Source organism: Hyperolius riggenbachi, chromosome 6, assembly GCF_040937935.1.
Source record: "Hyperolius riggenbachi isolate aHypRig1 chromosome 6, aHypRig1.pri, whole genome shotgun sequence".
Lineage (NCBI taxonomy): Eukaryota > Metazoa > Chordata > Amphibia > Anura > Hyperoliidae > Hyperolius > Hyperolius riggenbachi.
In genome coordinates, this window is record NC_090651.1 from 190,491,070 (window position 1) to 190,563,158 (window position 72,089).

General features: G+C 45.8%; 3 protein-coding genes across 4 annotated transcripts in view; 2 read left to right on the forward strand and 1 right to left on the reverse strand.

The window, feature by feature from the left end:
* Positions 1 to 9,334, reverse strand: part of GSG1 (germ cell associated 1) — a 987,297-nt gene extending 977,963 nt beyond the window's left edge. The window contains exon 1 of one of the 2 annotated variants that reach the window (XM_068240243.1): positions 9,273 to 9,334. The gene's annotated coding sequence lies outside the window, so the exon portion shown is untranslated. Of the gene's footprint in view, positions 1 to 2,379; positions 2,445 to 9,272 lie in introns of those variants that run through there. The other variant, XM_068240244.1, reaches the window with a different exon arrangement.
* Positions 9,335 to 22,999: 13,665 nt separating this feature from the next.
* On the forward strand, positions 23,000 to 28,041 carry LOC137522105 (uncharacterized). The gene is made up of 2 exons (XM_068242133.1): positions 23,000 to 23,838; positions 27,452 to 28,041. The coding sequence occupies exons 1-2, from the start codon at positions 23,043 to 23,045 to the stop codon at positions 28,039 to 28,041; spliced, it is 1,386 nt and encodes a 461-aa protein (XP_068098234.1). The 5' UTR covers positions 23,000 to 23,042.
* Positions 28,042 to 37,039: 8,998 nt separating this feature from the next.
* On the forward strand, positions 37,040 to 38,347 carry LOC137522107 (uncharacterized protein F54H12.2-like). The gene has a single exon (XM_068242134.1). It carries the CDS (start codon positions 37,040 to 37,042, stop codon positions 38,345 to 38,347), a length of 1,308 nt encoding a protein of 435 aa, XP_068098235.1.
* The last annotated feature ends 33,742 nt before the right edge of the window (positions 38,348 to 72,089 follow it).

The following is a 72,089-nucleotide window of genomic DNA, read 5'->3' on the forward strand; positions in this document are numbered from 1 at the left end:
AGATGCACCCCCCGAGCATGATGCTGCCACCACCATATTTGACAGTGGGGATGGTGTGTTCAGAGTGATGTGCAGTGTTAGTTTTCCGCCACACATAGTGTTTTGCATTTTGGCCAAAAAGTTCCATTTTGGTCTCATCTGACCAGAGCACCTTCTTCCACATGGTTGCTGTGTCCCCCACACAGCTTGTGGCAAACTGCAAACGGGACTTCTTATGCTTTCTGTTAACAATGCCTTTCTTCTTGTCACTCTTTCATAAAGGCCAATTTTGTACAGTGCATGACTAATAGTTGTCCTATGGACAGAGTCTCCCACCTGAGCTGTAGATCTCTGCAGCTCATCCAGAGTCACCATGGGCCTCTTGACTGCATTTCTGATCAGCGCTCTCCTTGTTCAGCCTGTGAGTTTAGGTGGACGGCCTTGTCTTGGTAGGTTTACAGTTGTGCCATACTCCTTCCATTTCTGAATGATTGCTTGAACAGTGCTCCGTGGGATGTTCAAGGCTTTGGAAATCTTTTTGCAGCCTAAGCCTGCTTTAAATTTCTCAATAACTTGATCCCTGACCTGTCTTGTGTGTTCTTTGGACTTCACGGTGTTGTTGCTCCCAATATTCTCTTAGACAACCTCTGAGGTCCTCACAGAGCAGCTGTATTTGTACTGACAATAGATTACACACAGGTGCACTCTATTTAGTCATTAGCACTCATCAGGCAATGTCTATAGGCAACTGACTGCACTCAGATCAAAGGGGGCCAAATAATTATGCACACACCACTTTGCAGTTATTTATTTGTAAAAAAAAATTTGAATCATGTGTGATTTTCGTTTCACTTCTCATGTGTACACCACGTTGTGTTGGTCTTTTATGTGGAATTTCAATAAAATTGATTCATGTTTGTGGCAGTAATGTGACAAAATGTGGAAAACTTCAAGAGGGTCGAATACTTTTGCAACCCACTGTAGGTCATTCTGTCGATGTGGATAAGGGAGGAGGAATAATGTGAGAATAGAGATGGGATGTAATACTCCAAACCAAATATCTTTTATTGTTCCAGTAAACATACTATGGAGGTGACTTCTTGGAAACCGGCTGATCATTTTAGTTCGGTCAAGTTTGCAGGAATTCCACTCTTTCTTCATCATTTACTCCTTAATTTAAAGAAATGTAAGAGTGTTGTTTTGTTTACATTATGCCATTTTATCATTTGGAGGAAACCTACGAACTTATTGTTTCACAACTCTTCTGGGTATACCTTTGGCCCCACCCCAAATTTTGCATCTACTCTCTAGACACTTAATAAGCTCCTCAAAAGCAAGATTTGGCTGTATAGTAATTTCAATTATTTAATGGCGGGTGATAAACCCCACACTCTCTGGTTTATCACAGTTATTGTGTTTTTCTTTAACCACTTTACCTCCGCAGTGCTAAATTTCTCCGTCCCTCTGCGCACTGCTTCTCCCCCAGGGACGGAGAAAGGCGTATGTTTCTGTTTACATGCCGGGAGTGGGCGGGGCAACACGCTCGCACACTCTAGCCAGCCCGCACAGCAGTTGACTAATTGGACATTAGGAACGAGTGTTCCTAAATCCAATTAGAGTCCCCGATTGATGTATGAAGGCTGCTTCAAAGAGAAGCAGTCTTCATAACAAACCGCCGGCACATTGTTATTGTGTCCGTGTGCGCGCGATCACGTGATCGCGCGTGCACACACCCACCCGCACAGCCCCTGCAGTCCAATGATTGGTTATTGGGGACCCCAGTCCCCAATAACCAATCATACCACATGACAAATAAATGAATGGAGACTGCCTCTGCTTGAGGCAGTCTTCATTCATAACAAAAGATGTAAACAAAGGTGCAGCGCGCGATCGCGCGCCCCCGCGCCGCGCGCACGCACGTGCACACCAGCTCCACAGTCCAATGATTGGTTTTGGGGACCCCAGTCCCCAATAACCAATCATATTGCCTAATAAATAAATGAATGATGACTGCCTGGGAGGAGTGAAAAATGCTCTGGTTTTTAAGGGGAAAACCCCTCAGTTGTGAAGTGGTTAATCTATCTGCTTCTCAGGCATATAGACTGGTTACATTCTAGAGATCGGCAGTCAGGTTGGTCGTTGTCCAGCCCCCACACAGTGTTTTCTCTATAGACACTGAACACTTTTCCCACTATTGAGTGTCTTTTTAAGCCACACTTATGTAGGACTTTTTTTTTTTCTAGCTCTCTGGTGTTTATCATACTCTCACATGCTCTTTTTGGCTATTGTCCTTTATCTTGTGAGACCCCACAAACCATACGTGACTTCATCAACTAATATAAACCACCGACTCAGGTCCTCAGAATACCCCCCTTGCTTCACCTCTCATCCATGTCTTACCTTGTATCAATCTTTCTCCTTCTTCATCTATTGTTCTCTCTCTCACCCGCCTCTCTCTCTATCTGTTCTACAAGATTAGAGGTAAATTTTGCATTGATGAGTAACATTGCTACCAGTACAAACCAATTCCAGTTATCCTGGAAATTTTTATCTCTCAATGTCAATGGCTTAAACACCCCAAACAAAAGAACATTGGTCTTTAACTTTCTCAAAAAAGAAAAAGCCCAATTTGCATTTCTACAGGAGACACATTTTGAGCAAACCATATACCAAACTACTTTGACAAAAATTACTCACTTGCATATCTTGCCACTTCACCTTCCACTAAAACAAAAGGTGTTTCTATATTCATCCATAGAAATGTTCAATGTATTATAGAGGAAACCCTTAGTGACTCTGAAGGAAGATTCTTGTTTGTGAGGGGCAAAGTCGATCATAGAGTTCTCACACTAGCCACTGTTTACGCCACAAACAGACAACAGCCTTCATTCATTGCCACCACTCACACACAAATTGTCAAATTTCTCCTCAGGTATACTTATCTTAGGAGGGGACTTCAACATTCCACTTCAACCATTAACAGATTGCTCAAATGGGACTTCTACCATCTCCTATAGAGCCTTAAAATGTATTAGATCCAGTCTACAAAAACTTACACTCATGGATCCCTGGTGGATACTGCATCCCAAGGAAAAGGATTTCACCTTTTTCTCCCCTCTACATTAGAAATACTCCCACATAGATTACTTTTTTGTTGAACAAAGAGACTTGACATTTGTTTCTAGTTCCTTTATAGGAACCAAGACCATTTCGGATCACTCTCCCATTTCTCTAATACTGCAATTCTCTGAAAGAGTAAATAAGACATGGTGTTGGAGACTCAACCCATACTTACTCTCAGATAAGACTAGGCTGACTAAAATTTCATCTGATCTGGAAACCTTTTTTGCAGACCAGGCTAATTCTGATACCTCCAAACTGACAATTTGAGAAGCACACAAACCTGTGATTAGAGGTAGAGATGGCCCGAACCTCCAATTTTCGGTTCGCGAACCGGGTTCGCGAATTTCCACGAAAGTTTCGGTTGGCACGAACTTTTGCAAACCGCAATATACTTCAATGGGGAGGTTATACAGTACTAGAGGGGAAAAACACAAAGACAACGGGAGCCCAAATGGTGCAGTATGTTTCAATAAATAGGTGTTCAAAAAAACTTCTGAAAAAGGGGTACTCACAAAGGTGGGTTGCACACGGGGCAACCGACCGCTTCAAGCAAGTGGAGTGTTTAAACCTGACTCCACTCAGGTATACCAGCAATCCTGGGTCTGGTCGCTCTCTTAGTAAAAAGATCCTGCGTACCTTGATTACCACAGGTGGTGGCAGTGGCGTAGCTACAAACCTCTGGGCCCCGATGCGGAATCTGGATGTGCCCCCCCCCCCCCCCCCCCCGGCAACACCCGATGCACACACATATCTGAATCCCTATAGCTGTGCATGGCATGGCTATATCAATTCAGCTTTGCAGCAGCATGGGTGCCACGTTCAATTTGCAGACATACGCAGCACCCAGAGGAAATAGGGCAATCAGTAGCAAGATGCCTTTAATTAGATAGATTACTATCAGAATAGGCATAGAATAAAGATGCATACACACATTCAGTTTTGATTGGTCAATCACTGACCAATTTTACCACTGCATGTAGTATGAGGGCCAAGAGATTTTGAACACTGTTAACAGAGCTGGGCTCTCATAATACCTAGAAGTAGTAAAATTGGCTATTCAAAATTGTATGTGTGTACCAGGCTTTACAGCTAATACTGTACATACAATACAGCTGGTTTACAATCAGTACAGGCACAGAGCAACACCTTATACTGTACATACTGAAGGTAACAGATCAGCACACACTGCAGCTAGTTTTCAATCAGTACAGGCACAGATCAACACCTTATACTGTACATACTGGAGGTAGCAGGGATTAGCACACACTGCAGCTAGTTTACTGTCAGTACAGGCACAGAGCAACACCTTATACAGGAGGTAACAGATCAGCAAACACTGCAGCTAGTTTTCAATCAGTACAGGCACAGAGTAACAGCTTATACTGTACATACTGGAGGTAGAAGAGATGAGTACACACTGCAGCTAGTTTACTATCAGTACAGGCACAGAGTGACAGCTTATACTATACATGCTGGAGGCAGCAGAGATCAGCACATTGCAGCTAGTTTACTATCAGTACAGGCACAGAGTAATAGCTTATACTGTACATACTGGAGGTAGCAGGGATTAGCACACGCTGCAGCTAGTTTACTATCAGTACAGGCACAGAGTAACAGCTTATACTGTACATACTGGAGGTAGCAGGGATCAGCACACGCTGCAGCTAGTTTGCTATCAGTACAGGCACAGAGTAACAGCTTATACTGTACATACTGGAGGTAGCAGAGATCACCACACGCTGCAGTTAGTTTACCATCAGTACAGGCACAGAGTAACAGCTTATACTGTACATGCTGGAGGCAGCAGAGATCAGCACATTTCAGCTAGTTTACTATCAGTACAGACAGTTAAACTGTTATTCTGTTCCTGTACTGCTAGTAAACTAGCGGCAGTGTGTGCTGATCTCTGCTACCTCCAGCGTATACAGTATAAGCTGTTACTCTGTGTAACAGCTTATACTGTATACGCTGGAGGTAGCAGAGATCAGCACACACTGCCGCTAGTTTACTAGCAGTACAGGAACAGAATAACAGTTTATACTGTACACATTGAAACTAGCAGAGATCAGCCCGAACCTAGTGCTGGGAATACACGGCTCGATTCTGAGCTGATAAGATGGCTCGATAGATAATTTCCGACACGTCCAATCATTTTGCCGCTCGATTATGCACTGGGGACAATGGAAAAAGATAAGAAAAACAAGCGAAAAATAAGAGAATAGCCCACAGATTTGAGTGGCAAAAACGATTGGGCGCAGAATCGAGCCCCAGAATCAACCCGTGTATTCCCAGCATAAGGCCCGGCTCACACTTACGTTTAAAAACTTTGCTGCCAACACGCACATATATATACACACACACACTGCTGCTGACTGACACACACACACACACACACCTTAGCACTGGGTCACAAAGCTGACTGGTAATACCAATTTGTATTATACAAACATGCCTAATTAAACTTCACACTTAAATAGGATAATAATACAAGTGCTTAACCACTCCAGAATACTAAAAACACTGCAATAAAATGCTACATTATAAAGCATAAATTCCCTGGACAGATTATAGGACCAACACAACAAACATACCCAGGCAATCAGGGGTGAGCCTGGGGTGCCTGGCACCTGGGTGCAAGATTTTCTCTGGCGCCTATGGGAGTGGTTAAATTAACCGCGCCCAACCACATAACCACACCCATGTCCTGCCTAATCACACCCACACCTTCCACCTCTTTACGCATGCATGTGATACCCCATTCCTACCCCTCTTCCATTGGCTTGCTCCTGGCTGGCTTTGGCTGCCTGCGAGTCTGCTAGTCTCTGGACTGACGCAGGCTGAGAGGTTCTGCAAGTGCGACGCAGTCACACACTGCGTATTTATGGCTGCCTGCGGCCACCCTACTCTCGCTCGCTGTCGTCGGCTCCTCCCCCCGCCAAGCCCAAGCGTGAGGTGGGCTGCATGTATCTTTCCTGTTGCGCTGCGCAGCCTGCAAGTGTTGCCAACCTTTCATGTTATTTTTTACTGACAAATACCTAAAAATTTACTGACAAAGATTATTTTTCCTGACAAAATTTCTCCACTAAATGCACATAAGAGACACCGTTTCACCAGTAAATGCACGTAATGACAGACAGCCTTTCATCAGTAAAAGCACATAATAAGCAACAGCTTTTCCCCAGTAAATGCACATAATAAGAGACCGCTTTTCCCCAGTAAATGCACATAATAAGAGACCGCTTTTCACCAGTAAATGCACATAATAAGAAACCGCTATTCCCCAGTAAATGCACATAATGAGAGACAGCTTTTCCCCAGTAAATGCACATAATGAGAGACAGCTTTTCACCAGTAAATGCACATAATAAGCCCTTTAGGCAGTGAGTGACAGGGAGCCCCTTTAGGCAGTGAGTGACAGGGAGCCCCTTTAGGCAGTGAGTGACAGGGAGCCCCTTTAGGCAGTGAGTGACAGGGAGCCCCTTTAGGCAGTGAGTGACAGGGAGCCCCTTTACGCAGTGAGTGACAGGGAGCCCCTTTAGGCAGTGAGTGACAGGGCCCCTTTAGGCAGTGAGTGACAGGGAGCCCCTTTAGGCAGTGAGTGACAGGGAGCCCCTTTAGGCAGTGAGTGGCAGGGAGCCCCTTTAGGCAGTGAGTGGCAGGGAGCCCCTTTAGGCAGTGAGTGACAGGGAGTCCCTTTAGGCAGTGAGTGACAGGGAGCCCCTTAAGGGCATTGAGTGACAGGGAGCCCCTTTAGGCAGTGAGTGAAAGGGAGCCCCTTTAGGCAGTGAGTGACAGGGAGCCCCTTTAGCTAGTGAGTGATAGGGAGCCCCTTTAGCCAGTGAGTGACAGGGAGCCCCTTTAGCCAGTGAGTGACAGGGAGCCCCTTTAGCTAGTGAGTGACAGGGAGCCCCATTAGGCAGCGAGTGACAGGGAGCCCCATTAGGCAGCGAGTGACAGGGAGCCCCATTAGGCAGCGAGTGACAGGGAGCCTCATTAGGCAGCGAGTGACAGGGAGCCCCATTAGCCAGTGAGTGACAGGGAGCCCCATTAGCCAGTGAGTGACAGGGAGCCCCTTTAGCCAGTGAGTGACAGGGAGCCCCTTTAGCCAGTGAGTGACAGGGAGCCCCTTTAGGCAGTGAGTGACAGGGAGCCCCTTTACGCAGTGAGTGACAGGGAGCCCCTTTAGGCAGTGAGTGATAGGGAGCCCCTTTAGGCAGTGAGTGACAGGGAGCCCCTTTAGGCAGTGAGTGACAGGGAGCCCCTTTAGGCAGTGAGTGACAGGGAGCCCCTTTACGCAGTGAGTGACAGGGAGCCCCTTTAGGCAGTGAGTGACAGGGCCCCTTTAGGCAGTGAGTGACAGGGAGCCCCTTTAGGCAGTGAGTGACAGGGAGCCCCTTTAGGCAGTGAGTGGCAGGGAGCCCCTTTAGGCAGTGAGTGGCAGGGAGCCCCTTTAGGCAGTGAGTGACAGGGAGTCCCTTTAGGCAGTGAGTGACAGGGAGCCCCTTAAGGGCATTGAGTGACAGGGAGCCCCTTTAGGCAGTGAGTGAAAGGGAGCCCCTTTAGGCAGTGAGTGACAGGGAGCCCCTTTAGCTAGTGAGTGATAGGGAGCCCCTTTAGCCAGTGAGTGACAGGGAGCCCCTTTAGCCAGTGAGTGACAGGGAGCCCCTTTAGCTAGTGAGTGACAGGGAGCCCCATTAGGCAGCGAGTGACAGGGAGCCCCATTAGGCAGCGAGTGACAGGGAGCCCCATTAGGCAGCGAGTGACAGGGAGCCTCATTAGGCAGCGAGTGACAGGGAGCCCCATTAGCCAGTGAGTGACAGGGAGCCCCATTAGCCAGTGAGTGACAGGGAGCCCCTTTAGCCAGTGAGTGACAGGGAGCCCCTTTAGCCAGTGAGTGACAGGGAGCCCCTTTAGCCAGTGAGTGACAGGGAGCCCCTTTAGCCAGTGAGTGACAGGGAGCCCCATTAGGCAGTGAGTGACAGGGAGCCCCATTAGGCAGTGAGTGACAGGGAGCCCCTTTAGCTAGTGAGTGAAAGGGAGCCCCTTTAGCTAGTGACAGGGAGCCCCTTTAGCTAGTGAGTGATAGGGAGCCCCTTTAGCTAGTGAGTGATAGGGAGCCCCTTTAGCTAGTGAGTGACAGGGAGCCCCATTAGGCAGTGAGTGACAGGGAGCCCCTTTAGCTAGTGAGTGACAGGGAGCCCCTTTAGCTAGTGAGTGACAGGGAGCCCCATTAGGCAGTGAGTGACAGGGAGCCCCTTTAGCTAGTGAGTGACAGGGAGCCCCTTTAGCTAGTGAGTGACAGGGAGCCCCTTTAGCTAGTGAGTGACAGGGAGCCCCTTTAGCTAGTGAGTGACAGGGAGCCCCTTTAGCTAGTGAGTGACAGGGAGCCCCTTTAGCCAGTGAGTGACAGGGAGTCCCTTTAGCCAGTGAGTGTGACAGGGAGCCCCTTTAGCTAGTGAGTGACAGGGAGCCCCTTTAGGCAGTGAGTGACAGGGAGCCCCATTAGGCAGTGAGCGTCAGGGAGCCCCATTAGGCAGTGAGCGACAGGGAGCCCCATTAGGCAGTGAGTGACAGGGAACCCCATTAGGCAGTGAGCGCTAGGGAGCCCCATTAGGCAGTGAGCCCCATTAGGCAGTGAGTGACAGTGAGCCCCTTTAGCTAGTGAGTGACAGGGACCCCAGCCGCTGCCGCTTCCTCCTTACCTTGCAGCGTCAGACCTCGATCAGCGGGCGACCCGACCAGTAAGAGCGCGCCGGACACACCCGCTCTATATGCGGAAGTGATGTCACTTCCGCATATCAGTGCGGGCACTGGGTCCTAGTGCCCGCACTATTGGTCGCCGCGGCACCGCCTGATCGAGGTCTGACAGCTAGAGGGAGGGAGGGAGGTAGGAAGCGGCCGCAGCGGTGACTAGAGCGGGGGGGGCCCGGGTCCTCCAACACACAGCCCCCGGGCCCCTCCCCTGCCTCTTCAGGAGGCGGGCCCGGTCGCCACGGCGACCCCGAGCCCTATGCCAGTGGGTGGTGGGATCCCACCTTGGTTTAGGTGCGTAAGGTTCCCCACCCAGGCAAGTGGGGGGGGGGGGGATATAGCAGAGAAGTGGTAAAGAGGCGCCCAATTTCTATAAAATACTCTAAAATCAATAAAATAACAAAAATGAGGTGGCTTACCTCACAGACGACAACTCACTTTAATAAGGAAGTTTAATTGGAGATTTAGCACAGAACGCGTTTCGTGGGACCAAGCCCACTTCCTCAGGCCAAATAAAGTGCCTACAGATATCAACGAGAGGCGCTCAGTGCTCCATATATATATATACACACACACACACATATAAAATACATCAAATAAGCAATATACTATAAGTTAAAATAATATACTATGCTAATAAAATAATAATATAATATATTAATAAAATAATAATAAAATATAGTACCAGTCTGTGACCGACTGGCAAGATTGCACATATGTTCAAATAAATTGCTTAAGTGGAGACTCTAGCTGTCACAAAGGAAGACATAGCTGTCACAAAAGGAGACAGACATACTGCTGTCAGTGGCCAATTAATAGCGCCTTATATTCAGTCAGTCACAGGCTGCACTATACATTGCGGACAGTAGATTACATCCATAAATACATTTTCTATGTAAAAGTATATGCTTTATATCCTAGAATCAATTATCTAGCTGTGCCTTTAAGTTTGCTGATTATATGTTTCTGCTAAGATGCTTGTGGCAATAAATATGCTTGTGGCAATAAATAACGATATGTGTGTTGTGTATCAAAATGCACACACATATACACATATATACAGTGGTGTGAAAAACTATTTGCCCCCTTCCTGAATTCTTATTCTTTTGCATGTTTGTCACACTTAAATGTTTCTGCTCATCAAAACCGTTAACTATTAGTCAAAGTTAACCTAATTGAACACAAAATGCAGTTTTAAATGATGGTTTTTATTATTTAGTGAGAAAAAAAACCTCCAAATCTACATGGCCCTGTGTGAAAAAGTGATTGCCCCCCCTTGTTAAAAAATAACTTAAAGGTGGTTTATTACACCTGAGTTCAATTTCTGTAGTCACCCCCAGGCCTGATTACTGCCACACCTGTTTCAATCAAGAAATCACTTAAATAGGAGCTATCTGACACAGAGAAGTAGACCAAAAGCACCACAAAAGCTAGACATCATGCCAAGATCCAAAGAAATTCAGGAACAAATGAGAACAAAAGTACTGTAATTGAAATCTGTCAGTCTGGTAAAGGTTAGAAAGCCATTTCTAAAGCTTTGGGACTCCAGCAAACTACAGTGAGAGCCATTATCCACAAATGGCAAACACATGGAACAGTGATGAACCTTCCCAGGAGTGGCCGGCCGACCAAAATTACCCCAAGAGCGCAGAGAAAACTCATCCAATAGGCCACAAAAGACCCCAGGACAACATCTAAAGAACTGCAGGCCTCACTTGCCTCAATTAAGGTCAGTGTTCACGACTCCACCATAAGAACGAGACTGGGCAAAAACGGTCTGCATGGAAGAAATCCAAGGCGCAAACCACTTTTAAGCAAAAAGAACATTAAGGCTCATCTCAACTTTGCTAAAAAACATCTCAATGATTGCCAAGACATTTGGGAAAATACCTTGTGGACCGACGAGACAAAAGTTGAACTTTTTGGAAGGTGCGTGTCCCGTTACATCTGGCGTAGAAGTAACACAGCATTTCAGCAAAAGAACATCATACCAACAGTAAAATATGGTGGTGGTAGTGTGATGGTCTGGGGTTGTTTTGCTGCTTCAGGACCTGGAAGGCATGCTGTGATAGATGGAACCATGAATTCTACTGTCTGCTAAAAAATCCTGAAGGAGAATGTCCGGCCATCTGTTCGTCAACTCAAGCTAAAGCAATCTTGGGTGCTGCAGCAGGACAATGACCCAAAACACACCAGCAAATTCACCTCTGAATGGCTGAAGAAAAACAAAATGAAGACTTTGGAGTGGCCTAGTCAAAGTCCTGACCTGAATCCTATTGAGATGTTGTGGCATGACCTTAAAAAGGCGGTTCATGCTAGAAAACCCTCAAATAAAGCTGAATTACAACAATTCTGCGAAGATGAGTGGGCCAAAATTCCTCCAGAGCGCTGTAAAAGACTCATTGCAAGTTATCGCAAACGCTTGATTGCAGTTATTGCTGCTAAGGGTGGCCCAACCAGTTATTAGGTTCAGGGGGCAATTTCTATTTCACACAGGGCCATGTAGGTTTTGAGTTTTTTTTCTCACTAAATAATAAAAAACATCATTTAAAACTGCATTTTGTGTTCAATTATGTTATCTTTGACTAATAGTTAACGGTTTTTGATGAGCAGAAACATTTAAGTGTGACAAACATGCAAAAGAATAAGAAATCAGGAAGGGGGCAAATAGTTTTTCACACCACTGTATATACACATATACATGTATACATAAATATATATACACATACATACACACGTACACATAGGGATTCTCCACATAAATATGCTCTAGGGGTATAATGAAAAGTGAGGGAAACGAAAAAGGACAAAATTGTGAATTGCACAAAAAAATATATATATATATATATATATATATATATATATATATATATATATATATATATATATATATATTGCCCAGAAGTGGATTGCACAGAAATACAAATCACACTATAGGGTACTGTGACTATAAATACAGAAAACAAAGGTATAAGTTACGCTACGGAGCGCTATAGAAGTTATAAAAAGATTAGAGAATTATAAGAGAATGCAGGGTGCTGTGAGTATTTTGGTTGTGAAGATGTGAGAATGGAGAAAGGTATAGTAGGGAAGAAAAAATGGGAAACAGGAGTGATGCTGTGAAGTGCTAGAAGCACTATATGTATTTGCATGTAGGCGAAAGTAAGAGGCATAAGCTGCGCTGGAGAGCGCTATAAGCAATGTGTCCTAGAGAGGAATAGCTGAACAAGCTGTGGGTATTACCTGTCAGTGACGGCTCCAGCTTTAGAATTGAGGGGGTTCAAAATGGGCACAATAGCTGGCAGGTGGGGCTCGCAGGTGGGGGCGGAGTTTCAAAGTGGGAGGGGTTTTTTACAACCTTTTTTTAGAGGAGGCAGAGGCATATCTGGGCAATAAAACACTTGTTGCAAACACTGAAATTGTGATTGCGCCCTCACTCACACACACGGTCAGAGCCCCCTTCCCCTGTAAAAACAGCATCCTTTCTCACGTTCATTGTTGTCTGATTAAGTAACGGCTTATACACACTGGGGGTAGCAGAGATCAGCACACACTGCAGCTGGTTTACGATCAATACAGGCACAGAGTAACAACTGTACATACTGGGGGTAGAAAAGATCAGCACAAGTTACAGCTGGTTTACTATCAGTAGAGGCAATAAGTAACAGCTTATACTGTACCTACTGGAGGTAGCAGAGATCAGCACACACTGCAGATAGTTTACTATCAGTACAGGCACAGAGCAACAGCTTATACTGTACATACTAGAGGCAGCAGAGATCAGCACACACTGTAGTTAGTTTACTATCAGTACAGGCACAAAGTAACAGCTTATACTGTACATGCTGGAGGTAGCAGAGGTCAGCAAACACTGCAGATAGTTTACTATCAGTACAGGTACAGAGTAACAGCTTATACTGTACATACTAGAGGCAGCAGAGATCAGCACACACTGTAGCTAGTTTACTATCAGTACAGGCACAAAGTAACAGCTTATACTGTACATGCTGGAGGTAGCAGAGATCAGCGCACACTGCAGCTAGCTTACTATCAGTACAGTATAGGCACATGGGAGCCCACTTCTGAGATTATATTAATCACACTTTGCTGTTGAAGGGGAGTGAAAGGTTTTATTAATGTGCTACTTAAATCACCCCGATATTAAAATATATACAGCACATCAAAACTATCTTAAAATGACATCATTGCTCCAACTAGTCAGCAGCACATTCCTGCAGATGGTGCTTTACAGATACATTAATAATTAACACTCTAGAAGTTCCAGGCACCTTTGAGAGACAGAATACAAAACCTGTATTTGAATACCCACTTGGTATATTACCATACAAGCCACTGTGACAGAGATCTGAAGACTCAGACATATTCATGCATTGTTGTTAAGAACCTGGTCTATTGAAAATTAACACATGTAACAAATTCTACCTCTGCCAGTGTTTACAGAACAACACATGCTATTGTCTTTGCTGTCTCTACTATGTCTGCGCTATTGTCTCCACTACTTCACATGGGCACACCGGTTTAACCTGGTTCTTCCCCCTACATCAGGGTGTATATAAGATTGACCTGTAAATAAAGATTTCAGATGCATTTTCACCAACTTAAGTGTCGTGATCATTGCATCTCCCAGCTGGAGAGAGGCTACTCACTAAAACCAGGGAGTTGAATCCATAGGTCTGACTGCTGCTAAAGTGATCGTGCAGCCACCTCGGAAGGAATCAAGCTAACAGTTTGGTGTCGAGAAGAGGGATTCGCCATACACAGTATCGGGTGAGTAATACTATTTTTTTTAATATATTATTACCACCCTATACTGTCAGAGCGGATTAGCAGAACCCGGAAAGCGCTTCTGTAGCGCCTCCCAGGAATCTGATATTCCTAAAGTAAATAGCGGGTCTGATGCCCCAATTAAGAAAGCAGTACTGTGTGAAATAGTGAATAGTCTCTCTAAACCTTGTATATTGTTGTATAGTCGCTTAAGTGAATTTCAGTTGTTATATAAGATTGCATGTTACTGTATAGATTTGTGTAGATTGTATGCGAGGTTAAGCTGAGATTGAAGGTATAAACTTGTCCACAGAGGATAGTTAAAAGTCAAACCATAAATCGGGTGTAGATAAATCTGATTAGAAAGCATAGAAGAATCACATAAGCTGGAGACCAGGTTTTCCAGTAAAGTCTAATACTGACGTCACCATCCCTAGATAAACCTTCAAACTCAGCTAATCTCACTCTATTTTTTTATTGTATTTTTAGCTTAGCATAATGGGCAACTCTCAAGGTATGGAGCCGCCCAAGGGAAATTTGAAATTTAAGTTTAGAACTGAAAAGCATGTTCCTAAGTCTGCTGCAAACCACTCTCTGGTGAAAGTGTCTCCCAAAAATGAATTTGGGGAAACACCTAAAATGTTTGTCCAGAGGTGTCTAGGTTCATTTTATACAGACCCATGGGTGGATAATATGTCAAATTGGACTGAGGGAATGAGATGTAGTGATCCATTTCCAAGAGAGGGATCTTTTTTCAGAATTTCATGTTACCATGATAAAGGGGTTGTGTCTAAATGACATAGGTGCTTTTCCATGGTATCATGGAGATCCAAACTGGGATAAAAAACTTATATGAAAACCTGTGGGCAGGCATGGTTATCATTGCAAACTTTCTGGACTGATCTTAGCTGTGTAACTGAAAAGCAGCAGATCAAAGCCCCCATTGTATCCCCAACTTCTGCTCCGCCTCCTTATGTGCCATTATACCCTGTCTTAACTAAATTAACAACAGAGTCAGAAGATGAGATATGCACACAATTAACTGCCCCACAAGTTTCTGGTTCTACAGAGCCTGAAATACAGGATTTCTCTGAATGTGCTAATCAACCTATTGTCCAGTCTGCACAGCCTAGTAGAACAATGTATCATCGTGCAGCAAAGACAAACACTTCCCCCATAGCAGCTGAAGCGTTCCCATTTGTCATAATGGGGAATCAAATGGTAATTAAGCCTTTACCATCTACTGTTTTAAATGATATTATAAAGAATTCCCCTGATCCTAGGAAAACTCCTGCTGCCACTGTATCTTATTTGAAAAGAATGTGTAAAGGTCAACAATTTACTGTAGAGGATTATAGATTAATTCTTGAAAGGGTTACAGGATACCAGGATTCAGCAGAAGGTGGTTTTGATTTTGCAAAATGTGACACTCTTGAAATACCCAGTGCAGATATCACGCCTGCCGATTATCCCTTAAGGACTTCTGTCCAGATAGAAAAAATGTGGACACAAGTGTTGGCACAATTTAAGGAAATGCATGGTGATAGAAAAGATATTGGGATAGCCACAGCGTGCAACCAAAAACTTGGAGAAAGTGTGTCAGATTTTGCAAAAAGATTTAGACAGACGTGGATAGAAGAGGCAGGTTTAGCAACTGCAGATGATATGGGATTAGTGTACACACAGACATTTGTTGCAAATTTACCGCCTGATGTTGCTAAAACGTATAAAATGATTGTTGATAACTGGCCAACATTAACCCCAACACAAACAATGAAGCAGGCTATAGCTAAAGACTCGGCAGGATGCTTTGAGGTTCATAAGCAGACCACCAAGTCTTCAGCTCATAGTATTCATTACTCCCAGCCCCACCCCCGCCATGGCAATAGGGGGAGATATACAGATAAGCGCAGCTTTCAGCAGCATGCAGGGCCCAGACAAAACCCACGTGTCTGCTACAGGTGTAAGCAACCAGGGCACTTCGTTAGAGATTGCCCCTGCCCGCCCCCAGACCAGGCCCAACCAATGCCTACACAGACCCAGCAGGCACAGATAAAATATCCCATCCAGTGAGGAATGAATACAGCCAACCCACAATGAAGGTGCCCAAACTCCGTCGCCATGTATGATTTAACCTACACTGCAGAAGAGAAGCCCATGGTTAAACTTATTTTAACAGATGATAGACAACCACCTAGGTATAGGGAAGAATATTTCTTAATTGATAGTGGAGCAACAGTCGCAGTCATCAGGCAGTGGACAGGTAAAGAAACTTATCCTGGCGAACCTTCTGTGGGAATAAACGGAGTATTAACCCCCACCAGACGTACCCCCTCCATACAGGTGTATAATCAGTGGAAGGAATTTTTAACAGATCCTTTTTTTTTGCCATATTGCCGACTTGTCCCTCAAATTTACTGGGGAGGGATTTAATGATAGCTTTAGGCATCTCTCTCCTGCCAAACGGGGGAGGGGGATTCTCTATTGACTGTGTACATACTCTAACTTGTGAGCAAGCACTTGTTCCCAGTTCTCTTGAAGAAATCCCTCAAGAGACATGGGCACAAGATTCATTTGATGTTGGTTTTCTCCCCTGCACACCGTACAAGGCAACTGTTAAGCCACATACGCCTATGTACTTAAAACAATATCCCATCCAGAAAACAAAGGAAGAAGCTCTAGCGCCAATAATTGAGGCATTCCTCAAACAGAACGTGCTAAAGTTCACCACCCCTCCATACAACACGCCATTGAACCCTGTATCGAAGCCAGATGGCTCGTACAGATTCACGCAAAATCTCAGAGCAATAAACGAGATCATTCTCCCGATCACACCTGTGACGCCCGACATAACCACACTTATAAATCAGATCCCAGCCACAACGCAATGTTTCAGTGTGGTCGATCTTTCCAATGCCTACTTCAGTGTACCATTGGATGAGAATACGCAGCCACTGATGGCATTCGTCTTCAAAGGCCGTCAAATGACCTGGTGCAGATTGCCGCAAGGTCTAATTGACGCACCTGCAGTTTACTCCACCGCTCTCCAGCAAGTCCTGGTAAACTGGCATCCGCAGCATGGTTCCACATTGTTATCTTTTGTAGATGATTTGTTAATATGCAGTCCATCTGAACAAGCGTGTCACAAGGACACACTGTCATTGTTGTGTTTTCTGGGAGCAGAGGGTCAAAAGGTCTCTAAGAAAAAAATTCAGTTCTGTCAGAAAAGTGTTACCTTCCTTGGCATGATTCTCACACCTGGCTCTCGGTTGCTAGCCCCCAACCGCATCCACACAATAATCAGTCTGCCTCGCCCACAGACAAAGCCAGAGTTGATGAGCTTCCTAGGCATGGTAAACTTTTGCAGGTTATGGATCCCAGACTGCTCACACTGGGACTCCTTCCTCAGACCTCTCACAGCCCTCAATGCTCCCCAAAATGTTGTTTGGTCTTCTGAAATGATTGATGCTTTTGAAATGTTAAAGATTTCTCTTGTGTCAGCCCCTGCGTTGGGCATTCCACAATACAATGTACCATTTCATCTGTATGCACGTGAAAATTGTAAAACCATAGCTGCGGTGTTGGCCCGGGGCCACGGAAGACGGTTGAGGCCTGTTGCCTATATATCCAAATTACTCCCAGTCACTGTGCAGGGCATGCCACCATGTCTCAGAACTCTGGCAGCATGTGCAATGGCTGTGGAATTGACAAGCTCAATCACACTGGGACATGAGACAACACTTTACACGTCACACTCTGTCCTTCACCTCCTACAAAATCTGTCCACACAACACATGACTGCCCAAAGGTTGGCGGGATATGATGTTATCCTTACCACCACTCCAGGGCTCAAGGTTCACTACTGTGCACCAACAACTGCACCAATGTTGTTCTTGAACTCTCTCCTAGGATTCAAGGGGCTACAAGACGAGATATCAGAACAACATGAATGTGCAGAACGAATTCACATTGCCACAAGCCCCCGCCCCACCCTACAAAGCGTCCCCTTTTCTGATGCAGAGGATGTTTTTGTAGATGGCTCCTGCACACGACCAGATGATCACACATTTCATGCTGGTTATGCAGTTGTACAATTGCCTGATACAGTTCTGGAGGCCATGCCAGCTCCTGTATCATCAGCACAAGCTGCTGAGTTAATCGCACTCACCAGAGCTTGTGAAATCATGGCTAACAAGCGAGTAAATGTGTACACAGACTCTAGATTTGCATTTTCAGTGTGTCACGACTTTGGGGTAATATGGCAGCATAGAGGGTTCACGACAGCGGCAGGAAAACCAATTGCGCATGCACAGCTCATTACGAATCTCCTTGCAGCGATTCAACTCCCAGAAGCCATTGCAGTCATTAAGTGCCAGGCGCACACAACCTCAATGACACTAGTTGCCCAGGGAAACAGGTTAGCAGACAAGCATGCAAAAGCAGCTTCTCGTGTCACACTTAATCATGCAACTGAGGTTCTCCTAAATGCCCCGCTGGTACCGCTCACACCTGAAAATAACGTCATGCTGTCCCAACTCCAAGCATTTGCAACGCCAGCAGACATTACTTATTGGGAGTCCCAAGGGTTGACCAAAGACGCTAATGGTCTATGGTCAAAAGGAGGAGTGGTAGGAATTCCTCAAGTAGCAGCCCCCGTTCGTATACTACAAATACATGGTTTAGGCCACAAGGGACTCAAGCAAACAATGGAGGAGGTAAGTAAAAGGTTTTGTGCAGAAAATTTAAAACAAGTCACAGAAAGTATGATTTCAAGATGTCTCACTTGTGCTAGAAACAATGTCCAAGGTAAAAAAAGTAGGCCACCATGAACACTTACTGCCCCCACAAGGGCCATTTCAGGAATTACAAATCGATTTTACACACATGCCAAAGGCAACAAACGGGTGTAAAATTCTTTTGGTAATTGTTGACAGATTCAGCAGATGGCCAGAGGCTTTTGTGGTAAGGAAAGAGGATGCAAAAACAGTAGCAAAGATTTTGTGCAAAGAAATTATTCCCAGGTGGGGTTGCCCAGTCAGAATCAGCTCTGACAACGGAACCCCATTCACGGCAAAGATAACACAGTCCATAGCTGAACAGTTGGCTATAGATTGGAAGTTCCACATACCATATCACCCCCAGAGTGCAGGTGTTGTTGAAAGAATGAATCGCACACTGAAGGACAAACTGAGGAAGGCAACTGAGGGTACCTACCATAAGTGGGACCAGTACTTACCTGCGATTCTTGCTGAAGTCAGAATGACTCCAGACCCAAGAACCAGGTTATCTCCTTTCGAAATTTTGATGGGGAGACCCTTCCCAACCCCATGGACAGCGAGTCCATTAATTCTGATACCTGGAGACTTGCAGCAGATACAAGAGGAATATGTAGCAAAATTGATTGAAAAATTAAATAGTGATTATGGTGATATTTCGCTCTCGTTTCCTTTGCCAACAGGTGCACCGACCCACCCATTCAAACCTGGAGACAGAGTCCTGGTGAAGGCCCTCCATAAGTTGAAGTCGCTGGACCCACCCTACGGACCCCCTGTGACAGTCCAGGCAGTGACCAGAACAGCGGTATTGACAGACGACTCCCCTGTTTGGATCCACGCATCGCGATTGAAGGAAGCCCCACCTCTGGGTCCCACGCGCGCGGACCAGAGCGAGTGACCAGTATCAGATGAGTTCCAGTTGGATCCAGACGGAAGCATCAGTACAATGCCAATGTACACCTCTACTCCTGGAAGAGTTCCCATTCAAGCAGTGCTGTTCTCAGAGTCTGAGTGATCCCGCCCTTTTACAAAAGGTTGGGATCAAAGGTTGGGTTGAAAGGTTTTATTAATGTGCTACTTAAATCACCCCGATATTAAAATATATACAGCACATCAAAACTATCTTAAAATGACATCATTGCTCCAACTAGTCAGCAGCACATTCCTGCAGATGGTGCTTTACAGATACATTAATAATTAACTCTAACTCTAGAAGTTCCAGGCACCTTTGAGAGACAGAATACAAAACCTGTATTTGAATACCCACTTGGTATATTACCATACAAGCCACTGTGACAGAGATCTGAAGACTCAGACATATTCATGCATTGTTGTTAAGAACCTGGTCTATTGAAAATTAACGCATGTAACAAATTCTACCTCTGCCAGTGTTTACAGAACAACACATGCTATTGTCTTTGCTGTCTCTACTATGTCTGCGCTATTGTCTCCACTACTTCACATGGGCACACCGGTTTAACCTGGTTCTTCCCCCTACATCAGGGTGTATATAAGATTGACCTGTAAATAAAGATTTCAGATGCATTTTCACCAACTTAAGAGTCGTGATCATTGCATCTCCCAGCTGGAGAGAGGCTACTCACTAAAACCAGGGAGTTGAATCCATAGGTCTGACTGCTGCTAAAGTGATCGTGCAGCCACCTCGGAAGGAATCAAGCTAACAGGGAGGATGGGGGTTTATTGCCCAAGCTATAAGGGGAAAAGGAGGGGTGTGATACTGGATACAAGGGAGGAGGGAGGGGACCCATAAAGGGAGAAAACGTCTCTATATAAGTATATAAAATATATATAATTTGTGTACTTACACATCACAAAGACACACACCATAGATTTATACTATGCACAGTCAGATACTCCACACATACAGCACACAGATACAAGCAGCCATTTATACACAGAACCATACGCATACACACATACATAAAGCATACACATACAAGCAGCCATTTACACACAGATCATACGCATGCACACACATACAAGCAGCCATTTGCACACAGATCCACACAAACATGCACACACATACAAGCAGCTATTTACACAGGTCCATACACATGCACACACATACAAGCAGCCATTTACACACATATCATACACATGCACACACATTAGAGTTGGGCCGAACCTCCGATTTTAGGTTCGCGAACCCTGTTCGCGAACTTCCGCGAAAGGTTCGGTTCGCGGAAAAGTTCACGAACCGCAATAGACTTCAATGGGGAGGCGAACTTTCAAAGTTTTAAAAAATTCTATCAACTGGAAAAATGATAGAAAACATGTTTCAAAAGCTCTAATACCTGGAGCCACACCAGTAGAGTACTTAGACATGTCACATCAAACTCAAAGTGACAGGTGCCCCGCCCCCTTTTCACACCCTTTCCCCGCCCCTTTTTCACGCCCTTTCCCCGCCCCTTTTTCACACCCTTTCCCCGCCCCTTTTTCACACCCTTCCCCGCCCCTTTTTCACACCCTTTCCCCGCCCCTTTTTCACACCCTTTCCCCGCCCCTTTTTCACACCCTTCCCCGCCCCTTTTTCACACCCTTTCCCCGCCCCTTTTTCACACCCTTTCCCCGCCCCTTTGTCACACTCTTGCCCCAGCCCACACAGTGAAACACCGCCCCCACCATATATTAAGCATGACTGACAGGCAAAGCACAAGCAGGCAAATGCCTTCTACCAAAGAAATTTTGAGAAAGCATTATTATAATTTAAAAGCCGCCGGTTCTTATGGCGGTGTCGACAGCCTGCATAGAGTTGTTCGGAAGTATGGATTGAGCAGGAAAGCTGTCAAAAACTGGCTTAATAGACAAGACACATATACTTTATACAAGCCTGCTAAGAAGAAGATTAAAAGAAATAAAATTGTTGTCTCAGATATAGACGCCCAATGGCAGGCGGACCTGGTGTCTATGATAGATTTTTCAAGTTACAACGACGGTGTGAAATATATTTTATCGGTCATAGATGTTTTATCTAAATATGCTTGGTGTGTTGGGCTGCGCAATAAAGCTGGGGGAACTGTGGCTAAGGCTTTTGAGTACATATTTCGCACTAGCGATCGAATACCCAGAAAACTAGAAACCGACAGAGGTCGAGAATTCATGAATAAACCTATGAAAAAGCTTTGTGCAGAGCGTGGAATAAAACATTTTTTTACAACAAACACAGTCAAGGCAGCCATCGTAGAACGTTTTAATCGCACTTTGAAAACCAAGCTGTGGCGCTATCTCAGACACCGAAATACATACCGATACATCGATAATTTACAAAACAGCTTAACAAGTTATAATAACACATACCACTCCTCTATACGATGCAAGCCGGCGTCCGTTACAAAAAACAATTCTTTGTTAATCTGGAAAAATCTGTACCAAGATTATACGTGTGTTAAAAAGATTAAGCCGGCGCTTGCAGTTGGTGACCACGTGAGAATTTCCTGTTATAAAAGTATATTTACAAAAGGTTATGAGCAAAGCTACACGGAAGAGATCTTTACAATACAAGCTATCAACACCAGAGGTCTCAGGCCTCTTTATAAGTTGAGAGATCTGGCTGGGGAAGTCATTGAGGGATCGTTCTATGATGATGAGCTACAAAAAGTGCCGCTTCATAAAAACAGAATTTATCGGATAGAAAAAATTATAAGAAAAAAACGAGTGAAGGGTAAAAATTTGTACCTAGTTAAGTGGCTCGGATACCCTGAAAAATTCAACGAGTGGATTCCGGAAAACCAGCTGCCCGAAATATAAAATATGCAGACGGATTCCTTTTTTATTACACTACCGTGCAATGCCTCATCAAAAATTTACCCAGAGAATACCATCTCAACCTATACAACTAAATTGGCTAAATCTGTGGACCTTCGTGGCGAGTGGGAAGTAGCAATCACCGAAATACAGTATCCGCATTCATGGTATACCTTTGAAGTGCCCGAGGGTATTTTTCACGCCGGGAAACGTGGAGAACCGTTAAGAGATTATTATGTTAGAGCCGGGTATTATCACACTATCGACGATCTTATCAAAGGAGTTAATCATAGACTCGAAAAAGCAAAGCTACCCCTGGACCAGATTAAATTGACCTATGATGAAGCGGAAAGAACTGTTAGCCTGTATAATTCAACCACACACTTTTTCATACCGGGTAAAAAATTGGGGCATATATTAGGTTTACCTGTACCAACACCTGATCAACTGAAACTTCTAAAAGCTGGGCACCATCCTTACTACCCACCAGAGCCGAGCCAAACACCCCAAAACACCAAAATATTCTACCCTGATATCAGAGCAGGATTTTATACACTCTTTGTGTACACAGATATAATAGAACATCAGCTAGTAGGGGATGCCTACGTTCAATTACTAAGGACCGTTGAAATCAGCGGGAAAGAGAGGGTCCGTAGCTGTAGCGCAGCGGAATGCGGAGGGCCCGGGCATGATGGGGTAGCCGTCTCCCCGGCAGTGTAGGGGTTAGCGTGGGTTGGGGGCGGTGCAGGCTAGGAGGCAGCACAGAGAGAAGGAGGGGGCGGGTGTTGGTGGTGAGGGGAGTGTCAGTCTTTCCCGGGCAAGGCGGCGGAAGTAGCGGGGCGGGCACTTCCGGTTTGAGCAGCAATGGAAGAAGCTGCTTGCCGGACGCCCGCTGCTCCCGCTGACATGGAGGGACTGGAGCTATTGGTTGCCCGGATCCGGGCAGAGGCAGGAACGAGGGGCCCCTCATGGGTCACGGTCCAACTGGCGGCCATGGGAGCAGGCACCTCAGCGGAGGCTGCGGCAGACAGCGCGCCGCTGGCGGCGGCAGAGCCCAGCGCTCCCCCAGCAGAAGCAGGTGAGCAGAGAGGAGAGGTGAGGAGACAGTCCAGGCCTCCGGAGAGGCTAAGCCCAGACCCCCATGCAGGAGCGCGGCGTCGCTCAGGGAGCCCCATTAGGGACCCTCCGCCCCCCCCAGCAAAGCGCACTCAGAAAACCCGGGGGTCCGGCGGGAGGAATCCCACCCAACACCGGGATTCGTCCGGAGCAGGGCCATCCAGCGCGGCCGGTTCCTCCCACCAGCAGGCAGCAAGAGGGGATGCGGCCATTAGTCCCCGCGCGGCGCGGCAGACTAAGCGGGCCCAGCACAAGGATGGCCATCACACGGGTGCCGCCCCTCCTTCCGCGGCGGCAGCCCACCATACTCAGGGCGGGAATAGGAGCTCCGCAGCCAAGGGCAAGTCGAAGGGATCCGCCAAGAAGAAACGCAGGCAAGACAGCGGTTTGCAGCAGCAGCAGACGCGGCAAGAGCAGCACAGCAGGAGCCTTGCACATGGGGACGGCTCTGCTTCCGAGGTCGATTCTGTAGCAGAGGACGATGACGGCACAGCGGGTGGATCCGGCATGACGGCTGGCAGGGACTTGCGTCCGGGGCAGCCAGGTGAGACCAATTTAGCCGCAGTAAATGCCTTAGCCACGTTATTGTTGGGGATTTGTGGGGGTCATCAGGGGGGGGCTGGGGGCGTGTCAGTAGTGCCAGGGTCGCAGCCAGGGCAGACGCAGCCTTCACCTTCCACGGCGCTAGTAGTGCCGCCAATCGGGTCACCTTTGTCACCGGTGGGAGCTTGGGCGCCCGCACCCCCAGTAGTGGCGTCACATGCGGGGTTAGTACCCTTGGGGGCCCCCTTACCCCTGGCAGCAGGTGCGGGCGCGCGGGGGGTGGTTCAGGTGGCGCAGCCTGTTACGCCGGGATTGGATAGTGTGCAGTCGGAGGTGGCGGTTCAGACGGAGGGGACGGGGTGTGATTCTACTTTGTCTAGTGGGGGGGGCCAGGTGCGTTTAGCAGATGCATCGCACGCGGAGCTTTACATTTGTTTTAATGGTCTTCTTGGTTCCCATCTGAAGCAAGAAGTGAAGGAACGCATCTGGAGGGGCGAATATATCGAGATATTTTCGCTCCTTCAGCTGGAAAAGTTCAATTTAGATAAGGGTAAGCCGGATGAGAAGAAGAGGGAGGAGGAGCGGCGTTATAGACTGATTCCCCGCACGTTCCAGAACTGGTTCCAGGCTTTTTCAATCATGGCTAGCGTGATTGGGGAAAAACAGCCCGAGCATTGCTCGGCGTTGTTTGGTTATATGGACTCGATCGGGGAGGCTCATCGGTCGTACGGTGGGAACGCTTGGCTACGGTACGATGAGCAGTTCAGGCAGGAGAAGGCGGTAAGGCCTGTGATCCGCTGGGATCACAAGGATATTACCTTGTGGATGCGGCTGATGATCCCGGCCAGAACCACTCAGTCCTTTCCCGCGGTGGCCGGCGGGTCGGCCACTACTGGCCAGCCGGCTAACCGAGGAAAGGGCATATGCTGGCAGTACAACGACGGATCCTGTCGTTTCGGTCAGTCCTGCCGCTTTAAGCACGAGTGCTCCAATTGCGGAGGCTCACATGCGGCTGCCAGGTGCTACAAGCAGCGAAGGGCAAGGTCTGGGGATTCTGCACGTAAGAGGGACGACACCGGTGAAGGGGGTAGAGATGGCGCGCTTTCTAAACAGGTATCCTGAGCGGGAGGTGGCCGAATTCTTGAGGTCGGGCTTTGAGGAGGGTTTCCGGATCAAAAGTAGTTGTTTGTTGCGGTCGGAGCCCCCCTTTCGGAACTTGAAGTCTGCCTATGAGTTCCCAGAGGTCGTGGATACGAAGATTGCGAAGGAAGTGGCGGCGGGTCGTTTGGCTGGTCCGTTCACTTCTCGGCCCTTAGCTGATTTAATTGTGTCCCCGTTGGGTGTGGTTCCCAAAAAAGAACCGGGGTCTTTTCGGTTAATACATCATTTGTCGTTTCCTCGTGGTTCGTCGGTTAACGATGGTTTGCTAGGCGATGATACGTCAGTGGTGTACACTTCATTCGACGCGGCTCTATGCTGGGTCAGGCGCTTGGGTCAAGGGTCGTGGTTGGCAAAAACCGATATTGAATCGGCTTTTCGGCTGCTGCCCGTTCATCCTTCCAGTTTTCGTTTGTTAGGTTGTTTTTGGAAAGGTGAGTATTTCGTAGACCGGTGCCTACCCATGGGGTGCTCAATTTCCTGCGCGTATTTTGAGCGGTTTAGCACGTTTTTGGAGTGGGTCGTAAAGGATATGTCGAGCGTACCATCAATTATACATTATCTCGACGATTTTTTGTTTATGGGAGCAGCGGGTTCCCCTGATTGTGCCTATGCATTGGCTAACATGCGGCACGTCTGTGAACGCTTCGGGGTCCCACTTGCGGAGGATAAGACGGAGGGCCCGGTCACGTCGCTAAAATTCTTAGGCATCACCATAGACACTGTTGCTATGGAATGCAGTTTGCCGACCGACAAGGTGGAGAACTTAAGGGAGACCATTTTGGCCGCGATTCATAGCAAGAAAATAACTTTGCGGGAGATGCAGTCTATGCTAGGTAAGTTGAATTTTGCCTGCAGAATAATGCCCATGGGGCGGATCTTCTGCAGGCGCCTGGCTATGGCTACTGCTGGGATAGCGGCGCCACACCACCGGATTCGGTTAACGGCGGATCTCAAGTCGGACCTGCAGGTGTGGTTGATTTTCTTGTCAGACTTCAATTGTAAGTCCCTGTGGATGCAGGAAACGGTGAGTAACTCGGACTTAGAGCTTTTCACGGATGCGTCGGGCGCCCATGGTTTTGGTGCTTTTTTCGCGGGTCGATGGTGTGCGGTTCCTTGGGACAGGTCCTGGGTGGAGGCGGGTTATACTTCCAATCTGGTGTTATTGGAGCTTTTTCCCATAGTGGTGGCGGTTCAGATTTGGGGACAGCAGCTGGCCAATAGGCAAGTCAAGATCAATTGCGACAACATGGGAGTGGTATTGGCGATCAACAGGTGTTCGGCATCCTCTCCCCCGGTGATAAGTCTGATGCGGCAATTGGTCTTGGACTGTTTACGTTTTAATATTTATTTGTTTGCGGTACATCTGCCAGGGGTTGATAACGTGGTCGCTGATGCACTTTCTCGATTTCAGTGGGACAGATTCCGGGCGGCGGTTCCCACGGCGGAAGAACGTGGGGTTCCTTGCCCGTCCACGGCGTGGAGGATTCCTTTCGAGCGGTATCCTTCATGATTGGGAGATCCTTGTCCGAGTCGTCGGCAGCAGCGTACACGTTGGTATGGAACGCGTGGGATGCTTTGCTGATACAAGTGGGCGGTTGTGCTTCAGACGAGCAGCGGCTGTGTTTGCTACTATATTTCCTGGGTACTAATTTCGTGGAAGGCATTTCGGTGTCGGCAGTGCTCAAAAAGTTAGCAGCTCTGGCTTTTTGGTTTAAAGTTAGGGGGTTCTCGGACGTGACTAAAGATTTTCGGGTAAGACAGGCGGTAAAGGGGTACCGGGTGGGAGCCATTCGCAGGGAAGCAAGACGCCCGGTGACTTTTGAATTGTTGGGTAGGCTGGCGGAGGCGCTGCCAGGCTTGTGTTTTTCAAGCTATGAGTGCGGACTTTTTCAGACCGCATTTGTGCTAGCCTTTTTTGGGGCATTTAGAATCGGGGAATTAGTGAGTAGGAATAAGTCAGGAGTGGGAGGCATCCTCGCGGAACATGTTACCGTCCTCGCGGATTCGGTGGTCATTTATTTACCGCGCTCAAAGACCGACCAACGGGGAAAGGGCCGGTCCATCACACTTTTCCAGATCGGTGGACCGTTATGCCCTCTTTTAAACGTACAGAGCTTGATGACAGTTCGCCCTGCTCAATCGCTAGTGTTTCTGGTCCATTCGGATGGCACAGCTTTGTCCCGTTTTCAGTTTGTCACGATATTTAGAAAATGCTTGGCTCATCTCGGCCTCCCTTTCCTGGAGTTTGCCTCCCACTCTTTTCGCATTGGGGCGGCCACTGAGGCGTCACGGTGGGGATTGAGCGAGGGGGTCATAAAGCAGATAGGGCGTTGGGAGTCAGCTCGGTACAGGACATATGTCAGACCCCATTTAGTGTAAAGGGGGGGGGGGGGGTTTGTCTTGGGGGATCCGGGCGAAAAAAAATGCTGTCAGTTTTTGTTCTTTTGTTGCAGGTCCGCAGGTTGTGGTCTGGATCGTAGGGCACTCCTACGTCAGCAGGGGGGCGAGAAGGGCCGATGTTAGGCCTGAGGGCCGGCAGCTCGGCTTTCCCAGGGATCAGGTACGTATCCGGTGGATAGGTTTCCCTGGGATGGTGTGGCCCAGCCTTCTGCCGGAGCTACATACTTTAGCACGTTTAGATAGGCCCCCCGATATCCTGGTGTTGCATGTAGGGGGGAACGATCTGGCCGCTAGGTCCACCAGGGTGGTCATCAAGGAGGTCAAGTTTGACTTCTTGAGGATCCGGTCCCTGTTCCCAGAGACCATTGTGGTGTGGTCAGACATTGTGGCCCGGGGTTACTGGAGGTTGGCCAATTCTGTCCTGAAAATTAACAAAGCTAGAATTAAGCTAAACAAAGAGGTGGCGAGGTTCTTCATAAGGAACGGAGGGTTGGCCATACGGCATTTCGAGTTGGAGGAGGAGATTGAACTGTTCCTAAAGAGAGACGGGGTGCATCTTAATGACATTGGGATGGACTTATGGGCCCTGGGCATCGAGGATGGGATTCAGCGAGCTCTGAGGTTGGGGGCCTCAAGGGCATAAGGGGTCACGCCCTTGTCGTGGTGGAGGGGTAAAAAGGGGCTCCGGAGGTTAGTGCCTTGGGAAGGAGATTTGTCATGGGACGAATCCGCTGGTTTTGAAGAAGGAAAGCAAGAGAGAGACGACTTTGGGGCATGCAGCTGTCCCCGAGCCGAGCTACGCGGCTGGGGGCCGGTACAAGGCTGCATGTCACACGGGTGTTTTTGGAGTACGATTTTCGGTGCCTCCGGACCCTTTTACCCCAGTTCTTGATGGAGATCGTTTTAGTTATGTTGTGGTTTCTATTTGGTTTGGAACATTGTTAATTGGCTGAATAAAGAAGGGGCTGCTATGGCCTTAAATTAATCCAATGCCAGGTAGTCCGTGTCTATTATTTTTGGAGTTTTTAAGTCAAGGGGGAATGTGGGGTCTCTGGGGGGTAAGGGGAAGTAGGCTCTACCATTATCAAGAGAGGGTCCGTAGCTGTAGCGCAGCGGAATGCGGAGGGCCCGGGCATGATGGGGTAGCCGTCTCCCCGGCAGTGTAGGGGTTAGCGTGGGTTGGGGGCGGTGCAGGCTAGGAGGCAGCACAGAGAGAAGGAGGGGGCGGGTGTTGGTGGTGAGGGGAGTGTCAGTCTTTCCCGGGCAAGGCGGCGGAAGTAGCGGGGCGGGCACTTCCGGTTTGAGCAGCAATGGAAGAAGCTCCCTCCCTCCCTCCCTTTATGTTTTTTGTTGTGTGTGTTTTGCTCTTGTTTGTCATTGCAGCCGGAGGGGTAAAAAGGGGCTCCGGAGGTTAGTGCCTTGGGAAGGAGATTTGTCATGGGACGAATCCGCTGGTTTTGAAGAAGGAAAGCAAGAGAGAGACGACTTTGGGGCATGCAGCTGTCCCCGAGCCGAGCTACACGGCTGGGGGCCGGTACAAGGCTGCATGTCACACGGGTGTTTTTGGAGTACGATTTTCGGTGCCTCCGGACCCTTTTACCCCAGTTCTTGATGGAGATCGTTTTAGTTATGTTGTGGTTTCTATTTGGTTTGGAACATTGTTAATTGGCTGAATAAAGAAGGGGCTGCTATGGCCTTAAATTAATCCAATGCCAGGTAGTCCGTGTCTATTATTTTTGGAGTTTTTAAGTCAAGGGGGAATGTGGGGTCTCTGGGGGGTAAGGGGAAGTAGGCTCTACCATTATCAAGGTGGTGGGATAAGCACACAAAGATACAGCAGACCCGACTATATACCGCTCTGCAAGCACCACTTCGATTCAGTAACCATTTCAATTCAAACCGATCAAGGGAAACCTGTTAGGTTTAAGTACGGAAAATCCGTTGTGAGACTTCATTTCAGACAACGGCGCGTAACAGCGAATTGAAATGTTGTCGCAGAAGTTGTATGGAGACCCGAATATCTACACGCGATATTACCTGGCGCAAGCGGGCTATGGATTGGAAGGTTTCCAGGGAGAGGAATTTATGCATGGTTCGGGCCTAGCAGGTCTATTCAGAGGGTTATTCCGTAGGGTTGTTCCTCTGTTTAGAAAAGGCATTGAACTTGTAAAGCCGCATGTGAAAACCGCAGCCAGAAATATCGCCAAAGACGCTGTCGCAACAGTGTCAACGGCGGTGTTGGATAGAATAAACAGGCCAAAACAAGACCAGGACGGGTCAGGTGTTGTGTATATACGCAAAAAACAACGTAAACGAAAAAGACATATTGACAGCATAGTTCTTCCACCTTTTCTCAATAAAACCAATGGTCGCAAGAAGCGCAGAAGACAGAAATCACCAGCTCGTTCACCAGGCGACATCTTTTAATCGGCGACATGGCTTTCGTGCACGACTGCTCGACCGAGTATGCCAAATCAGAATTGGATATCTTTCAAATACCACCGACACAAACAAGTATTGAAAAATCTATTTATGTAGAAATACAACCTATCGCCGCAATAGCTGACGGCACCCCCTTGGAATTCTTTATATCCGGAAGCGGCGAATATTATTACGACTTAAATAATACCTTGCTACATATCACCTGCCGAATACTTAAAACGGACAACACGCTCCTGCAAGATGGCGCTCGTGTAGCATTGGTTAATTACCCTATAGCCAGTCTTTTCAGTCAGCTAGATATATCACTCGGCGATCGATTAATATCTACAAGCGATAATCTGTATACCTACAGAGCCTATATAGAAACACTTCTAAACTATAACGCACAGACTTTGGCGACACAGTTTACAGCCGGTTTATTCTATAAGGATACAGCGGGACATTTTGATGACCGTGCGCTGGACGGTAACAATGCAGGCTTCATCAAAAGAGCGCAATTTACAACACGGTCCAGAAGCGTCGAACTAGTGGGTCCAATTTACGCCGATGTCTTTAATCAGCCAAAGCTGGTCCTGAATGGATTAGACCTGAAGATTAAACTCACCAGGAATAAAGACTCTTTTTGCCTTATGAGTGCCGAAGCTGAGGCGTTTAAAGTGCAGATACAAACAGCGTCGTTATATATTAAAAGGGTTCAAGTCTCACCAGCCGTGAGGATCGGTCACAGCCAGGCGCTGTTAACCGCTAACGCAAAGTACGCCATTGACCGGGCGTGTCTCAAAGTATACAGCATACCGGCCGGGGCACGAATTTCCAACCATGAAAATCTATTTCTCGGCAATATACCAAAAATCGTGATACTCGCTCTGGTAGGAAATGAAGAATTTTCTGGAAGTTACCAGAGGAATCCGTTGCGGTTCGGTCACTATAATGTAAATTATGCCTGCCTGTATTTAGACGGTCAACAGATACCTGCAAAACCTTTCCAGCCTAACTTTCAGGCAGAAGCACCACAGATGAGCTGTTTGCCCCATACATAAAACTACACCTCAGGGATAAGCAAGAGGCTTCTGGTTATCCCAGCTGGTGTAAAAACGATGCTGACAAAAAGCAATACATTGACTCGTTTTATGAAAAAGAGGGTGTTTGCCTACGAGCTGATGAAATAGCGGTGAACCCCGCTAAAAGACAGATATCCAAACTTTTCCTGAATTCTTTGTGGGGTAAATTCGGTCAAAGGTCAAACCTGCCGCGCACCAGCATCGTTTCAGATCCTGATGAACTTTTCAAGCTGGCATTTTTACCGTGCCATGAGCTGTCTGAGGTAAATTTTATCACTGATGAGACAGCTGTGGCCAATTGGAAATATACCAAAGACCACTATACCGCCAACAAAAACACTAACATCTTTATAGCCTGTTTTACCACAGCTTATGCCAGATTGGAACTGTATCAATTACTGGACAGACTGCAAGAACGTGTTCTTTACCACGACACAAACTCTGTCATTTTTGTAAGTAAAGAGGGTGAGTGGAACCCTCCGTTGGGTGATTTTCTTGGGGAATTGACTAGCGAAGTGGATGATGATACATACATTACAGAGTTTGTCTCTGCGGGCCCCAAGACCTACGGCTACAAATTAAATACTGGGAAAACGGTCTTGAAAGTTAAGGGTATAACGCTCAATGTGGCTAACGCACAGGTTATTAATTTTGACAGCTTGAAAGATCTTGTGTTGGATTACCCGGGCAATTCAGACTCTAAGACGCAGAAAAGAATAGGCATAGAACAGCCTGGTATTGTCAGAAATAAGAAGCTTTGGCGCATAGAGACAAGGCCTCTACGCAAAACACAGAAGTGCGTTTACACAAAAAGACAACTGGTAAATGACTATACCACACTGCCTTTTGGCTACTGAAACACATAGTTATGGACCCACGGATTCAACACCCTTTCTCATGCATTTTGGCCGGCCCCTCCAATTCTGGAAAGAGTTATTTTGTAAAACAGCTCTTATTACACTCCGACACACTTATGTCGCACAAACCTGAAAATGTTGTTTGGTTTTATGCATGTTGGCAAAAACTGTATGATGACCTCTCTCGTTTGTTTTTACACATCAAATTTGTTGAAGGGTTACCGCCTACTTTTACAGATGAGGAGCTGTTCCCACCTGACAAGGTAAATTTGGCAGTTGTTGATGATCTCATGGAAGCGGCTTGTGAAAACCTTGAAATACAGCAGGCATTTACCAAGTATGTTCATCACAGAAACCTGAGCATAATGTATCTTGTCCAAAATGTTTTTTGCCAGGGTAAAAAAAGCAGGACCATAAATCTGAACACTAAATATATGGTTCTTTTTAAAAACCCGCGTGATAAATTACAAATCACCACGCTAGCTAGACAAATGTACCCTGGTAAAATACGTTTCTTTTTAGAGGCTTTTGAAGATGCCACACACCCGCCTTACGGCTACTTATTGGTAGATTTACGGTCGGATACTCCGGAGGAACTCCGCTTAAGATCTGGTCTGTTCCCACCGGACCTACCGGCTGTATATTTGTACAAAAAGCAGGGCTCTAAAAAGTAATTTTTCCATCATCCTTGTCATTCTTGGCCGGGCATACACAGCTGTAAGATGTCTAACAGATTACGCAGAAACTGGACCATTTTAAAAGCTCTGGTGAAAGCAAAACCAGCGGTCCGAAAATCAATTTTACGTAATGCCAGTAACGATTTGATTTCAGCTATTGGTGAAATCGCGCTCAACATTTTAAAAGGAAAGATACCCCTGAAAGAGCGTCAAAAAAATATACTTAAAAAGTGGCGCCGCGCTATAAAGAAGTTGAGCGATAAAACACTCCCCATTAAAACCAAGAAACGTCTTGTGAACCAGTCTGGTGGGTTTATAGGACCGCTCCTCGGCTTTGCAATTCCCTTAATAACAGGGCTGATTGCTAACAGCGTTGGTGGTTAGTGATGGAGCAGGCTGAGAAAATGTTCTTGGTGTCCAAACAAGAGCTAGATAAAATAAAGAGACCTTCTCCAAACACCACCGACATTCGCCAGTCTGTTACGCACCGTTTAGATGCAGAAATTAGTGAAATTTTGCGCAGGAATGACATACCTGATGATGAAAAAATTAAGAGATACACAGCTGTGCTACAGAGGTACTTGGTATTTGCCAGACAGGATGGTAAAGAAGCAGCTTCTTTAACATTGATAATGCCGCCCACATCTGATCAGAAGCAAATGACAAATATTTATGATAACAGAGACAAAGATATTGTTGAAATTCTTAATCTTGTTAATGACCGCTTTAAGAAAAATGCTGAGCTATTGTTAAACAAACTGTTACAATCAGATGATTTGGCTATGTGGAATGCGAGGGGTGAATTTGTTTACAAAGGCCAAACTGTACCTGGATCAAACATGGTAGATCTAGTCCGCAGTGCGACCCAGAGTCATGCTATGGCCGCAAGTAAAACACCTCCTGGTTGGAAAATATTTATGGATGCTATGGCTGAATTAAATGTCCCCTCTACCGTGGTTGGTAACACAAGGACAAGAGACCTGCTCGACAGCCTCAAAAAACAGCTGCACGGCGAATCACCCGCAACGCCTCATACACCTGTCAGTCGCAGGATGCTTATTCCATCACCAGGACTAACACAGGGGATTTTGTTACCTAAAAAAAGAGTACTTCCAATGCTGCAAACACAATGGCTAACGCTCTAATTCTTTTGATGAACGGACTTAAATTAAAAGGATTGCCCCGTACAGAAATTAGATACTTTGAGCGATATATGTACTGGGATAAAATGTTGCTTTGCATATTTTGCTTATTGTGTATAACGAATACTAGAAGTTATCTTTTAAATTTGAACAACGCATTTATAAAACATGTACGGAGATAAAATTATATTTTGTTCAATGTATATAAAGAATATTTTGAGTGGTGTGTGTATAAAAATGTTGAAAATTATATTTTACAATCGTATGCTATGACCACAATTACTATTAAGCCTTATATTCAATAAACACATAAACCTTTTACCGTGTCTTATTTTATTAATTAACAGTTCATGTCTCATGAAAACTATCCAAGGTGGGGGTGCTAAGGTGTTAATACGAACATAATAAAACTACAGATCAAATAATGTCAAATAACACGTTTTGGGGTAACCTGGAGGTGGAGATCTCTGTAAAGGGGTCATTAGTCATTGGGGGCGGGACAAGAGTGTGAAAGAGGGGCGGGGCAAGAGTGTGAAAAAGGGGTGGGGAAAGGGTGTGAAAAAGTGTTTAAAATTATATTTTACAATTGTATGCTATGACCACAATTACTATTAAGTCTTATATTCAATAAACACATAAACCTTTTAATGCTTTCTCAAAATTTCTTTGGTAGAAGGCATTTGCCTGCTTGTGCTTTGCCTGTCAGTCATGCTTAATATATGGTGGGGGCGGTAGTAGAGTACTTAGACATGTCACATCAAACTCAAAGTGACAGGTGCCCCGCCCCTTTTTCACACCCTTTCCCCGCCCCTTTTTCACGCCCTTTCCCCGCCCCTTTTTCACACCCTTTCCCCGCCCCTTTTTCACACCCTTCCCCGCCCCTTTTTCACACCCTTCCCCGCCCCTTTTTCACACCCTTTCCCCGCCCCTTTTTCACACCCTTCCCCGCCCCTTTTTCACACCCTTCCCCCGCCCCTTTTTCACACCCTTCCCCCGCCCCTTTTTCACACCCTTTCCCCGCCCCTTTGTCACACTCTTGCCCCAGCCCACACAGTGAAACACCGCCCCCACCATATATTAAGCATGACTGACAGGCAAAGCACAAGCAGGCAAATGCCTTCTACCAAAGAAATTTTGAGAAAGCATTATTATAATTTAAAAGCCGCCGGTTCTTATGGCGGTGTCGACAGCCTGCATAGAGTTGTTCGGAAGTATGGATTGAGCAGGAAAGCTGTCAAAAACTGGCTTAATAGACAAGACACATATACTTTATACAAGCCTGCTAAGAAGAAGATTAAAAGAAATAAAATTGTTGTCTCAGATATAGACACCCAATGGCAGGCGGACCTGGTGTCTATGATAGATTTTTCAAGTTACAACGACGGTGTGAAATATATTTTATCGGTCATAGATGTTTTATCTAAATATGCTTGGTGTGTTGGGCTGCGCAATAAAGCTGGGGGAACTGTGGCTAAGGCTTTTGAGTACATATTTCGCACTAGCGATCGAATACCCAGAAAACTAGAAACCGACAGAGGTCGAGAATTCATGAATAAACCTATGAAAAAGCTTTGTGCAGAGCGTGGAATAAAACATTTTTTTACAACAAACACAGTCAAGGCAGCCATCGTAGAACGTTTTAATCGCACTTTGAAAACCAAGCTGTGGCGCTATCTCAGACACCGAAATACATACCGATACATCGATAATTTACAAAACAGCTTAACAAGTTATAATAACACATACCACTCCTCTATACGATGCAAGCCGGCGTCCGTTACAAAAAACAATTCTTTGTTAATCTGGAAAAATCTGTACCAAGATTATACGTGTGTTAAAAAGATTAAGCCGGCGCTTGCAGTTGGTGACCACGTGAGAATTTCCTGTTATAAAAGTATATTTACAAAAGGTTATGAGCAAAGCTACACGGAAGAGATCTTTACAATACAAGTTATCAACACCAGAGGTCTCAGGCCTCTTTATAAGTTGAGAGATCTGGCTGGGGAAGTCATTGAGGGATCGTTCTATGATGATGAGCTACAAAAAGTGCCGCTTCATAAAAACAGAATTTATCGGATAGAAAAAATTATAAGAAAAAAACGAGTGAAGGGTAAAAATTTGTACCTAGTTAAGTGGCTCGGATACCCTGAAAAATTCAACGAGTGGATTCCGGAAAACCAGCTGCCCGAAATATAAAATATGCAGACGGATTCCTTTTTTATTACACTACCGTGCAATGCCTCATCAAAAATTTACCCAGAGAATACCATCTCAACCTATACAACTAAATTGGCTAAATCTGTGGACCTTCGTGGCGAGTGGGAAGTAGCAATCACCGAAATACAGTATCCGCATTCATGGTATACCTTTGAAGTGCCCGAGGGTATTTTTCACGCCGGGAAACGTGGAGAACCGTTAAGAGATTATTATGTTAGAGCCGGGTATTATCACACTATCGACGATCTTATCAAAGGAGTTAATCATAGACTCGAAAAAGCAAAGCTACCCCTGGACCAGATTAAATTGACCTATGATGAAGCGGAAAGAACTGTTAGCCTGTATAATTCAACCACACACTTTTTCATACCGGGTAAAAAATTGGGGCATATATTAGGTTTACCTGTACCAACACCTGATCAACTGAAACTTCTAAAAGCTGGGCACCATCCTTACTACCCACCAGAGCCGAGCCAAACACCCCAAAACACCAAAATATTCTACCCTGATATCAGAGCAGGATTTTATACACTCTTTGTGTACACAGATATAATAGAACATCAGCTAGTAGGGGATGCCTACGTTCAATTACTAAGGACCGTTGAAATCAGCGGGAAAGGTGGTGGGATAAGCACACAAAGATACAGCAGACCCGACTATATACCGCTCTGCAAGCACCACTTCGATTCAGTAACCATTTCAATTCAAACCGATCAAGGGAAACCTGTTAGGTTTAAGTACGGAAAATCCGTTGTGAGACTTCATTTCAGACAACGGCGCGTAACAGCGAATTGAAATGTTGTCGCAGAAGTTGTATGGAGACCCGAATATCTACACGCGATATTACCTGGCGCAAGCGGGCTATGGATTGGAAGGTTTCCAGGGAGAGGAATTTATGCATGGTTCGGGCCTAGCAGGTCTATTCAGAGGGTTATTCCGTAGGGTTGTTCCTCTGTTTAGAAAAGGCATTGAACTTGTAAAGCCGCATGTGAAAACCGCAGCCAGAAATATCGCCAAAGACGCTGTCGCAACAGTGTCAACGGCGGTGTTGGATAGAATAAACAGGCCAAAACAAGACCAGGACGGGTCAGGTGTTGTGTATATACGCAAAAAACAACGTAAACGAAAAAGACATATTGACAGCATAGTTCTTCCACCTTTTCTCAATAAAACCAATGGTCGCAAGAAGCGCAGAAGACAGAAATCACCAGCTCGTTCACCAGGCGACATCTTTTAATCGGCGACATGGCTTTTGTGCACGACTGCTCGACCGAGTATGCCAAATCAGAATTGGATATCTTTCAAATACCACCGACACAAACAAGTATTGAAAAATCTATTTATGTAGAAATACAACCTATCGCCGCAATAGCTGACGGCACCCCCTTGGAATTCTTTATATCCGGAAGCGGCGAATATTATTACGACTTAAATAATACCTTGCTACATATCACCTGCCGAATACTTAAAGCGGACAACACGCTCCTGCAAGATGGCGCTCGTGTAGCATTGGTTAATTACCCTATAGCCAGTCTTTTCAGTCAGCTAGATATATCACTCGGCGATCGATTAATATCTACAAGCGATAATCTGTATACCTACAGAGCCTATATAGAAACACTTCTAAACTATAACGCACAGACTTTGGCGACACAGTTTACAGCCGGTTTATTCTATAAGGATACAGCGGGACATTTTGATGACCGTGCGCTGGACGGTAACAATGCAGGCTTCATCAAAAGAGCGCAATTTACAACACGGTCCAGAAGCGTCGAACTAGTGGGTCCAATTTACGCCGATGTCTTTAATCAGCCAAAGCTGGTCCTGAATGGATTAGACCTGAAGATTAAACTCACCAGGAATAAAGACTCTTTTTGCCTTATGAGTGCCGAAGCTGAGGCGTTTAAAGTGCAGATACAAACAGCGTCGTTATATATTAAAAGGGTTCAAGTCTCACCAGCCGTGAGGATCGGTCACAGCCAGGCGCTGTTAACCGCTAACGCAAAGTACGCCATTGACCGGGCGTGTCTCAAAGTATACAGCATACCGGCCGGGGCACGAATTTCCAACCATGAAAATCTATTTCTCGGCAATATACCAAAAATCGTGATACTCGCTCTGGTAGGAAATGAAGAATTTTCTGGAAGTTACCAGAGGAATCCGTTGCGGTTCGGTCACTATAATGTAAATTATGCCTGCCTGTATTTAGACGGTCAACAGATACCTGCAAAACCTTTCCAGCCTAACTTTCAGGCAGAAGCCGCCATCCGAGAATACATGTCTTTGGTGCACATCACAGGCAAACAAAAAGCTGACAACGCACTATCGTTTGACAGGTCGGAATACATGAATGGTTACACCCTGTTCGCGTTTGACACAACGCCGGATCAAGAAGCGGGGTCAGGGCATTTTTCTCTAGTAAAAACGGGTAACCTGAGGGCAGAACTACGTTTTTCCGACCCCACCCCAACAACCCTGAACATGATTGTGTACTCTTTAAACGATAACGTTATTGAAATTAACCATAAAAGAGAAGTTCTATATGATTATTAACAATAATGAATAATTTTGAAATCGAGATCGCTGTGAAAGCCGATTCTTGCGCAAGACGAATCTTTAGAGGTGTAATACCGTGTGATTTTTTACCGACATATAAGATCGTTCAGAGACCCGCTGCGTATATTGTGAATACAGATCCTTCTTCGCGTCGGGGGCAGCACTGGATTTTAATAATGTTATTGAACGAGGATACATCACTTTTTTTTGACAGTTATGGACTGTCGCCAGATAATATCATCTTTCCTAAGGACTTCATACAGTTCTTAAACAGGAATTCTGACTGTATCACCTATAACAATAAACAGCTGCAGTCTACAGATAGCGCTGTGTGCGGGCATTACTGCGTTTATATGCTCCATCACCTAGCCAGAGGATATAAGCTAGAAGGGTTATTGAAAAAATTTGACAATTTTAAAACTAATGACGTTTTTGTACAAGCATTTGTGGGTCGTAGATTAAAAAGTAAAATGAACTGTTGTTACTACAATCAATCATGTGTTTGTTATGTTGACAACGTACAATAAATGTGTTTAAATGAACAGAATGCTATTTTGACAATGTACAATAAACTTGGTTAATAAAAAAAAAAAATGTAATTTCATCACATCTGAGGGTCTGTCTTTTGTTCTGTCATCAGCATCCCTCTACACATTGCAAAATGCACGATCAGGATTTTTAGATAACACCTCTTATCTACTCTGAGCTTATGGTTGGGAGTTGTTTTAAGTTATTAGAACACACACACAGGGTGTCGCTGTGAAAAAACACAATCCACAGCAAAATAGGCTGTCTATATACAGGTTGTGCAATACCCCACACGCAGCAAAAAGAAAGCACATGGCTTGTATTACACTCAGCAAAATATCACATGGGCACAATCTTTAAATTATATGTGATTACTAATAGAGAATAGCCTTTATTTCTTCAAAATTATATAACACACACCTAATTGAGTGAAATACACATCACTGCTGGAGGACCCACCCACCTCCAAGCAAGGTCCTTTATACCATTTGCCTACCTACACTAATTAGTTATGGGACAGCTGCTACACACTCTGCTAGGGAGATTTTAATTTCCCTCCTCCCCTCCACCTATTCACTCCTACCAGAGGGAGGAGGGTCTCTTCTGTCAGGGAATTATACTATTTTAAAAACCAGTATACATCATACCATAGCTGGTACATCATACCATAGCTGGGAATACATACATGAGTATACATCATACCATAGCTGGGGATACATACATGAGTATACATCATACTATAGCTGGGAATCGAACCCAGATCTCACTGTGTGGTGGGCACGTCACCCTAAGCACTGTACCACTACAGAAGTAAGTGAAGCTAGCCTAAAATTTAACATTTATGCTCAATGCAATAGAACCATTAGGTTGCTTAAAGGAGAACTGTAGTGAGAGGTATATGGAGGCTGCCATATTGATTTCCTTTTAAGCTATACCAGTTGCCTGGCAGCCCTGCTGATCTATTTGGCTGCAGTAGTGTGAATCACACCAGAAACAAGCATGCAGCTAATCTTGTCAGATCTTACAAAAATGTCAAACACCAGATCATACCATAGCTGGGAATCGAACCCAGATCTCACTGTGTGGTGGGCACGTCACCCTAAGCACTGTACCACTACAGAAGTAAGTGAAGCTAGCCTAAAATTTAACATTTATGCTCAATGCAATAGAACCATTAGGTTGCTTAAAGGAGAACTGTAGTGAGAGGTATATGGAGGCTGCCATATTGATTTCCTTTTAAGCTATACCAGTTGCCTGGCAGCCCTGCTGATCTATTTGGCTGCAGTAGTGTGAATCACACCAGAAACAAGCATGCAGCTAATCTTGTCAGATCTTACAAAAATGTCAAACACCAGATCATACCATAGCTGGGAATCGAACCCAGATCTCACTGTGTGGTGGGCACGTCACCCTAAGCACTGTACCACTACAGAAGTAAGTGAAGCTAGCCTAAAATTTAACATTTATGCTCAATGCAATAGAACCATTAGGTTGCTTAAGCAACCTAATGGTTCTATTGCATTGAGCATAAATGTAAAATTTTAGGCTAGCTTCACTTACTTCTGTAGTGGTACAGTGCTTAGGGTGACATGCCCACCACACAGTGAGATCTGGGTTTGATTCCCAGCTGATATATGATGTATACTCATGTATGTATTCCCAGCTATGGTATGATGTATACTGGTTTTTAAAATAGTATAATTCCCTGGCAGAAGAGACCCTCCTCCCTCCGGTAGAAGGGAGGTGGGAGGGTGCAATTAAAATCTCCCTAGCAGAGTGTGTACCAGCTGTCCCATAATTAATTAGTGTAGGCAGACAACTGAGTAAAATGGTATAAAGGACCTAGCTTGAAAGGAGGGTGGGTGGGTTCTCTAGCACTGAGAGCAGTGTTAGACAATAACATGTCTGCTGACAGTGATATGGAGGGTCAAAATTTTGCTCTAATAGAGCATTATGGGGCGAATCGAACTTCCGCAAAAGTTCGCCTGATGCAGGCGAACGCGAACCCCCAAAGTTCGCCTGGAACCGTTCGCAGGCGAACCGTTCGGCCCAACTCTATCACACATACAAGCAGCCATTTACACACAGATCATACACATGCACACACATACAAGCAGCCATTTACACACAGATCATACACATGCAAACACATACAAGCAGCCATTTACACACAGATCATGCACATGCACACACATACAAGCAGCCATTTACACACAGATCCATACACATGCACACACATACAAGCAGTCATTTACACACAGATCCATACACATGCACGCACATACAAGCAGCCATTTACACACAGATCATACACATGCACACACATACATGCAGCCATTTACACACAGCCATTTACACACAGATCCACACACACATGCACACACATACAAGCAGCCATTTACACACAGATCATACACATGCACACACACATACACATACAGCACACAATGCATACATAAAAGAAGCACCTCCGTCTCACTGCACTCTGTCACGCTGCTGTCTCCCATGCTTGTGTTTCTGTGTGCCTCTTTGCTTTTCTCCTAGCGTCCTCATTTTCCCAAGGGAGGTGGGGGGGGGAGCTGGACAGGCTTACATTCCCCCTGTTCCTCTCATCTGTGTTAACAGCTCAGCAGTGCACAGAGCTGGAGCTGTAATTTCTGAGCAGGATGAAAATGTAGATCAGGCTCCCAAGTCCAGCCTGATCTAAGAGTATATATATTTTCAGAAGTAGCAGCTTGTAAAAGTGATGTAACTATCTTTGCCCGTTCTTCAATATAATTGCATTTACTGGCCACAAGAGGGAGCCAAAACATTGTATATTAGTTTTATATGATTCTAGTCGTGAGAAAGTTACATTTGCCAGATACAAAAAGAACAGAGTAGCTTCACCCGGCTGAGACGTCGGGCGTGATGACATCATAACTCTACCCAATCACAGCGGCAATCTGCCACTGTGCAATAGAGATGGGAAGTTCGGATCTTTTCAATGATTCAGATGATTCGAATCGGATCATTGAAAAGATCCGGATCTTTGTTCCGAATCTCGGATCATTTTACTAGGGAAGCATTTAGTGAAATTACTAGCAGGACAGGACTTTCCCTGCGGTGGACAGAGAAGGGGAGGGGGGTGAACACACAGAGAAGGGGAGATGGTGGACAGAGATGGGCAGGAAGTGGACAGAGAAGGGAGGAGGGACGAGCAGAGAGCAGAAATGTTTATTTTCACACAATACTCACATGCTGCAATCATATGCTTTACATATATTTCACCTATTGTAACTCCGTGGTCAGCGCACAAGATGCGCGCTGACACAGCGGAAATCCTCCACAAGCGTGTAATTAGATAGTACCCAGGTTAGGTGCAATGCACCGGTAGAGGGCAATTTCCACCGGCAGATGGTGCTGTGGAGTGCAGATGAGCACAGCCTCTGCACGGCCACAGATGCCAGATGGGAATTGTACAGATAAAGGCAAAGTAGGGCACGATAGCCCTCCAAAAAAAAGAGCACAGAGACAGACTAAAGGTGTGTTCCCCAATCTAGTCGCCACCCAGTGATGGCGAACACACATTCGCAGAAACAAAGCGGGAACGCAATCGCAAGAGATGCGATTGCCAGAAGTGACAGAAGGCAGAACAGAACAGAGCACGAGAGTAGCAAAGGCACAGAAAACAACAATGAGAAGATAAAGAAAATAACAAACGCTAGCTAAACGCAAACACTGCACTCATTCGAAACAGCGAATGCGTTTCTGCACGATCACCGCGCGTTAGGCGCCCAGTGATAAGCGTGCCACCCTAACTGACCAATGACACACAAACACGAAATAGAGAACGTGAACGCTTGCTAAGCGGTTACCTCACCGAACCTACAGCAAGCGTTCGTACAAGACAAGACAGAGGGGAGGAGCGGCCAGCAGCAACCGCAGTGGCCTACACTCCCAGACAGAGTTCAGAAGGAACCACCGCTGCTACCGCTAGAGCGAATGCGATCCAGACAGAAACAGATGGGGCTACCAGTAGCAACCGCTGCTCTGGCTAGCACCCCTAAGGCAGAATACAGAAGGAGGCACTGCCACTACCACTAGGGCAAGTGCAATCCAGACAGATGGAGCAGCCAGTAGCAACCGCAGCTCTGGCCTACACTCCCAGACAGACAGAATGATCTCCTGTCGACCGCCGCTGGTGACAGGACAATCGCAGCAGAGAGACAACACAGGCAAAACAGATAGTGCAACCTGACTGCACTAGTGCAGTCCCAAGGAATTACTCTAAGATAAACTTTAGCAAAGTTTATCAGTAACAAACCATGAAGATGACCAGCAAGGGATTCTGGGAGAACATGGTATTTATACTGCCAGCCTTCAAAGAAGGCAGCTAGGCAATCTGCATAACAAATATATGCAAATTCCTCAGCAGCAGAGCAGGTCTGAAACTTACAAAGTAAAGACAGGTCTCTTTTCCAGAGACCTGCAGCCCTCAAACTTAAGGAATGGTCAAACAGCTGTCTGTCTGTGCAGACAGCTGAGTGGATCATTACAGTACCCCCCCCCCCCCCCCCCTCTAGGGACGGATTCCAGACGTCTCTTAAAACTGATGTTTCCAGAAAAATGTAACTGAAGACTCATGAAGGTCGCGTCAGCCTGACAAGGCCCAATTCCAGAGTCAGTCCTCCCGAAACCGACCTCATCGGAAGCAGAAGCCACGAAACATGCCCATCAGTACTACAAGTCTCAGCGTAACACCCATCAGAACTGTGAATGCCAGAGAAGAACCCATCGACACCCTCCAAGCAATACCCACCACCTTCCAGAGACCGTCCAAAAATACCAAACCTGCCACAATACCTGTTCGAAGTGTCCCTTTCAACACAAAAGCCACTGTTGATCCTATCCAGGGTTCCAAGCAAAATTTCTCCCGGAATCTCCCAGAACCCTTTGAAGCTCCGCAGAGATCCCAAGAGGCCAGAACGCTCACCAGGCTCACATGGAGAACTACCAAGAACCATTATGAAACCTATGATTATTCTGGATTCAGAATTACCAGGACACCCATCAAGATCAGGACTTTCAGGGATTACTTCTGGGCATGCAGGCAGGCAGACAATATCAGAACATGTCTCCACCGAGGAAGCATCTGAGCATGCTGGTAACCGAGGCACACTTGGGCTTTCTGGGTCACAGAGCACATCGGGGTACACTAGCACAGGAGAAACTTCAGGACATGTCGGGGAACTGCCAACCTCAGAGTCCGACACGACAAGACCAAAACCAGGACCAGGCAGAGAATCATCACGAGTAGTGTTCACAGGTACTGGTCTTTCAAAAGAAGTCTTGGACTCAGACTTAGAAGTTTCTGTGACTGTAGTTGCATCCAACAAAAACTTATCATTGACTACACATGACTGAAGCTCCACGAGAGCTGCAAAGGTAGTCAGCATAATGGCAATGCCTACTGAAGTGGGCAATACCTCACACGGATCTGGGGGGCAGGAGGCATCTCCTAAAAGTTCTGCACCCTTTGGGAGGAACTTGGAAACCTCCAAAACATCCAACAAGACCTCAGAAGTGTCATTTCCAAGTTTTCTGAGAAGGATTCTGAACTATCCATGTTACAGGGCCGAACATTAAATACCTTCTGCGGACAGGGCAGATGTCCCAGGAATGGTTCTACCATCTGCTGAGACTGAATTTTATCATCAAGACAAGGATACACAGGAATATCTAGTGAAACTAGCTCTGATTCTCTGAGTTTCGTTTCACTGCAGGCAGAATCCTCCATAGCAGTCAAACCAGACTGCAATTCTAAAATAGCAGAGAAACAGGTGAGAATAGTAGCAATACCTAGACGAGCCTCTAGGGTCACTGCAGGAGAGGCAATATTGACTCATCCAGAGTACAGGGTGGAAAATCATTACTTTCCTCAGTATCAGATTCGCAAAACCAAAGTGCTGTCTCACTCTTAGACTCGGCTAACCATGTCGAATCCGAGAAGACAGAACGCAAAATTTGCGAATGCAAGATCGCTTTAGGTTGCAAAACTGACGCTTCCAAAGTGCAAGCCTCCGCAATCTGTGGAGCAGACTGCAAGGTGTTCAAAAAGTTACTTTTGGGGGGGCGTTTCCGCCTAGCTATCATGCTGGACGTGTGAGACAGGAGCTCTGTGAAGTGTCCCTGCATTAAGCAGCATAAAAGCAAGCCAATCCACCGTTTCCTCCCCAGAACAGTGAAGAAGGATGACGGAATCCCCGATGGAGATGGAGCTGTCTTTAAAAAGAAAAAAAAAGAACTTGCAGCTGAATAAGCTACCAGAGATCTTTGCCGGAATACAAGCGCGGGCCTCCAGCAAAGATGGCGCCGGCACGACCTCACTGACAGGAGCTCCGACAAAAGGTACGGAAACCCTTTCATCAGCAGACATAGCCCAGCTCACCTCTGACCCAGCGGGTGATTCATCTTCCGAATCCGGCACCCCCTCATCTAGAAGCCCTGTCAAAACCAAGATGAAGCTGTCTCCCTCAAACGAACAGGCAGTCCCAGCGGCCATCTTAGCCTCTCCTCCCCACGAACAGCTCATAACGCTGGAGCACATTCCAGCTTCAGATCAAGGCATCACACAAGCTTATCTAAAAGAGATGCTGGTATCCCTCAAAACGTCCCTCTCAGCTGACATGTTACTGAGCTCCAACAGCCTCCAGCAATCCGTCAGCCTGCTAGGAGACAGAGTAGCAACAGTGGAAAATAGCGTTGCTCTGCTCACTAAAGAACATAACACTGCAGTTGACTGCTGGGAGCAGCAACAACAAGATATAAGCTGGCTAAAAATGAAGTTAGCAGACCAAGAAGATAGGAACAGAAGGTGCAACTTTAAATTTAGAGGAATAGATGAATCTATCCAACAGCAGCAGCTGAAAGATTATATCGAGAAACTGATCCACATCACTTTACCTCAATCAGCAGCAATAGAAAGATGCATAGAAAGAGCCCACAGGCTCCCTAAACCCCAGCACCTCCCAGATAACATACCAAGGGATGTCATCTACAATTTTCAGTTTTTCCACACAAAAGAGAATCTGCTTCATTTTGTGAAACAAAAAGGCGCATTACCAGATCCCTATGCCAGCATTACTTTATTTTCTGATCTTTCCCAAGCCACTCTAACTAAAAGAAGATCCATGATACAGATCACCAAAGCTCTGAGAGAGCACAACATCCCCTACCACTGGGGCTTCCCCACGAAATTACTTATCCAAAAGGGCGATAAGGTTTTTGCTATCCACGCCACAGAAGATGGTCTCAAACTCCTGACTTCCTGGGGCATAAAACCTAAAGAAGACCATTCAAAACCCCAACGCTCCACCTATGCAGCTAAAGTAAGACAGGACTGGCACAAAGTTCCTTAAAGGGCACCTCAGGCTCGAACTCTACCTGTTACCATCTATGAGAAGGGCAACATTACTAGTTGGGATTACCACCTGTTGCCCCTCCCCCCACCGTGGAGAGACTTTTCTCATCCTAACACTACTATGGATCTCTCCAGTCATAAACTTTAAGCTGTTTATACTACTAGTTCTCACCACACTTTCTCACCTGACTTTCAGCATGATAATGTGGCAAAGATGGTCCTTCCCTTCCCCATCTCCCCCTCCCCTGGAGTCACCCTGGAACATCCCGGGAAAGCAACAACACAACATCAGACAAAAGACCGACCTCGACACTCACCTCAACTATAGTGATTATGGTTAACTTAACCTCCATCAATGTTAAGGGGCTCAACACCCCTTTGAAACGCCACACCATGTGGAGAGAAGCAACCAGACTCAAAACAGACATTCTCTTCATACAAGAGACTCACTTCATGGATGGAAACTCCCCCCCCATGTTCTAATCCAAACTTCCCACTAATAATTTCTAACAACTTCTCAAAGAAAAAAAGAGGAGTCCTGGTTGCCTTTCATAAAGACTTACCAATTACAATCCACTCATCAGAGAAAGACAATCAAGGACGATATTTGTTAATTTCCTGCAGCATTAACCAAACCCCATGTACACTGTTGAATCTCTATGCTCCAAATTCAGGCCAATACAAATTTATTAAAAAACTGCTCTCTAAAGTTATGAAGGACAACCACCCTGGTCTTATAATTGGTGGAGATTTTAATATGCTAATAGACCCCTCTATAGACACTACCTCACTTGCCTCCAATAAGTCAACCCTGAACCTTTCATCCCTCTTAGCTCAATGGGACCTCTTCGACACCTGGAGAACCACCCACGGATCAGAAAAAGATTATACCTTTTTCTCTCAGGTCCACCATGTATACACTAGAATCGATCTATTCTTAGTCAACAGGTGGTCATTACCAAAAGTGTCTAAAACATCTATCCAATCTATTACGTGGTCAGACCACGCTCCTATAACTTTACACATAGACCTCACATCTCCCAAATCCTCTAGACCACCCTGGAGACTTAATACCTCACTACTTCAGTCTGAAAGGAACAAAAAAACTGATATTAGAAGGTATACAAGATTACTATGCATTTAATAGTGGGACGGAAATTGGAGAGGCAACTACTTGGCTGGCCTTTAAAGCCGTCATCAGAGGCCTACTGATTAAACTAGGCGCCCAGGCAAAAAAACTAAAAGAAATTAATCTAAACTCTCTACTATCCAAAATTAGGGAATTAGAAGCATCACACAAAATTTCTCCTACCCTAGCTAAAGAACGAATACTATTTAAGCTAAGACAAGACCTCAGAACTACATTAGCAAAGGAATATGACTTCAGACTAACAAGATTAAAAATGTCTTATTATCATCAGAGCAACAAAGCCAGTCCTCTTCTGGCTAAACTTATTCAACAGAAAGAAGCAAAAAGCAGAATAGCTAAGCTAGTTCACCCGTTCACCAAGAAACAACTATACGATCCACAAAAAATTGCGGATGCATTTAGCGACTACTACCAGTCTTTATACAACTTAAAAGATGATAAAAATACGTTCCAACCTTCCACTGAAGCTATATCAAACTTCTTAAAAGAAATTAAGGTGCCATCCATCACACCAGAACAGCAAGCAGACATTAACTCCCCCTTTAAGGTCCCGGAAGTCCTAAATGTCATCCTTAAATCTAAATCTAACAAAGCCCCTGGCCCGGATGGCTTTGCTAATGAATTCTACAAGACATATGCCACTCAATTAGCCCCAGAACTAACCTCCCTATTCAACACATTTTCCACCTCTGGATATATTCCCCAGGAGTTCACAAGAGCCACAATTACAGTCATCCCTAAATCGGGGAAGGATACTACAAGCCCCTCCAATTTCCGTCCTATCTCATTATTAAACTGTGATATTAAACTCTACTCTAAATTATTAGCTAACAGATTACTGGATATACTACCTAATTTACTATCTTTAGATCAGGTGGGTTTCACCAAGGGCAGACAAGCAGCTGATGGAACAAGAAGAATTTTGAACATACTTCACTCGTTGGACTCTGACCGAAGGCCTTCTCTGCTTCTAACTTTGGATGCAGAGAAGGCCTTTGACAGGGTCCATTGGGGTTTCCTGAGGGAAGTACTAACCAAATTTGGGTTCTCTGGGAGGTTTCATCGAGCTACTATGGCCCTTTATGATTCCCCCGAAGCCAACGTGAAGGTATGTGGATTTCTGTCTAAACCCTTTGCAATAACTAATGGGACGAGGCAGGGTTGCCCGCTATCCCCCCTAATCTTCGTACTAGTCATGGAGACCTTAGCAGAAAGAATCCGAAGTAACACTGGAATACAAGGAATTCAGATGGGTCACCTAAATCCTAAAATAAGCTTATTTGCGGACGATGTCCTTATATCAATAACGAATCCCTTTTCCTCTTTACACCAAGTTTCACTCACCCTGAAAGAATTCTCCCAGGCCTCCTTCTACAAAATTAATGAGTCTAAGTCCTCACTTCTAGGAATAGCCATTCCAGAAGCCATAAAAAAACAAATTACTACCGCTTTCCCTTTCCCTTGGGCTAACAAAAGTATAACTTACCTTGGGGTAGACATTCCAACCTCAATAAAAGAAGTATACTCAACTAATTTCCCAGGTCTATTATCTAAAGTTAAATCAGATCTTACCCACCTAGCCAAATTTGAATTCTCAATCTCAGGGAAAATCGCGGCATATAAAATGACCGTATTCCCTAAAATCCTCTACTTCTTTAGAACCCTTCCTATAAACTTACCCTCTAGCTTCTTTAAAGACCTAAACAAACTGGTCTCTGACTTTATTTGGAAAACAAAAAACGCAGACTCTCCTTCTCCACCCTAACCACACCAGCCAAAATGGGTGGCTTTGGCCTTCCAAACCCACTATTCTACTACTATGCATCACTAATAGAAATGTCCCAATATTGGAATCCCAAAGCACCCCCAAAATATTGGGTGTCTCAGGAGCAACTATATACCAAATCCTCCTTATTGGACTTAATAACCCTCCAGAGATTCAATATCCCAATACTAACTATAAAACATCCTATAATTACAGCCACTCTTACAGCATGGAAATTTGCTCTAGGCTCCTCCCCAGACACACGGAAGAACAACCACACCAATACCCCTATCACAGTTTTTAAAGCAGTTATTCCAGATGTTAGATTATCCAGTTGGAGTGCAGCAGGAATAACAGCGGTTGAGCAAATAGCCAACCCTCTTATCAGATCATTCGCTTCCCTAAAGCAGGAATTCAATCTTCCCGATAATGAAAGATTTACCTATATGCAGATCTCCCACCTACTCTCAAAACATCCCTTTACCCTATCGCAGATGCATGATACCCTATGGGAGCTGATATATACAGCTAAGTATAGGAAGAAAGGAATATCGGTAGGATACAATTCACTCATAGAAGCCTCCCAGCCCTCACTAATTAAATACCTCAGAATCTGGGAATATGATCTACAAACTACATTACCATTACCACAAATACTCGCAGCTATCAATTCAGTTAAGAAATATTCCAAATGTATATCTCACTCAGAAACAATTAGGAAAATTATATGCAAATGGTATATTACCCCAAATATTCTATCTAAAATGGCGTCTAATCACTCAGCTAACTGTTGGAGAAACTGCGCACAAGTAGGCACCCTCCACCATATTTTATGGACATGCCCTACAGTGAAACCCCTATGGAACACAATTGGGAGACTGATCTCAAAGGTGACTAACACAAAATTCCAGCTACCTCCAGAATTGGCATTATTCCACTTGGGAATAACGAACTTCCCGGTAGAATACCAATTGGTAGTTTCACACATCATCTGCGCAACTAGACAGATGCTCCTCTCTAACTGGAACCAAACCTCAATTCCCTCAATCTCCCTGATATTAAACTTAGTTGACCAAAACCTCAAGATGGAACACCTCCTTAGAGCCAAAAACAACCAAAACTTATTAATATATAGATGGGAGTTCGATTGGGTCTCCTTTTTACATTAACTCTGCTATGACACAGACGGCCCGTTGAATAAATATATAGCACAAAGTTAACCAAACTAACCCCCGGACCTACCTGGGTCGACTCCAGATACACATATCCCACCCTCCCCTTAACCCATCTCCCCCTTCTGGCGGACCACCTCTACTTAGTTGTATACCCTGACCATTTGAATGTAGCAGATCAGGGCCCATGCAACTGCTCCCAGGTGATACCTTACAGATCCTAGGCCTCAATCATAAGGTCAACAACAGACCTACATTTAAATAAGTTCAATAGAGTTTTAATCTTTAGTTTTAGTTCATTGTCAGCTCATATACTCTATCAAAGCCTACTCTTAGCTAAGTTCATCTGTTTCATACTCGAGATGTGTACTCTCCAAGCTCATTTAAGGTTTAGTAGGTCCTCGGACCATACATATATATGCTCTGTATAAAGATATGAGAAAGCTGGAACCTTAGATGTCAGCTTTTCGAATTGTTATATTCAACTATTAAGATGTATGTTTATGCTTCATATGTTTGTAAACTGTTTAAAATTCAATAAAAATCATTAACACAAAAAAAAGTTACTTTTGAGGCTGCATGGTTTAGGAATTTTCCCCATAGCAGGATTATGTGAGAAACAGGCATCAGATCGCACAGATTCAAACTCCAAACAAACAGAAGAGAATCCATCAGAATTCACACAGGTGTCCACAAGCGAGGCACACCCATTCATTTCAGGTCGCACAGTGTTTAAACTCACTTGCTTTACCCCAGAAAGGCAGGAATAATCATTTGACAACGGTGTCTCTTTATTGGAATCAATTGGTTGGTGTGTGTGCAATTCATCCAAAATCGTCTGCCACACACAAATCACCGGATCCACAAAACACTCGTCACACTCATCAGAATCAATCAAAATGTACATAGAATCAAGACAAACATTCAGAATATCTTCGCTTTTTGCGATGTAAAAATCGCAAAAGGCCTTCCAATCAAACTCAAATTCCTCCATCAAAGCTCCCAACTCCCACGGAGCAAATGGAGGTTCAAACAACCCTGTATCAAGATAACATTCATATGGGTTGGGCTCAGGAACATGCACAGATTTTTTAACTGCTTTAATATAATGTATGATCCTACCTATAATAAGATCCACATATGCCTTAGGCAATGAAATCTGAAGCAAATCTGTTACGCTTGGTGGTATATTCTCCACAGTCAGCACGACATGCATAACCTGACGTGAAGGAGGTACACACACTAGCACAAGGAACCAGGATATCCCCAGTTTAGTGGAGGAGAGGAGTGACTCCAACAGGAGATGTAGTGCACAGAGCAGGCGTAGATCCGAACAGCCACAAACAATCCTTTCCCTAAAGTGGCTCAGCGCAGAGTAGCGCTGAGCGCATAGACCAGAACTCAGAAGATCAGGACAGGTAACAGAATGAACGCTTGCTTAACTAGTCACTGCTTAAGTGACAGCAAGCGTCCAAGACGAGACAGACTGGAATGAGGCAGCCAATGCGATTGCAGCGGTGGTGTGCCTCACAAGGACAGGACAGAATAGTCGGAAAATAGAGTCAAGAAGGCAGACGTAATACACACAAATATACAATAGGTATGATTTCCTAGCGTATTATGATTACAGCTATCAATGAACTACAAACGACTAACTGACATATGTATATATCGTCAATATACCGATATATGACATAAGCAAGGAACACTAACTAAGAACTGGAGCAGGACTAGGAAGGATTCGCTACTTCTACGCAGAAGCGAGCGCAATCCACGCAAGGCAACAGGAACAGGACTGACTAGCTCAGCACGAGTGATCACGATACGCGCAACCTACCAAAACGTGCTGAAAGCTGACTGACTGAACACAGGATATAAACAGTTCGTGTACGTATATATCAGCGACACTGATGTATTAACGTAACACGAATACAAGGAAAATAACAAACGTGCTAGTATGCATATATATCGGCGATGAACCAATATATTATGCAAAACCAGCAAAGTAACATTAGAACTAGAAACACGATCTGGGGCCAAAGCAGCAGCAAGACAGGCTTATGCTGAAGCTATGATAGCCCATGGAGCACTGCAGGAAGCAGTCCTTTATACTGAGGTCATCCAATGGGAGCAGACATGCAGATTCCCACACAGGTGAATGGTAATCAATTACAGGCTGACAGCAGGAAAGGGCAGACAATGATATGCAGCCTGCAAGAAAGGGATTTCAGCTCCATTGCAACAGACAATGTTTGTTTTCACAAAAGCATATTAACCAGTCATTAATTCAGAGCGACTGCAGATGGAATCAATGCTCAGTGTAAGCGCACGCAAAACTATGCAAGCAAATGCACGCAAAGAAATCAAAAACTGCTTGTCTTCAGTAAAACTGCAGCCAGCAGTACATGCTACAGAAGTGATCATAACTGTAACCATTACTGGGAATGTCAAAACTGACATTCCCAGTAAAACAATCTGACTGATAATTCATGATGGCCGGGACAGCCCAACAAGACCAAATTCCAGAATCAGTCAACACAACACAACCCATCAGGACCAGAACCTACAGAACCATGCCAATCAGTACTACAACGACAACAACAACAAATAACATTTGTAAAGCGCTTTTCTCCCATGGGACTCAAAGCACATAGACAAGGTCTGGAGCAGCTTGAGAGAGCTGCAGCCCGGCTGGGCGTGCTCAGTAACACACTACAAGCCTCAGCGCGATACCCATCAGAACCATGATTTCCAGGGGGAAAAAAACGAAACTCTGAACGATACCCATCGCCTTCCAGGGACTGTCCAAAAATGCCAAACCCTCTGCAATGCCCACCGGAACTGTCCTTACCAACACAATACCCACTGTTGAACCAGTCCAAGGCACCAGGACAAGTTTCCTCAGAGATCTCCCAGAACACTTTAAAGTTCCATACAGATCCCAAAAGGTTAGAACGCCCCTTAGGCTCACATGGAGAACTATCAAGAACCCGTATGGAACCCAGGGCAATTCCAGAGTCAGGGTCACAAGGACAAACATCAAGATCAGGGCTTTCAGGGACCAGAACCATCTCTGGGCATGCAGGCAAACTGGCAATATCAGAACATGTCTCCACTAGGGAAGCATCTGAGCACGCTAACACATTAGACACCCTTGGGCATTCTGGCACACAAAGCACATCTGGGCACACTGGCACAAGATAAACTTCTGGGCATGTCAAGGAACTGCGAACCTCAGAGTCAGTCAAGATAGGACCAAAACCAGGACTGGGCAAAAAAAATTAATCATGACTAGGCTTCACAGTTACTGGATTCTCACTAAAGAATGCTGGATCAGACTTAGATGTCGCTGATTCTAGCAAGGTTATTAACAAATCATGTTCAGGGGCATTTACAATACAGGACAAATCTTCCATAGCTTCTTCTGGACTAGACAGAGACTCATCTAATACACTGGATTGGAGCTCATGAAGGGCTGCAGCAACCCCCACTGAACTAGGCAAAACTGAGGAACTCACTGGACAGGAAGGGGACTCTGGAACTTCTGCCACACCGGCCAGATAACCAAAATTTTCCAGGATACAGGGCTGGATCTCAGGAACATTCACTACACCAGACTGAAATTCTGAAATATTTATTATTTTCTCCAGAGAGCCAGAATTATCCATGTTACAGTGCAATACTTCTAAAACATTTAAAGCACAGGGCTGAAGTTTTCTGGCTACTGTGATATCAGAATCAGAATCAGAATCAGAATTGTTTATTTCGCCAAGCATGACTGTGTCATGCCCGGAATTGGTTTTAGCATCACAGGGCAAAGTTACAGCAGAGACATAAACATAACAACACAAAACAGTGTACAAACATTAAGTTACAGCAGAAATATACAATGCAAAGAGCCGTGAGGCAGTATCACAGCAAGAAGCAAAAACACGTGCTGACAAAGATCCCAGCACACTAACCCTCTCGTGTCATGGCTAAATACAAGTGTGAGGGGAGCACCACAGGATTTATAGGGAGTTCAAGAGTTTCACCGCTGTGGGGAAAAAAGTGTCTCTGTGCCTTGATGTTTTGGTGGGGAGGGCCCGGAACCTCCGACCCGATGGGAGCCGTTGGAAGAAGCGATGACCTGGGTGTGATGGGTCATTGGAAATCTTTGCTGCTCTAGAGCACAACCTAGAGTTGTGGATGAGCTCCAGGGGGGGAGGGGTTTCCCAATTATTTGCTCCGCTGATCTGATGACCCTCTGAATTTTGTATCTGTCGCCGGCGGTGGCGCCAGCGTACCATACAAGTATCGAGGTGCAGAGGACAGACTCTATGGTGGCGGAGTAGAAGGATTTAAGGAGTTCTTGGGCCATACCAAACTTCTTTAGTTGGCGCAGGAAGAAGAGTCTCTGCTGGGCCTTCTTTTGGGTTGTGATGGTGTTCATCTTCCAGCTCAGGTCATCAGATATGGTTGTGCCCAGGAGTCGGACACTGGAAACGACTTCAACTTCAGCACCATCAATGAGAATTGGGTGCGGGGTCGTACTCTGCCTTCTGAAGTCAATGACCATCTCCACAGTCTTGGTGGTATTGAGCACTAGCTTGTTTTCACTGCACCAGTGGCAGATTCTCTCCACCTCGTCTCGGTAGGCCTGCTCATTACCCTTTCTTATGAGGCCAACAATGGTGGTATCGTCAGCAAATTTGATGACCTTGACAGAGTTGTCCTTAGAGGTACAGTTGTTGGTGTAGAGCGAGAACAGGAAAGGTGACAGGACACATCCCTGAGGCAGAGGCGTATCTAGGGAAGATAGCGCCTATGGCAAGTACTGAAATTGCGCCCCCCCCCCCCCCCCCCCAGTCCCCCTTGTTGTTGTTTTTTTTTCATATTCAAATGTGTGAATTAAAGGGAACCTGAATTGAAACAAAAAAAAGTTTGTTACCTGGAGCTTCTACCAGCCCAGTGCAGCTGTCTCGCACGTGCACTGTCAGGGATCGAGTCTCTGCTCCCTCACTACCACTTTCTTGCTGACTCAGCCATGTGGATGGCCACTGTGAAAATCTCATACTGCACATGTGCTGGGACGCTCCTGGCCATGGGAGTGTGATTGAGGACCCGCATGGCCAAGGCTGCACAGGTGCAGTGGCCATCGACTGGCCAGTCAATAAGAATGAAACTAAGCAGGGGGGGGGGCTGAAAGATTTAATCTGTGACAAAGCAGGCACAGGGCTGATACAGGGGGCTGGTAGAAGCCCCAGCTAAGTGAAACTTTTTCTTTTTTAAATTTAGGTTCCTTTTAATTCACACTTTTAAATTTGAAAAAAAAACTCACTGACTCACTGTGTATTGTAATATACAGTCTCCATTTTCTGTGGATCTGTTGTGCTGTTGTGACACACAGGTTTCTAGGCGCTGAAAGAAGCCCCAGGTAAGTAAAGTTTTATAGGTAACAATCACTTAAAGGTAATATCCAGGCTATATAAAAACAATGATAGCCCTTAACTTACCTGGGGCTTATCCCAGCACCTAGAAGGCTGTGTGTCACAACAAATCCACATAAAATGGAGACTGAGAGAGACTGGATATTACCTTTAAGGGTTAAGAAAGCCTAGAAAAAAGAAGTGAAAGGAAGAGAGCTGACCCCAGGTCACAGCTGGTCTGGAGGATACCTGCATATCAGAAGTTTCCCTTTCATGTGTAATTCGTGTCTCCCAGCAGCCAGGATTAACCACCCCCTGCTGCACTGCAGAAAGTTAATTACAGTAACTTACTTGTCTCACTCATGCTGGCGTGTTCTTATTGTCGCGTTCTGTCTGCTAAATAAATAGACGGCTCAAGTCAGCTGGGTGAAGATTGTAGTGAGAGGAGAGGAGCGTGGAGATTGGGACATGGCACCAGTTATATGGGGTAATGTTAATGGGTGAGCAGAGTGAGCTGAGTGCTGTCTATCGCTCAGTGACAAGCAATCTCTGAGCATGCTGAATCGGCTCTGGTTACCTTCTGGTAACTTACTTATAACTTATTAAATACCTTGTTTTATTATTTCACTGCTTCCAGCCAGCAGCAAGATGTGATCTCTGCTGCCCGCAGCCCGACCAGCCTAGCTGCTTACAGTCAGCGTGCATGTCATCTGACCTCTTGCAACTCCATCCACGAACTGTTTCCTCTCCCACCCCCATCATCCCCAGCGGCACAGAGGTGGCCAATCAGGAGGGGGGATCGCGGATGTGAGGCAGTGCCTGTTGTCACCAAAGTTACTATGGCGATCAAAAATGCTGGGCACTGCAGCGGTAGGACCGCAGGTAAACGCAAGTCACACACAGTCCCTCTCCCTCTTCTCTAAGGAGGGATAAGATCACTTTCTCAAAGGTTTTCATCACAACAGAAGCGAGGGCCACAGGTCTAAAATTGTTAAGGTCCGAGACTCCTTGTTTTTTTGGGACAGGGATAATGGTGGACTTTTTAAAGCAAGTAGGTACCTTGCCATCCCTCAGGGACTTGGAGTATATGGAAGTGAGGATGGGGGCCAGCTGCCGTGAGCAGGTTTTCAGGCAGGCTGGGGATACCCCATCAGGTCCCGAAGCTTTCCTAGCATTCAGTGTGGACAGGTGATGCAGAACCTCCATCTCTTTCACTACTGGGGAGGGAGGGCTCGGGCTTGGAAAGAGGGCAGTGGGGCGGTATCTCTGACGGTCTGTCGGGTCCTCAAACCTGCAATAGAAGCTGCTCAGTTCCTCAACTAGCTCAGAGAGGGATTCAACATCATTAGCAAAATCAGACTGTGTACAGGGCAAGGTATCTAAAATGCTTGCTGACAAGGACAATGCTTCAATGGCTTCCGCTTCACTAAGCAGGGATTCATCAAGTTTTACTAGAGCAGACTGTAATTCCAAAACAGCTGCTAAACAAGTGAATATTACTGTAACACCCACTGAAGTAAGCAGAGCCTCTGAGTCTTCTGCTCGAGATCTTGAAGCATCTGCAATACTGAGTGAAGCGTAAAACTCTGTAATTTCAGCTTCACTGGACAGAATCACTGAACAGTCCCTATTGCAGGGCAGAACCATGGAAGCACCTGCTGGACAGCATAATAATTCTGTGAGCTGAGTTTCATTGGAAAGAATTGAACAATTCATGGTACAGAGCAAATTCACAGGAATATTTTCTGAACAAGGCAATAATTCTGTGTTTTTAGGTTCACATGATAGAAGCTCAGAACCATTTGTGGAACTAGAGCAAGGTACAGAAACAGGAGGATCAGGACACAGGGCTTGCGAATCTGAACCATAGTTTTTCAACTGTGAGATTGGAAAATTCAGATGCTGGGGTTCTAAGGCTACCAAACATGATTGCTGAGACTCAGGAACTGATGTAGTGCATCTATTGGTATCTGCTGGATCAGACAGGAATTGAACTTTATCAACACAGGTAAATTCTACAGAAGTGTTTGCTGAGGCAGGCAATAATTCTTTGATTTCTGTTTCACTGAACAAAGACTCATGAGTACTGGCTAGACTGGACTCAGAAGTCAGCAGGACCTCTGAATCCTCTGCTGAGAAATTTGTGCAGGGCAAGGTTAAGGAAGTATCAGTAGCTTCTGTCTTACTGGGAAGTAACACTGAGTTATCCATGGTACAGGGTGGAATTACAGGAACATTTACTGGACAAAGCAGGGATTCAGGAACTTCAATTTCACACAAAAGGAGCTCTGAATCACTCGCTGAATCAGCCAAAGGTGCTGAAGCAGGTGGGTCAGAACGTCAAATGGGAGGCAAACTTTGAAAATTGTGCACATGTGTGCCTTTCTCTAATGAATGATTTAGATGAGGCTGAACTAACAGGGTTAGAAGAGGAAATTAATAAAATAGTGGCTGAGCTGAAGACACACTCTGATGAAGATCTATACAAAAAACGTAACGATCAAGTAGAACAACATATTAAAAAATATAATAAAGATTTGGTAATCTTACGGGATAAAAAAATATTTAATGACCGTCTAGCATACAAGACTGGACAAGCCTATAGGTGGGAAAGTAAACCCACCCCTATGAAACCCCGTGGACAGCAACCAAGACAAAAACCGAAATCAAAGGGCGCTGATGCGGACGAATCAGACTCATCGGTAGTGAGTATCAGCTCAGTTGCTTCAGAAACAAGCCTCAACTCTGAGTCTAACAAAGGGAATAGATATCCCACTAGACTGCAGGACAAGATTAAAAAATCTACCACTAAAAAGCAACAGAAATGTGGGGAGCAGTCTGTGATATCGGGAGGGGGAGCACAGTCACAGTCCTCCTCATCTTCGTCCTCAGTTCCTTTTTTAGAGTAACTGTACCTGATGTGGGCGGAGGGGTGGGTGATGGCGGGGGTGCGATCTTGCCACATAATGACAGTTTGCAGATTATTAATCTCACAGGTGAAAATTTACCAAGTTCGGTCCAGTTGCTATTAAGTCGTGGTTTGGGTTTTTGCCCAACACAACAACTGGACAGGTTTGATTTTATTGTGGATTTGCATCTTTTCTGTAGAAAATTATTTCTCCAATCGACAGCAAAAGTTAATCGTGACAGGACAATCGCGCCCTCGCCGTCGTCTCCTATCCTTACACAGGGAGATTGTGAAGCCTTGGAGGATTTGAATTTCCTCCATGATTTGAATCAATTAGGAACCGGGGATGGAGTGAGTTCGACTGGGACTGGCAGTGTTGAGGATGCATTTCTCCAGCGTTATACGACCATTAACCAACAATTCAGGAGTAAATCCACAAGATTTCCCCCTCTGTCTTCTAATGTAGGTATACGTTGCTTCATTCAGGCTGTGGAAGGGGACATTGCCAAATTAGAGGTGACTAATGACGGTGGATCAGATCTCACTGATCGTGACTGTGAGGCATTTGACTTTCTAACTCGGCGCACGGATTGGATCATCAAGCCCTCTGACAAAGGGGGTAATGTGGTGATCATGACCACCTCTGACTATAGGGCCATGTGCATGGACCTGTTGGGCCAGCGGGGATGTTACGTGAGGGTCTCGGCATCGAGGGCCGACCAGTGCCAAGCAAGGCTCTTTTCCCTAATTGATGATGCTGGAATAAGGGGTATAATTGATGATGAGGTGTCAGCCTTCTTGAAAGTTACAAATCCTATACTTCCCACCTTTTATGTGCTTCCTAAAGTGCATAAGCGGTTGGGAAAAAACCCCCGGTCGCCCGATTGTGTCGGGTAGGGGCTCCCTAACTGAAAAAGTCAGCATTTATGTTGACAGACATTTACAATCACATGTACAGGGGCTACCCTCATACGTCAAGGATACCACACATCTATTGCGAGTCTTGGATGATATAGTGGTACCATCAGGTACTCTCCTGGTGTCCCTGGATGTCGAGTCGCTCTACACGTGCATCCCCCATGGCCCCGGGGTGGACGCTGTGGCCAATTTCCTGGGTGAGCTGGGGGTGCAGGATGCTGCGCACAACGGTTTTATTCTGGATCTTCTACGTTTTTTGTTAACTAACAATATCTTCACTTTTGATGGTGAGAGGTTCCTCCAGGTGCAGGGTGCGGCGATGGGAACCACGTGTACCCCATCGTACGCAAACCTGTACCTGGGGGACTGGGAGAGATTCGTCTTCTCTGATGAACGCTTGTCGGATTATCTGTGCCATGTATTATCATGGCACAGATATATAGACGATATTCTAATTCTGTGGAGGTGGCCGATTTTGTTTTATGTCTTAATAAAAACGAGAGAAATCTGAGGTTCACATTGGAGGTGCAGCCTGAGTGCATTGCGTTTTTGGACATTAAGATTTCTATCACTCAAACGGGTCGACTTTGTACCACCCTTCATCGTAAAGCCACTGCTAGCAATGCTTTGCTATGTGCAGACAGTTTCCACCCCTTACATACTATACGGGGGATACCTATCGGTCAATACCTACGGGCTCGCCGGAACTGTTCGGAAGACGAATCTTTTCTAAAAGAAGCACGAGATCTTAGACAGAGATTTCAGGCGAGAGGATATAAGGATGGTTATTTACGGAGGGCATTCAATCGGGCTTGGAAAAGCAAGAGGGAGAGTCTTCTCCTACAGCGAAAAAAGGTGGAGAAGCGAGTGGATGCACCCTTACGTTTCTTTACGAGATATTGTGCGCAGCACCCTGCACTTAAGGCCATCCTGGGTAAACATTGGTACCTTTTGCGCAATGACCCGACAGTGGGTTCACAAATATCGGCATATCCGAGTTTAACGTTTCACAGGGCTAGGTCCCTGCGTGATGCTCTCGTGCGTAGTCACTTCTCTGGCATGTCCCCTAGGAAACACTGCCTCACTAAGGGTATTTATACCTGTGGTGGCTGTGACTATTGTCAATTTATTCAGGTCGGTAGGGTGGTTGCACTGCCAGGGGGGAGGAGAGTTACATTGTCCCATTTTTTCAATTGCAAAACCAAATTGGTGGTCTATATATTATTATGCCACTGTGGTGCTTTTTATGTTGGCAAAACTAAGCGTACCCTGCGGGAACGCATGTCTGAACATATAAAAAACTTCGAAGGGGATGATGTCACCTCCCCGGTGGCAAGGCATTGCACCCGGGAACATGGTGGCAGCGCAAGAGGGATCAGATTCATGGCCCTCGATCGTATACATCCCACTATTAGGGGAGGGAATCTGGATAGACTCCTGTTACGATGCGAATCCCGATGGATTTATAATTTAAAAGCCTGTACTGAACCAGGCTTGAATGAGCAGATGAACTATGCCCATTTTTTACCTTTATAGTTTCTGGGTTTGGCTTGCTGTGCGTTCCTGTATGAGTGTTGTTTGGGCGATTTGTTGCCCTCTCCTGGGTCCTAGGCAACCACTGTACCTCTCTACTGTGCCCATTATTATGGGGTCTCTCTGCCTCCACTCCAATATAGGAGACGTCTGTTGACAGATAGCCCCCAAATTTATAAATAGATGTATGTATGGGTGACATGTGTGTACCCTGGGATCATTGATCATTGATTTTTTGGTTAGGGCACGATCTTGGCAGTTCTAGTTCTAAATAGAAGTTGTTACCCCTATATATATAATTATAATCAGGGGATTATTTGACAAGATTATCTATGTGGTGGGAGTGTGCTCGGGAAGTGCATTATCGGCCTGTGTGGGGATAGGCGTACCTATGCTTCACACGGTGATGGAGATAAAACTTTATTGTCCCCGTGCATTGGCATATGTGTTTTGGTATGAATACCTTGCTGCTCTGTCTCTCCATCTCCTCTTGGTGGATTGGTCTGGTGTGGGGCAGTTTTTATAATGTATGCCTGCCACCGCACTGGCCGAATTACGTCATTGGGACGTCTATGTAATGCCTCCGGTCCCACACGCCCACTATGGTTCTCCGTTTCTATAGGAACGAACGTGCTTTACGTATGAATGGATTGGTTGTTTGTTGGGTAAAAGGTGAGGGGAAACAGTACTGTGGCAACCACGCCCCCTTGAGGAAGCCGGAAGCCGGCGAAACGTCGGGGGAGCCACACACTTCCTGCATGGGACGCCACGCCGTTCCGACCCCCATCCAGTGCATTCCGGGTCCGCATCTAGGCCTTTGACATCCAGCCGTGCAAACCGCCCGGTCCCGGGACCGAGGTGGAGTTTGCTTTGGACTTGCTGTGCTTATCCTCTGCACGCTTTCACTTACTTGCCTGTGGCACCTGCTGGAGCACTACACACGCATAATCCACTTCAACCTCATTGATGGAGGCCTGGGAGATGAGAGTGTCATCCTCTGATGCGGTCTGGTGAGCTACACTATTGCACGTTGACAAACTCTTTGCTGGGCATTCACATATATTGCATATGAACTGTGATCGTGGAGATCCGATCTGTGTGTTCTTCTCTTTTTTATGCTGCCTGGCTTTTGCATGGACTTACAGGTCATTTCGCATATAGCTTGTTATGCTCCTGCCTACTAACAACCCGCTTCAAACCTGATGCATAGACTCCCATCCATCTATCTTGGTGGACTATCAATAGTGAGCTATACTTTGATTTGCAATATTTTTGAACTACTCCGGAATTGCTGCTAACCAGCAGATATTGGAACTTAGACCCTACACATAGGGTCCGATCTTTAAGGTGCCTGCTAGCGAGTGATGGTGTGCATGAGGAGTTGGATGGTGTGTGTTGTAACGGGGTGGCCATCCCATGTTCCTTTTATTGTTTTTATGCTGTCCCTTGATATTCAATAAAATTTATATATTTTTTTGCTATACACATGTATGAATTTTGTCCCTCTAGCTAATGCTATAGGGGGTGTAGGTCCTGCTATTTACATTTACCACTGCCACCATATTGATTGTTAAAGGTGCTGAAGCAGGTGGGTCAGAACGTCAAATTTGCAAATCCAGAGTCAAGTTCAATTGTGAAACTGAAAAACTCAGAGACAGAGGTTCTGAGGTCACCTGACTGGATTGCGGAGCCTCAGGAACTGAGGAAGTGGAACAATCTCCAACTGACAGTGTGCTTTCCCTGGTATCAACTGATTGAATCGCATAAAAATCATCCAAAATCATTTCCCACACATCGATCAATGGAGCCACAAAGTCATACCCACACACACACACCAGTTTTTATTAGGTTATAGGCAGACTTAATGCATGCATTCAATACTGCTTCACTTTTAGCACTGAAGAAAAGACAGAATTAACTTGAATCACTGTTCAATTCATGGACTAGAGCTTCAATCTCCCATTTCTCAAATGGAGGATCCCATGCACACTTAGCGACAGCTGAACATTCAGGCTGAACAAACTTCACAGGTGTGGTTGTGGCAGGGACATGTATTGGGTTATTTAGCAGGTGATTGGCAGATTTCTTATTCCTAAGAATCTCCAAAACCTGTAACAAGTGTTGAACTGTAGTGTATGCAAATTTCCCTTGCTGCACAAAAAAAGTTGATTTGCTTAATACTCTGTAATATGTCTTCATAATCATATTCAGACAATTCATTTAAACAAGAATTTTTATTCTCACTGGCTAGCAACGAAAGTTCATTAGTAGTTTTATAGGTCCATTTGACTCCCCTGAATGGTAACTGAATTTCATTATCTGCTAATGGCGGAGTCTCATTACAGATCTGATGCGCAGTCGCCAAGGGCAACGACTCTGCTGGTTGTGAACGTTTCCTGGAATGCTTACGCTTATTTCTATGTGAGACTTTAGACTTTGTTGCCTTAGGCGATTTATTCACAGATCAAGGAAAATTATCAGTACAACTATCTGCTTGCTGATTATTTTTGCAAGCAGTAGAAGGAACAGCTGATTGACAAGCTGCCAAGAGCTCATTAAAAGGGTAAGGCAAATTAGTTTTGCGCAGCCAGTTATGGATCACAAACGTTAAAAATTCCAGCGGTCTCTCTTTCAAATTGGTATGATCCAGGACATCATAAGCCCACTGAAACAATTTTCCCTTAAACAAGATATAAACTAGCTCAGGTGCCCACATTGAAACAGGAGTAGCCTGGAGCTCGGGACTGGCCAGAAACCTGGAACATTCAGAAAAAAACTAATTTTCTGTTTCAGAGTTAAGTTTCTCAAATTTCTTAAAGAAACAGGAACCATAATAAACAGTGTCATATTTTCTGGAAGTCTCCCCCACAATGGGGATTGGTAATGGGGCTATCATAATGTTACGCTTGGTGGTATATTCTCCACAGTCAGCACGACATGCATAACCTGACGTGAAGGAGGTACACACACTAGCACAAGGAACCAGGATATCCCCAGTTTAGTGGAGGAGAGGACTGACTCCAACAGGAGATGTGGTGCACAGAGCAGGCGTAGATCCGAACAGCCACAAACAATCCTTTCTCTAAAGTGGCTCAGTGCAGAGTAGCGCTGAGCGCATAGACCAGAACTCAGAAGATCAGAACAGGTAACACAATGAACGCTTGCTTAACTAGTCACTGCTTAAGTGACAACAAGCATCCAAGACAAGACAGACTGGAATGAGGCAGCCAATGCGATTGCAGCGGTGGCGTGCCTCACAAGGACAGGACAGAATAGTCGGGAAATAGAGTCAAAGAAGGCAGACGTAATACACACAAATATACAATAGGTGTGATTTCCTAGCGCATTATGATTACAGCTATCAATGAACTACAAACGACTAACTGACATATGTATATATCGGCGATAAACCGATATATGACATAAGCAAGGAACACTAACTAAGAACTGGAGCAGGACTAGGAAGGATTCGCTACTTCTACGCAGAAGCGAGCGCAATCCACGCAAGGCAACAGGAACAGGACTGACTAGCTCAGCACGGGTGATCACGATACGCGCAACCTACCAAAACGTGCTGGAAGCTGACTGACTGAACACAGGATATAAACAGTTCATGTACGTATATATCAGCGACACTGATGTATTAACGTATATACAGTAAACACAGCGTATACGTACTCTTCTATGCAAACAGTAAACTTCTCCACTCCTCCACCTGTATGCACTCAGCGTGCAGCTAGAGCGGACAGGGAGGCTTTTAGTGGAATATACAAAGTTTTTATTGCTGGATAAAAAAAGGGGCATGCACAGATAATTTGAGGATAGGCACTTACTTCAAGAGGGTCCTAATCCACTTAGGACTCCCCCTGGCTGATAGCACTTCCCATTAGTAGTGGTACTATGGCCCCTCAACTCGATCCTGTTGCTTTATTTCCCGCTCCTGTCCCGACTAGTTTTGGCTCTTGCCGTATTAACGTAACACGAATACAAGAAAAATAACAAACGTGCTAGTATGCATATATATCGGCGATGAACCAATATATGATGAAAGACCAGCAAAGTAACATTAGAACTAGAAACACGATCTGAGGCCAAAGCAGCAGCAAGACAGGCTTATGCTGAAGCTATGATAGCCCATGGAGCACTGCAGGAAGCAGTCCTTTATACTAAGGTCATCCAATGGGAGCAGACATGCAGATTCCCACACAGGTGAATGGTAATCAATCACAGGCTGACAGCAGGAAAGGGCAGACAATGATATGCAGCCTGCAAGAAAGGGATTGCAGCTCCATTGCAACAGACAATGTTTGTTTTCACAAAAGCATATCAACCTGTCATTAACTTCAGAGCGACTGCAGATGGAATCAACGCTCAGTGTAAGCGCACGCAAAACTATGCAAGCAAATGCACGCAAAGAAATAAAAAACTGCTTGTCTTCAGTAAAACTGCAGCCAGCAGTACATTCTACAGAAGTGATCATAACAAAATCGAACATTCCCTCTACCCTGGGAATTTCGGTTTGGCTGGTCATTCCGTAACGATTGCGGGTTTCTATCTCCGTGGTCAGCGCACAAGATGCGCGCTGACACAGCGGAAATCCTCCACAAGCGTGTAATTAGATAGTACCCAGGTTAGGTGCAATGCACCAGTAGAGGGCAATTCCCACCGGCAGATGGTGCTGTGGAGTGCAGACGAGCACAGCCTCTGCACGGCCACAGATGCCAGCTGGGAATTGTACAGATAAAGGCAAAGTAGGGCATGATAGCCCTCCAAAAGAGAGAGCACAGAGACAGACTGAATGTGTGTTCCCCAATCTAGTCGCCACCCAGCGACGGCGAACACACATTCACAGAAACAAAGCGGGAATGCAATCGCAAGAGATGCGATTGCCAGAAGTGACAGAAGGCAGAACAGAACAGAGCACGAGAGTAGCAAACGCACAGTAAAACAATGAGAAGATAAAGAAAATAACAAACGCTATCTAAACGCGAACACCGCACTCATTCGCAACAGCGAACGCGTTTCTGCACGATCACCGCGCGTTAGGTGCCCAGTGATAAGCGTGCCACCCTAACTGACCAATGACGCACAAAAACGAAATAGAGAACGTGAACGCTTGCTAAACGGTTACCTCACCAAGCCTACAGCAAGCGTTCGTACAAGACAAGACAGAGAGGAGGAGCGGCCAGCAGCAACCGCAGTTCTGGCCTACACTCCCAGACAGAGTTCAGAAGGAACCACTGCTGCTACCGCTAGAGCGAATGCGATCCAGACAGACAAACAGATGGGGCTACCAGTAGCAACTGCTGCTCTGGCTAGCACCCCTAAGGCAGAATACAGAAGGAGGCACTGCCACTACCACTAGGGCGAGTGCGATCCAGACAGATGGAGCAGTCAGTAGCAACCGCAGCTCTGGCCTACACTCCGAGACAGGCAGAATACAGAAGGAGGTACTGCCACTACCACTAGGGCAAGTGCAATCTAGACAGATGAAGCAGCCAGTAGCAACAGCAGCTCTGGCCTACACTCCTAGACAGACAGAACGATCTCCTGTCGACCGCCGCTGGTGACAGGACAATCGCAGCAGAGAGACAACACAGGCAAATCAGATAATGCAACCTGACTGCACTAGAAGAACTGCCTAGTGCAGTCCCAAGGAATTACTCTAAGATAAACTTTAGCAAACAAACAGGGCTGATACTCTAGGAGAGTTTATCAGTAACAAACCATTAAGATGATCAGCAAGGGATTCTGGGAGAACATGGTATTTATACTGCCAGCCTTCAAAGGAGGCAGCTAGGCAATCTGCATAACAAATATATGCAAATTCCTCAGCAGCAGAGCAGGTCTGAAACTTACAAAGTAAAGACAGGTCTCTTTTCCAGAGACCTGCAGCCCTCAGACTTAAGGAATGGTCAAACAGCTGTCTGTCTGTGCAGACAGCTGAGCGGATCATTACACCTATATGTTCATCTGTATACTTTGAATGCAAACGTCGAACATTCGCCAAAGCATTCCCAGAAGTGAAGTGCAGATGTTTAGAGCAGTGCAGGAGGATCATATTGCCCTGCAATCACAGTGCCTGCCCTTCTAGCCCAGCACACTGTCTACAAAGTTACTGAGCTGTGCTTCTGAGCCAAAAGTTTCCCATTTGTTCACTGTGCACAACTACGGAACAGACAGCCTGTAATGAGCAGCACATTATAGCCAGTATGTGTGCTCTACACATATCTGGCAGTGGCACCCATGTCCCCTCTCTCTCATGTACCTGTCCCTGCAAGACTGGCTCCCCTCCAACTGAGCAATCCATCTCTGCTCTGCTTCCAGGACCCCGCTGCCCGCTGAGAGGGGGGCGTGTCGCTTCTGGCCCCGCCCCTTTGCGATCCGAATCACTCATTTTAATGATTCGGATGATTTGACTCACAAAAGAGATTCGGATCAAAGATCCGAATCGTTCATGATCCGGACAACACTACTGTGCAAATCCACATTAGTTTAAGTACGAAGGGGCTAGTGCTGCCTCTAGATGCGGTTGTTAGACCACAACGGTAAGAGACTTTTGATCCCCCTTCAGCACATAATGCTTACAGCGCTCCCTAAGCGCAATCTATGCTTTTCGTCTTACGACTCATCAGGGGCTAGCCCCTGATGAGTCGTAAGACGAAACGCGTTGGGCGTGGCTAAGCGGGCAGGAGGCGGCAGTGCATGGAGGAGACGTCTTCAGGATTTTTTATGATATGCCTGAATTTTTCTTCCGCTTGTGAGTAGTACTCTTTTTTATATTGATCTTAATAAATGATTTTACACTATATTAAGCTTGCTTAGTTGCAGTGGGCTGCGCAATTTTTTCTGTCTGTGGAGGGAGTATACACTAAGCAATTCAACTGTGTGGAGGACCGCTGGATAGCTGTCTGTGATTGGGGCAGCCTGTTTCATAGGTGAGCACGGTCCTGCTTGGTGTTGGGGCACTTGTGTTGTGGAGAGGTGGCCCCTATAGATCCATAAGCACGGTGTCAATCAATGTGGATAGTGGTTTGATCCCTCCATAAGGTTTTTTTTAGCAGCCTACGCAATGATATATATATATTGTTTTTTATTTAAATCTGGAATCGTTGTGAGTAATATTAATGGTCTGAAGCAAGAAGGAGCCTGGAATTGGTGATTATCTCTCCACTCTCCGAACATTCGCTCTCTTCCCTTATCTCCAAATCCCATCTAACCACCTGTTCTTTGGATCCTATCTGTAACGATCGGTGTCAGCACGCAGAGAGAATCTGATTATTGGTGATCTGCAGTATCACCGATAATACAGATATATTACTAACCTCTGGACACCTATGTATATAAGAGTGTTTGGTGTAACAGTAATACTTTGAGAAACACACCTGATGAGCAGGTGATCTGTGAGGATCCGGTTGGCTGCCTGCGCAGGCAGGCAGCCTTTTGACCACTGTTCAGGTCTGCATTCTGCAGGTCTCTGGAAGAGAGACCTTTTGTCAGTATTGCAGCTTGCTGCTGAGGAATTTAGATACACTCGTTATGCAAACCCACTACCTGCTTCCTTTGATGACTGGCAATATAAAGAGCTATGTTTCCCAGAGTCCTTTGCTGGTCATAAGGGTTAGTTCCTGTAAAACACTCGGTGGAGTGTCAGCCTTGCTCATTGTTGAAGATTAGCTTAGAGTAATTCCTAAAACTGCACTGGGCAGTTTCCCTAGTGCAGTTAGGATTGCATATCTGTTTTGTTTGTCTGTTGCGATTGTTCTGTCCCAGCGGTGGTCGACAGGAAATCGTTCAAGTGTGTGTTCTCTTTCGCAATCGCTTCTCTTGCAATTGAGTTCTCACTTGGTTTCCTTTGTTGTATGTCCGCCGTCGCAGGGTGGCGGCTAGATTGGTGGACATACATACATTCCTCATCTGTGCTTATTCAGTCTTGTGTCGCTGTTAGCAATCGCCATCTCTGGCGATTGCCTTCTCTCCTGTTCTTCATGGTTGTGTATGCACTGTCGCGGGTTGGCGACTAGATTGGTGCACACACATACCCCCTGTCGCTTTGCTCTCTCTCCTTCAGGGCTATCTTGCCCTGCGTTTCTTCCCTTCGTGCAATTCCTGTCTTGCGTCTGTGGCAGGGCAGAGGAGCTGTTCCTCTGCACTCCACAGCTCCACCTGCCGACAGGAATTTCCCTCTACAGGTGCATTGCACCTTTTGCTGGGTTCCCTCAAATTACACGCTTGTGGAGGATTTCCGCAGTGTCAGCGCACATCTTGTGCGCTGATCACGGAGAGAATTCCACAATCATTACATGATCTTTGGCAGTATAGGCAATACTGCTTTAGAGAGTACAGGAACCTTTCAGGAGCCTGAGACTCTCCAAGGGGTGGAGTCAGGCTGGAGGTAGGAAGGACCAGAGAGTGAGTGACACCTGAAGGTGTATGTCTCTATCTGATCCAGAGACTACCTCTTAAGGGGAGAGATAGCTCTCGAGGTCGGGCAAGCCAGGTCGGCAACACACGGACAGACAAAGTACAAAGACAGAAAGCTGATTCGGTATCCAAGGCAAGCAGGGTTTGGCAACGGAATATCAGATGTGCAAGGTACCGAATCCGAGATCAGAGGAGTAGTCAGGAAAGCAATAAGTCATAACAGTTATCAAACAATGCCTTGTCTGGGTGTGAGGTCCATGGTCTCTACACCCTGGAACTAGTCTGATGTATAACAAGTTCCCTAGTCTGGGTGTGAGGTCCGTGGTCTCTACACCCTGGAACTAGTCTGATGTATAACAGAATGATAACACAAGTTCCCTAGTCTGGGTGTGAGGTCCGTGGTCTCTACACCCTGGAACTAGTCTAACATATAACAGAATGATAACACAAGTTCCCTAGTCTGGGTGTGAGGTCCGTGGTCTATTCACCCTGGAACTAGTCTAACATATGACAGAATGATAACAAAAGTTCCCTAGTCTTGGGTGTGAGGTCTGTGGTCTCTACACCCTGGAACTAGTCTGATGTATAACAGAATGATAATACAAGTAATCTGGCTCAGTGTGAATTCCCAGGTCCTCCTGTTTCAAACACACTGTTGGATCTGACTAAGGTCTGAGTGCTTCCACGTAGTGTTCGCAACGGCAGACAACTTGTGACTGGCCAGCAGTAACTATATATGGAGTAGTGCTCTCTGGTGCCACCCCTAAGTGATCAACCAATAGTTACCAGCTCTGGAGTCAGCTGATCGGCTTGGTCAGCTGATCCCCCCTTGCCCATCATAAAAGTTCTGCCTCTCGGCGCGCGCGTATTCCTAAGCCTGTGTGAACTAACAGACTCAGCCAAACCAGACACATGCTGCTGCGTGAAAACCGCCGCGCTGGACGCGGAACCAGCCGCCTTGCTGTCAATACATGCGGCGGCTTTTCCGCGTTCTGCCATGTTACCAGACGCATGCTTCCGCGTGCAAACCGCCGCATTGGACGCGGAATCAGCCGCCTTGCTGTCAAATAGTGTTGGGCGAACAGTGTTCGCCACTGTTCGGGTTCTGCAGATCATCACCCTGTTCGGGTGATGTTCGAGTTCGACCGAACACCTGATGGTGTTAGGCCAAACCGTTCGGCCATATGGCCGAACTAAGAGCGCATGGCCGAACGTTCCCCGAACGTTCGGCTAGCACTGTGATTGGCTGAACGGGTCACGTGGTTCGGACCCAAACGCGCTCTGATTGGCCGAACGGGTCTCGTGGTTCGGGTGAATAAATACCCGATCCACGTCATTTCTCTGCCATTTGTCTGTGGGTTTAGCTTTGGGTAGGCAGGCAGGGTAGTTCTCTCTCCAGCCAGGCTAGCCAGGGTCCCCCCAGTCATTGTGTAGCTGCTGGGAACAGTAGTACACCGCTCACCCACACTATATAGCATTGTGTTTACTGCCACTCTGTGTCTCTGCTGGGAACAGTAGTACACCGCTCACCCACCACTGTATAGCATTGTGCTCTGTGTCGCTGCTGGGAATAGTAGTACACCGCTCACCCACCACTGTATAGCATTGTGTTTACTGCCACTCTGTGTCTCTGCTGGGAACAGTAGTACACCGCTCACCCGCCACTGTATAGCATTGTGCTCTGTGTCGCTGCTGGGAATAGTAGAACACCGCTCACCCACCACTGTATAGCATTGTGCTCTGTGTCGCTGCTGGGAACAGTAGTACACCGCTCACCCACCACTGTATAGCATTGTGCTCTGTGTCGCTGCTGGGAACAGTAGTACACCGCTCACCCACCACTGTATAGCATTGTGCTCTGTGTCGCTGCTGGGAATAGTAGTACACCGCTCACCCACCACTGTATAGCATTGTGCTCTGTGTCGCTGCTGGGAATAGTAGTACACCGCTCACCCACCACTGTATAGCACATAAAGAAAAATGACATTTTACGCATTTAAAAGACATTTTTTCCTTTGAAACTTTACAATCAATTTTCTCAAAAACTATAAGCTCTTTTTCAAATATTTTTTTTCCTCTTGTACCCACTCCCAAGGTGCACATACCTTGCAAATTTGGGGTATGTAGCATGTAAGGAAGCTTTACAAAGCACGAAAGTTCGGGTCCCCATTGACTTCCATTATGTTCGGAGTTCGGCGCGAACACCCGAACATCGCGGCCATGTTCGGCGAATGTTCCCAAACCCTAACATCCAGGTGTTCGCCCAACACTACTGTCAACACACGCGGTGGCTTTTCCGCGTTCTCTCACACTATCCCATCACATCTCATTCCACAGCTATCCACATCCCTCATCCCTGCCCTAACATCGCTGTTTAACCTATCCCTCTCCACCAAATGTTTCCATCCTCACTCAAGAGGGCTGTTGTAACACCACTAGTTAAAAAACCATCTCTAGACCCCACCGAACTTGCTAACTACCGTCACTTCTCCCATTTGCATCTAAATTACTTGAACGCCACATTCATGCTG

Coding starts and splice junctions, on each gene's coding strand:
- LOC137522105 (XM_068242133.1), top strand. CDS start 23,043: ATGGAAGAAGCTGCTTGCCGGACGCCCGCTGCTCCCGCTGACATGGAG. Junction 23,839..27,451: donor CTTGCGTCCGGGGCAGCCAG/GTGAGACCAATT, acceptor CTTTTGTTGCAG/GTCCGCAGGTTGTGGTCTGG.
- LOC137522107 (XM_068242134.1), top strand. CDS start 37,040: ATGGCTTTTGTGCACGACTGCTCGACCGAGTATGCCAAATCAGAATTG.